Here is a 69,531-nt window from a genome sequence, read left to right on the forward strand (position 1 = left end):
CAGTAGACACATTGGGTTAGAAAATCAGATCCCAAAGTGAACATTTAAAAATGCTCCACACCTCTGGCACGTTTTTTGTGCCAGCAGACTTTGGTTTACTCATTAGTGTGTTTCACAGCCCCCCAAGTGACAGCCAAGCAGTAGTTTGGGTCTCTCAAGGAGCAGTAACATATTCTGCTCCTTCTCTCTAAGGCCACACAGACACTGAGAACTAGCACCCCCTCTCCCCAGATATCTTCCAGGAAGTAGTGGCTTTGGGAACCTGAGAGACAGAATGGAAGTTGCTGATCAGAGCAAGCAGCTGTAGATCCCTTGAGGGGACACACAATGCAGACTGGGATGCTGCCTGACACACTGTTTAAATTGGGTGGATTTATGAGCTCCTCTGATAACAACTGTTATCTGAAGCTAGAATCAGTTGCCACCCCCCTTGCTGGAATTTCTCTTAGGTTGTTCTGTTCCCAGCTCTGAGCACTTCTGGAGAGCGTTTGGTGTAGCTTTGTCTTTTGCACATTCATGAAGATGGGAATTGAAGTCTCGTGGTATCCTGTGAACTTGCATTAAAGTCTTCATTGACCTCAGAGATCCAAGAAATCTTCAGACTAGGCTAAAGCAGTAGGACCAAACGTGGCAGCTACATCATGTGCCCTGGAGCGGCAGTGGGCTGTACAATGGTCAGTCCTTTGTGCTATTTGTGACTCCTGGGTCCCAGCTACTGCCACAAGAAACGAGTGAGTGGCAACAGGCTCCCCAGGAGCATTGCTTTCTACATTTCGGAGTCTCCAAATACCAGAGAGGCTTTATCTCAAGCTGCAGAGCATTGTAAATCAGAGTCACTCTTGCCAGTAAGTCAACTTTGATGTGATCCACCCTCTCATTACCTACCCCCAAAGGAAGATAATCACTCAGACAATCCTACCCCCATAAATGGTACTGAATTCCAAAAGAGAAAGAAGATACCCAGATAATATTATTTGGATGCCCAGAAAGCTGGTGGTGTAAAATTTCCCTGCTCAGAGTAGAGGATAAAGCCAGGGGTTAAAACAGCACATTAAGATATCTGCCTCTGGCTTGACTCTGCTGAGCTTACACCATCACAGAACACATCTGGTTGGAAGAGACCTCAGACCTTCTTCAAAGTGTATATTCCTTGGATAACTATTCCTTAGAGAACTCTGTCATCTCAGATTGCATTTTATGAGCACTCTTCAAATTGAGTCAAAACTTCCTGCTTTTCTCAATCACATTCGTTTTGGAGATGGCTAAATTCTGGTCTAGGATGTAACAGTCGACAGGTCTTGCTCAAAACAAATGTCACTGTCAGAAGTAGAAACTAGGTCTCCTGAGCCTTGGCCCCAGTGCTCTACTTTTGTTGAATGCCTGTGATGCACACTTCATGTGAAAGCATGCCAGGAGCAGCTCTCTGCTCAGCACAAACAGCATTTTCCTTTCCTTCCTTTCCTTTCCTTCCCTTTCCTTTCCTCCTTTCTTTCCCTTTCCTCTTTCCTTCCCTTTTCTCCTTCCTTTCCCTTTCCTCTTTCCCTTTCCTTTCCTCCTTTCTTTCCCTTTCCCCTTTCCCTTTCCTTTTCTCCTTTCTTTCCCTTTCCTCTTTCCCTTTCCTTTTCTCCTTTCTTTCCCTTTCCTCTTTCCCTTTCCCCTTTCCCTTTCCTTTTCTCCTTTCTTTCCCTTTCCTCTTCTCCTTTCTTTCCCTTTCCTTTTCTCCTTTCTTTCCCTTTCCTTTTCTCCTTTCTTTCCCTTTCCTCTTCTCCTTTCTTTCCCTTTCCTCTTCTCCTTTCTTTCCCTTTCCTCTTCTCCTTTCTTTCCCTTTCCTCTTCTCCTTTCTTTCCCTTTCCTCTTCTCCTTTCTTTCCCTTTCCTCTTCTCCTTTCTTTCCCTTTCCTTTTCTCCTTTCTTTCCCTTTTCTTTTCTCCTTTCTTTCCCTTTCATTTTCTCCTTTCTTTCTCTTCTGCTTTTTCTTTCTCTTTTCCTCTCTCTTTATGTCTTTCTTTTTGTTTATCTTTCTTTCTCTTTTTCTTTCTTTCTTCCCCTTTCTTTCTTTTCAGTGAGAGTTCACTGAACAGACATGAGCTACAAAGTATCTCTTGAACTGACAGAGGTGGAGATTTTTACATAACTGCATGGAAAGCTGCTGTGCAAATATGTGTATGAGACTTTCCTGGCTAACATTGTCAGTCAGCACTGGTTCCAGCTGAGGCAAGGATTCACTCTGCTGTCAGGATAGTCTCAAATCAGCATGAAAAAGAAACCCCCCAGAGACATGTGCAAACAAAACTTTTTGAAGCTGTAAAGATCTGCATCTGGGGCCTTAAAACCAAACCAGGTCTAATATCAATCATTCAGTAGCCAAGATCAGAAATGAACGCTGGTGGCAGTGGCACTGACAGGCAGGTACAGGGCCACCTGTCCCATACCTGCAAAGCCTCCTGTTCCCTAGACAAGCACAGTATTTGGGAGAAGGTTAGAAGAACCTGATAAAATTGCCTCCCTTCACCTGAAAGTTTGTGCCTAACATGGTCACACTTGTGTCACTTGGCATGAGGGTGACTGCTGAGACATCAGGTCCCTCTGTGATCAAAAGACCCAAGACTGGGTGCTGTTATCTTCTGCAGGAGGATGCAGGCTCTCCAAAGGCAGTGCTGTGTCAAGATGTGCTGGGTTTCCAGAAGAATGAGCTCTGCACTGCAACGATCAAGCTCCCTCTCAGGTAATATACTTTGTGGCCTGAAAGCTGCTTCCTTAATCTGCCTTTTGTAGTTCATGTTTTAATCAGCACCATCTGGGATTGGCTTCCTTTTTATTTAGGGGGGATGGGGGTGGTGTACAGGCAGTTTCAGATTCACAGATTCTGGTCAGCCTGCCTGGAAACTCTTCCTTCCAATTTTGAGCTGACCAGCTAATGTACTGAACTCTAAGGAGGCTGGTCCCAGGCAGTTGAGAGCAGACACTAGACAGCAGCGAAAGTGACCCATCAGCAGGCACTGAACTTAACTGCAGTGTCAACTCTTTAAGGTCATTATTTCCTTAGCACAGCTGCCCTGTGGGCTGGAGTCACCCATCCAGCCCCTGCACTTGGCTGAGTGATCCAGCACAAATGACTCCATTTCCCCAGGAATGCAGAGGGTGTTTGCTGTGAGCATGGCTCCACTGGCCAGAAATCAGCCATGTAAATCCCTTTCTTGTAGCCTCTCACTAGTCAAAGGGAGAATTAAACCTCCAGCCTTTCTAGCCCTTGTAGAAGGAACAACTGAATGGACCAAGGACAAGCTGCAAGTAATGATCTCTGCCACCTCCCCAGCACGCTCCCCAATTTATTTTGAAGTGCTATTTTTGTTCAGCCTCAGACATTTGAAACACTTTGCCTAGAGCATGAACTATCAGATTTCTCAGCTCAATGAGCAACCCAAACAGAGCTGTGCCAAACACTTAAGAAAACGTTGTTCTGTGAAATAAAACATGTACCAACTTAGCATTTCTGCTCAGCCTTACTTACCAGACAGGGACTGCAGCTCCTGAGTGGGTGACAGTCTAAGTAACTTCACATCAGGGCACTGCATTTTCCTGTGCATCAATAGACGGCTCAGGATGCTTCTCAGGACTCTGTTGTCTTCTGAAAGCAGTGAGGCAGGTAGCCAGAAGTTTAATTTTGGTGTGTGTGGCACATCCTAGTGCACAGATTACAATCACAGAATCACCTAGATTGGAAAATGCTTTTAAGGTCATTGAGTCCAATCATAAACCTAACATTGACAAGCCCTTGACTAAGCCATATCCTTAAGCACCACAACTCTTAAATACCTCAAAGGATGGTGTGCCCATCACTGTCCTAGGCAGCTTCTTCCAGTGCCTGATAACCCCTTCAGTAAAGAAATTCTTCCTAATATCCAACCTAAACTTCCTTTGGCACAACTTGAGGCTATTTCTTTTTGTCCTATCACTTGTTACTTGGTTGAACCAGGGCAAAACTACCTTCACCCCTGAGCTTTTCCATCTTATTTTCTGTCCTGTCAAAGGGCAGCAAGCAAGCAGCTGGGTGAGCACCTGGAAGCCAGCCAGGGTCAGCCTGACACAGGGCTGTAAAAATCAGCTGTTGCTCTGCCCCTAAACTGAGAGTCTCTAATCCTCAGCAAAAGAGAATGTATCTGCTGTTCTTCACAGTGCCAGGCTAGTAGAAAGAAAGCACAGAACAGGACTCATTAGCAGACTAAGCTCTGGTGTATATGCTGCAGAATAACATGCCTGGTTCAGCATGGCCATGATTATCTTACTTGCTACCAGTTACCTGAAAAAAGATCCCAGAATCACAGAATGGTGGGGGGTGGAAGGGACCTCTGAAGATTATCCCAGTCCAACCCCCTGCTAGAGCAGGATCACCCAGGGTAAATCACATAGGAACATAACACAGTGGGGGCTGAATGCCCCCAGAGAATGAGACTCCACAATCTCTCTGGGCAGATGTTAAAATAATAACTTTATCATCATAATATATGAAAAAAACCCAACCTCCCCCCAAACCAACAAACTCCACATTGACCTTATTAATTGTTCTTCATTTTAAAGTCTCAGTACATGCAGTTCCTACTGAGGATTTAGTCGAGGAGAACTCCTGTCTGATGTCAAACAATACTGTATTTCCCAGCAGGAAAAAATATGCCTAATTAGTTTTCTCTGATATTCCATGCTTGATTAGCCCAACATCCATATGGGGAAGCTGTCTCCCCTGGGATGCCTCAACACAAAGAGTCGTCAATGAATTAACTAAAATCAAACCCTCCCTTACCCTGTTCAAAGCAATATTTGCAGCAGAGGTGTTTTTATCTCTGTCTAGCACTGTAAGTGACAGCAACTGAACAGATCAGGAGACAGGAATAGGCAGCTCTCCCCAACATCCAGCTGATAAAACTGCTGGCAGACCTGGTGTAACAGCCTATGGCAGCCCTCTAGGTAGGCTTTCTGCAGCCGGCAGCACCACTGCGTGCTTAAGGGAAATAAACCACATGACTGGCAAGCTGTCCAAGATTCCTTTCTGCAGGGAGCACTAGTGAGACAGCCTCTGCTCCACACTCTCCTTGGGAGCTTGAGCTGGGAGGCAGAGAGCAGCAGCCATGGATACACATGAAAACCATTCTTGGCCTTGTTTATCCTCTCCTGAGCCCCGGTGCTCCTTTCTGCAGTGAAGCACAAGTGACGTCAGGGAAGCACGTTGCCTTTGCTTCTCCCGGTCTTGGCAGCGTTATGCCTGCTTGGCACCTTGCAAGCACGAGTGATGCTATCAAAGCTGCTAATTTTGTGTCCCCAGCAACAGAAGATGCAGTGACCTCCTAACCCTGGACCTCTGAGCACAACACACTTACAGCTGAGATTGACTGAAGAAGCTTTTCAACACCATGCAGTTCAATACAAGAATGCTTGAGGCTTGAAAGAAAAATCGGTCTTAGGGGACATCTATAAGCTCCTACCACAACCCTCAAGTGCTTTGAGGAGCAGATAGGCTTTGTCCAAACAGCAAAATTTTGGCTGAGGACACTAAAATAGCCCCAGTTAAATCAGATGCTTTTAGGATGTCACTGCCAAGTCCTCGTAAGTAACAGAAAAGAATTTCACGACTTGGTGCAATGTAACCATGTAAGGGCAACTCTGTCCATCTTGTACAGTACAAGTACAGTTCATTCCCTTTCATGGCTCTAGAAGGTCTGAACTATTCCTGTCTCAGGAAAACAAAGAACATTTTACATCACAATATTAGAAAATGCAACCCAAAAGTGGCTTTTAAAGGGACACATGTCCTCCCTTGTTAGGATTCTGCAGGCATTTTTATCAGTTCTCTGCTGCTTAGTGAGTGCAGATGATGTGAACTCCAGCAAGCCTTCAGCACAGCACTAAGCAATTTCCACTTAGCACTGACCCATTTCCACTTAGCCCTAACCCATTTCCAGATGAACCCCAGGTTTCAGAATATGTCACTGTAACATTTCACAAGCTTAGTTTGACAAGAAATGAATAAAAGAAGTAACTGGGTTCCACTTTTTAAGGTTCTGAAAAGAACAAACAGCAACCAACAGCACTGCAAAGCAAAGAAAGCTTTAAATCACAGCCTAAGTCTTCAATACTGCATCAAGAAGTGTGAACCTGGTAGAGCTGCGTGCTAATGGAGCTTAATGGAGCTTGATTCATAGTATCACAGTAGCAGTCAGGGTTGGAAGGGACCACAAGGATCATCTAGTTCCAACCCCCCTGCCATGGGCAGGGACACCCCACACTAGATCAGGCTGGCCAGAGCCTCACCCAGCCTGGTCTTAAACACCTCCAGGAACAGCGCCTCAACCACCTCCCTGGACAACCCATTCCAGGGCTTCACCACTCTCATGGTGAAGAACCTCCTCCTCACATCCAGCCTGAATCTCACCACCTCCAGCTTCATTCCATTCCCCCTAGTCCTATCACTACCTGAGATCCTGAGAAGTCTCTCCCCAGCCTTCTTGTAGGCCCCCTTCAGGTACTGGGAAGCCACAATTAGGTCACCTTGGAGCCTTCTCTTCTGCAGACTGAACAGCCCCAGCTCCTTCAGTCTGTCCTCATAGGAGAGGTGCTCCAGCCCTCTGATCATCCTCGTGGCCCTTCTCTGGACACCTTCCAGCACGTCCATAACCCTCTTAAAAAGAAATGAAAAGCAGCTCCATGCTTTCCCCAGGTGTTATAATATAAGGAATTGAGAGAAACTAAAACAAGGAGGGGGTGTTGGGAGCAGAAGCAGCAGTCTGGTTGTGACCTGCAAGCTTTTGCATTAACAGACTTGCATTAATTTGTGTGTGCTGGGAGTTCCTTAGGAGAAACAACACACAACAACAGAGCCTATATTTGGTCACTTCAGAAATCTTGTGTGCAAAAGAAATCCTCTTTTGTTTTCAGGTGAACACCTCTCACACAGCTCCCTCAGTCACCGTAACACGGGTACCAACGCGCTGCCCAGGATTCAGCCTCCTGGATTTACCCTGTTCCAGCCACAACTGGATTCTTTCATATTCCAAGAACAGGGTTTCATATTCCAATCCCTGCCACCTGGCAGCTGATTATTCCTTACCTATGGCCAGAGCTGGGAGTTGGAAGGATGCTGGTTTTAATGCAGCCCTTAGGCACTTTTCTCTTCTACTCCATTTCACCATCACAGATTTCAGCTGAACTAAACAAGGTTCAACGTGATCAGCTCCCTGACACATGCAGAAAACTTTGATGCTTAATCATTGCATTCTACCATATTCCAACCTGCTGGAGGTGAACCTGCTCTGGCAGGGAGGTTGGACTAGATGATCTCCCCTTCCAAGCCCTGTAGTACTGTGATTCTGTGATCTGAGAGATCTCAAGCTTACTTTAAGCTTTTAAGCTGTCAGTTCACTTTGCCTTACGGAGGAATTCCACTGAAATCCACATTGATGAACAGAGTCCCAGGGGGCTTAGAGGCAAGACAACAATATCTAAACCCTTTAGTAAACTAGGCATTTATCAGCAGCAAACACTAACTGGTTTTATTTAAAGTCCTACCCTAATGCCAAAGCAGAAGCAGCTAATTTAAGATATGTCAGAAAGAAACATCACGTCCAATTAAAACTTATCTCCTTTTACTGTGTACAAAGGAAAGTAATGAGGACTGGATCTAAGCCAAGTTAAAAATCCCTCCAGTATGGGGACTCTTATTTGTCTTTCCACAAATTGTTTTCAGAGATTTATCTGCTGGGGGGGGAAAAGAAAGAATTATTTCCAGGGAAATCATAACTAACAGCTCCCCTCTCCCCTCTTGTTTACTTTTCACTGCATCTTTCATGGGTGGCTGAGATGTCAGAGGGAAAAAAAAGGGCTCAAAAATGAAGTGTGGGGGTCATTTTTCTTTTTCTGCCTGTAGGTGCATCTCTCACATGCTTTCTGTACTATTAAGTTTGACCTGAAGCTTTTAATGGGTCTTTGAAGCAGAGTTCCCCCTTCCTTGAAACATCCAGGAGTTTACCTTTCAGAAGTTCAATCAGCTTGGAGGAGGAACAGTAAATTCAAGCTTTATCAGTGAGAAGACAGAATGTGCAACCAAAGATGTTTTACTTCATAGCTATGCTAGAGAAGTCTAAATCAGTGAGAAGACAGAATTGCAACCAAAGATGTTTTACTTCATAGCTATGCTAGAGAAGTCTAACAGCCTGCCAGTTTTGGTTGTCTCTGCTGGATTGCTTCTAAACCAAGGGTTTAAGTTATGCATCCCTGCAGTGGCTTACACTAGAAATCCTAATTCACTTGATGACTTGAAAAAAACCTGATCCAAATCAAACCCCCACATCTTGCTGCAACTCCATATTACCAAGGCCTGGTTTGCTATGTTTTGGGTCAACAGGATCTTCCAAATAAATATACTGCATTTTGACATGCCTGAGATGCCAGGAAAACACAGGTAAAGATGCTGTACTTGAGTAGTTCAGCCTTCCTCCTCCTTAGCTGAAAGGCAACAGCATCCCTATTTCAGCCTCTCCTGAAAGCTGAGCCTTGTTTCCCACACCCACAGCAACTTGCAAAGAAGTCAGAAATAAGCCACATGGTAACCACACTTGCATGGAGACAGCTTACAGCATCAACATGAAAGCACCACCAAACCAGCTCCTGTCACAGAATCACAGCATCACCAAGGTTGGAAGAGACCTCCAAGATCAAGTCCAACCTGTCACCACAGACCTCATGACTAAACCATGGCACCAAGTGCCACGTCCAATCCCTTCTTGAACACCTCCTGGGATGCTGTCACTTCAGAATGCCTTGAGAGGGGTCCATGCAGAGATCTGAATGAGGACAACTGCAAACAGTCTTAGAGATGATCCCCCAGGAGTGAACATGGTATAAACGGGATATAACCTCAGTAATTCTTGAGAATGTCAGATTGAGAATGTCTAGATCAGAATACATGACCTAAGGACAGCTTGTCATTACAAGTAACTGGTGAAATGTGGCTGACAAGGGAAATGTTCCACACTAGTCATACCATGCCAGAATATGCTGTAGCTACCAAACCCACCCACACCACTATGTGATAAACACCACAGGACAGATAATCTTTTGTGTGTCAACAAAACCTACCAACACAAAAGCACCACCTGGAAGAGAGAGACAGCATTTTCTTGTATCCCTCCTGCAAAACAAAAACCAGAGCCATGGCACCCCTAGGAAAGGTGCCATGACTTTGTCTTTGTGGAATTACAGCCACAGTAAATTACAAATCTCTTTCCCCAATAAAGCTGCTCACCTTTTTAACCAGACTCATTCAGACATAAATGTCTGCTCTTCTCTGAACACCATAGTATCATTCAGGGTTGGAAGGGACCACAAGGATCATTTAGTTCCAACCCCCCTGCCATGGGCAGGGACACCCCACACTAGATCAGGCTGGCCAGAGCCTCATCCAGCCTGGTCTTAAACACCTCCAGGAATGGGGCCTCGACCACCTCCCTGGACAACCCATTCCAGGGTTTCACACCCTCCTCCTTTCTCATACCCACATCTCAGTGAACCAGCAGGTGCTTTTTGCATAGCACTTGAGTTTCTCAGTTTCTACACAGTGCAAGAAAATAAAGGCTGTGACAAGCTTTAGCAATTTATTAGTCTTAATACTGCCAGAAGCACCATGGCCCACTGAGGTGACATGAAAGATCCCAAAGGTTCTTTAGCACAGCTACAGCATCTGCAAGCTGTGGAGTCTCCTCTGGAGACATTCAATACCTGCCTGGGTATGTTCCTGTGTGACCTGCTCCAGGTGATCTTGCTCTGGCCAGGGGGCTGGACTGGATGATCTTTCAAGGTCCCTTCCAACCCTTAACCTTCAGTGATTCTGTGACAATGTTCCATTCCAGATTGAAGAAATGGAGCTGAGCTACAATTGCAAAACTTATTAAATCTGGAAAAAAAATATGACAGCAACCCAGAGAGTGAAGTGGGAATTCTTCATGCTCAACCCTGGCCCTGCTTCAGGAGCTGCCTTAAGAATTCATGACCAGAATCTGTGTAGTGTTTTTTTGAAGACACACATTTCCAAGTATTCAAGATGAACTATAATAAACCCAGGGATGTTTATGACTTCAACAGAAGACACACCATAACATAGGTTCAAACTGTTTATTTTACATCAGATGTTCCACACTGGAGTCTCTTCAGTTAAAAGTTCCTAGAAGAAAATCAAACAAACACTGTTACAAACTACTTTCGCTTCAACCAGCTCCACTAAATGCTTCTGACAAACTGTGTAGCCCTCCTATAAATACAGGGTGTACTTTTTCATCCCAAAAGAGAAGGATTTGGCTATGGAAGTTACCCTTACAATAGTCAGAGGATAAGATAAACATACGTACTTGGAAACAATTCCATCGTTTTTTGCCAGGCGCAGAATGGAGTCGTCCGATTCCCCCTTGAAAAGAACCAAACATGATTCTGAAGTGAGCAAGGAATTGCTGAGACATTGCAAAGAGGCAGCTGCAGCATTTAATGCTCATAGGGAAACGCACAACATCTTAACACAGATTTCTATGTCCAGATTCGGGTTTTCATAACAAGCTGCTAAATGATTTCTTAAGCTTAGAGGATGACAACAGAGCTTGAACTTGATGAAACACACATTTGCATTAGCAAGATGTGCTTCTGGGTGAGCAGACCCCTGATCAAGTCTAGGAACCTTCAGATCATGTTTGACAAACGGAAGTCAGGGCATCTTTAATCATAAATACCAGATTATTTATAATTATAAACAACAAAGGCAGATATGAATAGGTTGCACAGTCTCAAACCAAAAAACCCCACTCGCATCCTTCAGTGTTTAAAAACCAACAGGACACAGATCATTCTACAAGCTGTGCCAGGGCTTGTTTAGGTTTAGGCTGGATGTTAGGAAGAAGTTCTGCACAGAGAGATTGGCCATTGGAATGTGCTGCCCAGAGAGGTGGTGGAGTCACCATCCCTGGAGGTGTTTAGGAAGAGACTGGATGGGGTGCTTGGTGCCATGGTTTAGTTGATTAGATGGTGTTGGGTGATAGGTTGGACTCGATCTCAAAGGTCTTTTCCAACCTGGTTAATTCTATTCTATTCTATTCTACAAGCCCAAGGATTGAGGATAAAACCAGGAAAAAACTGATTCTTGCCAAGTGTTTGGTTAATAGTTGGACTAGATGATCTTAAAGGCCTTTTCCAACTGAAACAATTCTCTGAGTCTAGAAGTGGATGTGTTCAGGTCTTCACTCTGCCTTCACTATCTCCACAAAAGCTCTTCCACTAGCATGAGCTGAAGGCTCATTGTGTTTTCAGGGCCAAATGAGAACCTAAAAATGGATTAATTGATATTAAAAGAGGCACAACTGTTTTGTAGGTGAAGAAATTAACTCACCATTCTACGAATCGGTCCACAAATGGCATATGTTTTGCACTGGCCATTTACTCTGCCTGTCACCTTGTCAACCTGGAATTACAAACAAGTTACTCCATAGGGATTCTTCCAAAGTTTCACACTCCTGTCATACTTGCCTATCAACCACCTAAGGATAAAAATGGCTTGTCAAAATGCTGCAGATAATAAATGCTCTTTTTAAATTCACAGCTAGTGCAGCTATAAAATTCAAAGGGTCACACAATGCAATGAGAACACAAGAATGGTAGCCAGAAGAAGAAAACAACTGGAGTCCTGAAAAAATGGTGAAGCTCAATGTAAAGTTTCCATGTGGATTCTGCTGCCTTTGTTAGTTTTGTGTTGTTTCTTTTCATTAGGGAAAATTGAAATGAAAGGGGGAAGGAGACAGTCTTGCTATAAAGATAGAAACATGCCCGAGCTGAGGAACACACATTTCTCATCTCCATAGCTGCTGAGAAGTTCAACATTAAAAAAGATCACAATGACAGAAAATAATATAAATAATGAAATCAAACAGTGTAGTGAACCCTACAATGCTTTGTGAGTTTGAGTTCTACTCATCTTGATCCTCTGAAAGCAAGCTACAAGGATCACTGAAGGAATTAAACACAATGAACAAGAGAAATATTTGCCTTAGTATTTACAGGGAATCTTAAACAGCATTTACAAAGTGATTTCTTTAGGCAGGTAACACAAGAGACTCAAGCTATTTAAAGACAATGGAATTCAGTCTTGTGCCTCCCACTCAAAAAGAAATCAGTCAGGCTACATGGCTCATAAGCTATAGGAACATTGTGTACCACATAGGGTAAACAAAGGCATGCTGAAAGGAGTTTAAATTAACTGGAGCCCACTGGGACTAACTGGGATCCTGCAGGAGTCAAGGTCTGCTGTGGGTTTTCTCAGCATGTATGTTAAGCTTGGAGGGATTCACAGTAACACTGCCTTGAGGAGACAAAATTAAACAAGAACGAATTCCCTGTGCTACAAAAATAAAACTAAATGTACACCACCAGGTCAGTACAAATAACCAGCATGCCTTGGGAAAAAATTCCAAGCACATAATACCCCAAACACTGAGTCAATAAAGTGATAAAGCTGCTCCCGGAACACAAAAGCAGCAGTGTCATGTGTTAACAGAAATGATTCGTGATTCAAGCAAAACACAGAATATGATATTTCAGTGAAGCAAGCAGACCAGCAGTAGAGTTCTGCTCTGGAGAACTGGATCTTGCTTGAAGTTTAGAGAAATTAGAACACACACTGAGAATACCCACCAGAAAATTTAAACCCAGGGTGCAGAAAGACAGACTGAGGAACTGCACTTTCTTACAAGCAGGTGAAAGTAGGAATGATGAAGACTTTCCTAGAATCAAGCACTTGTCCTCCTTGTCTATAGAAAAGGAATTCCCTAATTTCTAATTGTAATTATCTAGGGTTAGGAAGTTGTATTTAGTGAAACAGTTAAGGAATGGAACAGACTGTACAAAGCTTTATGAAATTCTGTCTAATGAGTATTTTCCATATGCTGAAAAATAACCAGAGGCAACATCACAACATACTTCTATGTTTGAAAACCCTCAAGCTCTAAACTTCTATGGCCCTCTACTGAATCACCTGGAGACATGTCATAAGCTGTCAGACCACCAAAAGACAGAAAATCTCTTATCATGTCTGCAACAAAACTTACCTCAGAAATATTTATCTGAATTGAAGCATGATCCTTAGCCCCAATTATTCGGTTGCTGGCAGAGCTAAGAACAAAACAACAAAATATACTGAAACAGAAGGAAAGGGACAGACAAATCTACATGCATTAAAGCTGCACCAGCAGTTTAGACAGTAAGAGTTTAAGATTTCAGTGCTCAGAAAATTAAAATGCACTTTCAAGCACTGCCCAAAGAAAAGCAGGCTGAGGGGAGTGCTGCTCGCTCTCTAAAACTTGCTGAAAGGAAGCTGGAGACACTTGAGGGTTGGTCTCTTCCTAGGTAACAACTGACAGGACAAGAAGAGATGTCCTCAAGATGTACCAGGGGAAGTTTAGATTAGGAATGAGAGAAACTTCTTCCCCAAAAGAAGTTACCAATGCTGGAAGAGATTGCCCACAACAGTGGTGGAGTCATCATCCCTGGAGAGACTGAAAAGCTGTGCAGATGCGGTGCTGAGCGATGTAGTTTAGTGGTGACCTGACAGTGCTGGCTTAACAGTTGGACTCAACAATTTTAAAGGCCTCTTCCAACTTAAGTAACTAATTCTATGATCTGCCACTGTAAGGCTAACAGTCATACAACAAAGGATGCAGACGCTTTATACAAAAAAATTAAAAATACAGTAAGAAAACTAAGCAAATTTTGTCTTCCTATAGTCGTTACTCCAAAACATCCTGCCAACTGAACTGGCCTCTGTTCGGCTCACCGCCAAGCGTTGCAGACCCGCCATCCCCACCGGCTCCCCCTGCCGCCGAAGGGACCCGCTCACCATTTCCGAGGGACGTAGAGGTCCACGAACTCCCCAGCGTCGTTCTGCATCGCGTTCGGTTTGCCGCTGAAGCACAAGCACCAAGCAGTAAGACCTAGAAGAATCACAGCAGGGTTCACCAGGCCAGGCCTACGAAGGCAGTCCCCACTGCCACCCTCCCCGCGATCTGCGACCCCAGGGCAAGCCCACTGCCTCCCCCGGCCTCACAGCAACCTGGACAGCGCGGAAAGAGCCTCCCCAGCCCCCCAGGGCCCCGCCCGGGCCGCTGGCTCCGGAGCAGCGCCGAGACCCGCGCCTACCTCGCGTGCGCCGCGGCGGAAAGGACGGGAGGGGGGCGGAAGCGGAAAGACGTGGGAGGGCGCGGGGCAGCTTCCGGCGGACGGCGTGACGTCACAGCGCGCGCTGCCGAGGAGCGCCGGTCGAGCGCCGGGGAGAGGGAAGCCTCTGCAGCAGCTGAGGGGGGGCCGGGAGCGGGGTAGCGGCAGGAGCGGGCCGCCGCTGGGCTTGGGGGAAGCCCCGGGGCCAGGGCCCCCTCCCCTCAGCCGCAGGAGCTTCCCAACACCCCCAGCTCGGGCCGCCGCTCCTGGAAGGAGGGGAGGGCCCCGTGAACGTGGGGGAATCGTTTCGGTTGGAAAAGACCTGTGAGATCAATGCATCCAAACCGTGTTTAGCTCTACCACCTCTAGCGCTAAACTATGGCCCCCCGCACCACATCTCTGCCTCTTTTCAACACCTCCAGGGACGAAGATTCAACTCTGTCCCCAGGAGCCCCGTCCAGTGTTCGAGAACCGTTTTGGTGAAGAAATTTCTCCTCCGAGCCAACCTCGGTCTTCTCTAGTGCAAGTTGAGATCATCTCTCCTATGGCTTGCTGCCAGGGAGAAGAGACTGGCTCCAGCCTTGCTTCAAGGAGATGCAGAGAGACAGAGAGTCTCCCCTCAGCCTCCTTCTCTCCAGGCTGAACAACCCCAGGGGTCCTTCAGCCCCTCTTCATAAGACTTGTTCTCCAAACCCTTCTCCACTTTCATTGCTCTTTGCACACACCCCAGCGTCCTCAAAGCAAACAGTAAGTCGAGGGGAATATACACAGTAGATGGGAACCAGCCAGCCCAGGAGTAACCCTCAAGGAAACCAAAAGATCATTTCCAAACAAGACATTTGGTTACAAAACATGTAACAAAAAACAGTTTTTATTTCACAGCATCTTAATTTCACAACTTCATGGGGGGGGAAAAAACAAACAGACAGGAACAGGCTACAACTCAAACGTTTAAATAATGGCTGAGACAAAACTAGAACAGTATTGTTTACATAGAAATATACAGCCTCTTATCAAGAGAGTTCTCCCTGCTGGGACAGCCCAGCAGCATCTTTACACAACCACAGCACTAGACCCCTCGGTGTAAACCGGCGTTTCTCTCCAAAGCAAGAGGAGCTGGGCTGTGAGGATGTAAAGCCGGCAGATCGCTGGATTCGTTTGGGTCCCACTTTCAGTTTTTTTTAAGGGACTACGCAGTAGTAGTCCTTTGCCACATGGTGGCAGCTTTTAGGTGAGAAGATGAATATTCCCAGGCAGGACTGCAAGCTACAGTCCAGAAACAGAAAGGAAACCAACATACACACAAGTGACTGCATCTCTGCAGAAGGGCTGTTCCTACACATGTAACACCACGAAGTACCGATGTACAAGCCGCTGGCCAGCATCAGTCCCCAAACCTGTGCTCTGCCAGAGACATCAGCACAGTGCTGGCTTCACAATGTCATTTTTGGCCTGTGCTCCAAACAGCTTTTGAGCTCAAGAACACTGTGTGTGCCCAGGCCAATGTTTCAAAGCAGCCTTTAGACACCATTCAGCATCCTGTAATTTAATGCTCCTTATCCTAACTTGTCCTTCTGAACGAAAACAAAAGCTTGCCGCTTTATGACGTCAAACCGTAGGGAGTGTAACCAGAGCCCAGATGCCCACTGCAACTAGACAAACTTCCACTGAATAGAGACTGCAAAAAGTGTTGCAAACCCAAGTGCCTTTTTTTTTTTTTGTTTGTTTGTTCATAGATGGTGCTAAAAAGAAAGTTAAGCTTTGTTACAAAAAGCTCTTTATACACTGAACAAAGAAGTTCCAGAGAAAGACATTTCCTGATTGCATTCAAACTAAGCAAAGTGTTTTACTGGTTCTGGAGGTGCTTCAGGAGAAATTCTCTTTGCTCAGTTCTACCCCTCTCCTCTCCCCTCACGACTTCAGGCCGCTGCCTCAGAAGTCTTCACCACTGTGTGCTAATTTGAAGGCTCGTTATACACTAGATGTTGAGTACATCACTATTTCTTGCATGCAAGGACAGTTATATTCAGTAGAAAGTTTAACTAGTAGGCAATATTTTTCAAGACCTCTTGGAAGGTAACTGGCAAGCTTGTCTAACTTATGAGCTACCACCTCACTTCTGGAGAGTGGAAAAAAAAATCCTTCTGTGTTACAGAGACATCACAAGCCTATTAAAATTTTACACAAACAACTTGAAGCTACATACAGCTGAACAGAGTTACAAAAAAGATTTGATAGCCATTGTAATTATCATCTATGAAAAAAACCAACACATTTTGAGTCCCCCTTAAAAGAGAAGGGGCTCCAGTAAAGTCTGCTGCAATTCTAATGAAGCCAAACTAGCTTCAGACAAAACACAGCTGAAAAGCAAAAGATTCAGCTTTGGTTTGGGCTACAACCAACATTTAGTACAAGGAACAGGAATTTACATTACTTTACACATAAGAGAGCAGGTCCCTTACCTCAGTACAAGGTCTAGTATTTCACTTAGAAGTCAAACTGAAATGCCAAATGTCTCAGTCCTACTAGCCAAGCATCAGTTCTGCTCCTTGCAAATGGACACAGTTACTTGTATCATAATATTGCTTCAGAAAATAAACCCAAGAGCCAGTATCACAGAAGGTTCCACATATAACTGAGCTCATTCCCAACTTGGATATTTGGAAAAGAAAAAATAAACAAGTGAAAGACTAGCCAATGGTCAGAGAAGTCATTTAACCTCTGAGCATGCATCAGAGCACTGCTGGGCACCAGCCCTTCAGGGGCTGTTCAGATGTGCAATGCCAGTTGTATGAGGACCATCACAGTGATGCAATGCTTGGAAGAACAGAGTAAAAAGTAGCATTTTACATATTGGTCATGCTATCATTGGCTTAGTTTGGCAGCAGGAGCTCTACTGACTGAAGTATTTGCTCAGAGCACATAAGACCATATATAATACAGTCATACTCAAAAGGTGCTTGTTTCAGACTACAGAACACCGGACCAAAATAAAGTCACAAACGATACATCTGACAGCAAATTGCTTGTAGTCATGTGCTCATCTTCCACTGTAGTGTGAATGAGGATGGCAATCCCTTTGCTGCAGCCACCTTGTTCAACAGGTGGTACTTCATGGCAGATTTTCACACACTCCTCTTTAAATAAAATGTATGTATTTTTTAAAAGGTATTAATAGTTAACTCAACTGGAACAGAGTCATTTCAAACTTGCTGCTTATAGATCTAGAGTACAGGAGAGAATAGATGCCCTGTGTATCATTAGTGCAGATATACTGGAATTGGTTTTCTGTCTGTTTTTTTATGCAAGGCCAATGCAGGTAAAGAATAAATGGCTATACAAATTGAGGATTCCCCATCAAAACAACAGAACTAACTTAAAAAGCACTGGTACCAGACCAGCCAGTTGTAGGCACATCTTTAAAAAAATAAAGTATGCATTTCAGTTAATGTAAAAACTGTGAGAAGGTTCTTAGAAACTTCATGGTGCACTGGAATGGAAGTGAGGCTTCCTTTAGTCTCAAGGAATACAATAACTGCTTTGAAACAGAAGAAACAACACCATAGTATTCTCCAGAGGGAAGAACAGTTTTAGGAAACACCCCCCCCCCCCAAAAAAAAAAGAAAGATAAATAAGGAGTAATAAGCAGCCATGACAGCTGACTGGTGAATATTTGTGCTTTAAATGTCCAAAAGAAAAGAAAGTTCAACAACTCTTCTCGTACCATCCTCCAGACTTGGCACACACGTCCAGAACACGCCTCGACAGTTTACCACCACACCAAAACTCGCTGTAGCCGTGGCAGGGCACGCAGCAGCACAGAGAGGGCCGGTGGCAACTCCACCAGCAGCCACTGGCTGTCAGCTGGAGCACAGCTTTGGTTAAGACTGTTGTGTGAGTCGTCTGTAATGAGGTAAAACTTGGTTTTCAGGAAGGTAAAGAGCCAGTTCCAAAGCTACAAGGACAGTGAATTCAAAACCAATGAGATCTCTCCTGTTGAATCTGAATCGCTCTTCTAGTTTCTATTAGGACAATAAAAGAAAAAAAAAAAGGAGGGGGAGAAAAATAAAAATCAGTTAATCCACAAGATAACACACTGAGTTAAAGTCAGCATAAAACAGGAGCCAGCAAGGAATGGCCAGAGCTGTACCTATACAGAATCAAAACTGTTGCCAGGGGTCAGGGGCTGTTCAGTCTGGAGAAGAGAAGGCTCTGAGGTGACCTAATTGTGGCTTCCCAGTATCTGAAGGGGGCCTACAAGAAGGCTGGGGAAGGACTTCTCAGGATATCAGGTAGTGATAGGACTAGGGGGAATGGAATGAAGCTGGAGGTGGGGAGATTCAGGCTGGAGGTGAGGAGGAAGTTCTTCCCCATGAGAGTGGTGAAGCCCTGGAATGGGTTGTCCAGGGAGGTGGTTGGGGTGCCGTCCCTGGAGGTGTTTAAGCCCAGGCTGGATGAGGCTCTGTCCAGCCTGATCTAGTGTGGGGTGTCCCTGCCCATGGCAGGGGGGTTGGAACTAGATGATCCTTGTGGTCCCTTCCAACCCTGACTGATACTATGATCAGACAAGTAACCCAGCTTATCAGCTCGGCTGAAACACCCACACAGGACTTCCATATGCTTGCCTCAGAAACTTAAGTGCAAAAATAACCTCACTGTAGGATCAGTAGGACATTAGACTGTGCCAGTCAAGTAGTTTTAATTAATTGTAACTAAAAATAAAAGTTAAATAATCAAGGAAAAGCCCTAATGAGACATCAAACAGACTGAAAGAGCTGATCTTAAATGCAAGCATGCAACACCGAAAACCTCGGCTTTAATTTTGTCTCATTCCGTGAGCTAGGGAGAATGTTTTGACAACATCTGAAACGAGTCTCAGCATACTTACATCAATAAGGTGTTTGACTTCGTGTTTCCTGAGGTCACTGCTGATCTTGGCTGCGAGCAGAACGCAAGCACCAGCACACAGTTTGCGGTTCTGTTTGTTGAGCTTGCCTTGGAGGACGAGCTTCTCAAAGTAAACATAAGCCATGGAGACAGTAACGGGCTCCAGACTGCACTCCTCACTCAGGTTCCGCATCTCCCTCTTCAAACTGGGAACAGGAAAGAAGGCACCCTCTCAAACATGACAGCTTTTGTGACGTGCTCTAGAAACACTGCAGCGTGGGAACTCACAAGACTCCTGCTTAGAAAACCATGACAAGTATTACCCTAGACTGAAGAAGTCCAGCTGGCAGCAAGCTGGAGCACAAACTGATTTAACCTGGCTGACAACATTTACTGTGGAAGAACAGTTCCTCTTCTGCTCCTGATCTGTCAAAGGCTTTGCTGCCTCACAAACAGGCTATTGCTGTATGATTCCCTCTGGGCTCCCAAACTGGTTCATATCATACTGAACCTTTCCAACCTACACCACACCACATCAAAGCTATGCAGATCACAGCAGCCTCTGTGCAGACACCTGTCTGTGACACACCTTGTTGAAGAATCAGGTCTGAGGAGGAAGGCAGACTGGTTTACATGCTTTCCTTTACAACAGCTAGCCCTTCACCATGAAATGCTACATCTCATGGCTGCCACCCATCCTGCAAAAGCATCTTTGTGTGAACACACTACCTGAAACAGCTGCAAAAAGGAGTACTGAGGACAGTGGCAGAACACAGACTGTCTGAGCTTCCACTTGAGCTGAGTTACACAGCCCTGGTGAGTCAGCAGAATTGTGTTTAAGCTGGCTACTTCAGATGGCCCTGATTGCATTAATCACTGTAATACCAGCAGGATTACAGCTCTCTGAAGGCACAACAGCATATCTCACTGATGAGCAGCCACATGCATTTCATAGAGGATGAGGAAATCTGTGTGGCACAGTCCTGCCTTTATAAAATGCTATCTTCACTGAGACTCCCCAGACTTAACACTGTTCTTTACCCTAGAACCTTGTTAAGAATCCATGGTCATCAGTGAGTCTGGTGATTGAAAGGCAAAAATAGCCAGAGGCTCCAGAAAGACAATCCAGTCAGTGCAGGATTGCACTGCAGCCAAGCAATCAGGTTAAAGTATCTTTTTCAAGGCTAATGCTGCCTCACTGTTAATTGTCTGCAAGTGTTAGAACTCCACAGTTGGTGGAACAAAACCCTTTCAGGTGGAACTATGAAAACCAACTGTTGTCTTTTCTCAGCACCCTAAACATTCCCATACAGGATTGTCATCCTACAGTCAGCTCAAGTGGCAACAAGAGATTAGTGTTTAATCATTTATACTATTAATAGATCTAGTATTTGCTCCATACAAGTGTCAGATGAAAGCAGACTTCTGCAGTGTAGGTGTTCTTGCTATTCAGTGCTTGTTTCTTACCTCCTAATTTTGCTCAGTGTCAACTTGATATGAGGAAACTTCTCTCTAAAGGTTTCATTCATATCCTTTTTAAGGTCTGAGGGTTTCACATATTCTATGACTGTAGTCTGAAAGACAAGAGGCAAAGTTTATCAATTCTCTTGTGAACAGTACTGAGAGAAGCAAATCTTCCAATAATGCAGGGGCAAACCCAAGGGTTGTTATTCACTATTTAATAGTTGTCTAATGCCCTAAGTAACAGACTATGTTAAATCTCAACTAAAAACCTTAAATTATTAACTTTTTGCTTACAAGAATCGGTTGACAACATGGAGATACAGGTCAGGCTGATCCCCTGGCAACTGAGCACGAAAACCCTGCTGAATGCTTAGCCATGAGGCTGGCAGAGAGCTCACCATGTAAGAGGCAAAGATGAGAACACGTTTATGTTTTCCACAGGGCCACTGAGGATCATCCAGAAGATTTGGATCATACTCTGCAGCTTCCCCAACTTCACTTCCTAATGGAATGAGGAAAGCACATTGGGTCAGAGACAGAGCTTTAGATTTTCTGTTTTGTCTGAAGTGTTCAAACAGCAAGTGTAAAACATTTTGGCAGATCCCACAGTACAGATGAAGTGCAGCTCCAGTCACCTATTGACATTTCATGATATCCTGGTCAGGTGTTAGAATTACTAAAAGAAAGCTCCCCAAAAGCTCTTGCACCAGCATGTTCCTGATGCATTCATTTTAGACTAAACTGAGTGCAAACTAAGTTTGTCACTCACAAATATGCACAGAAAACTACTTCACAAGAGTTGTCTGTATACACTAACAGATGGCAGAGTTGTCAGGCTTGCTCTTTTACACAAGAAAAGGAATTGTTGTCACAAACTCTTTGGCTTCTGCATTCTTCCTGTGCTAGAAGGTGAGGAAGATCATCTGTCATCTACAGACGTCTATGAACATCAGATATTTCTTGTGGAGACCTCACTGCTCTCTACAAACACCTGAAATGAGATCATAGTGAGGTGGGGGTCAGTCTCCTCTCTAGTATCAGGTGACAGAATGAGAGGAAATGGCCTAAAATTATGCCAAGGAAGGTTTAAACTGGATATTAGGAAAAATTTCTTTACTGAAGAGGTGGTCAGACATTGGAACAGGCTGCCCAGGGAAGTGGAGTCACCTTCCCTAGAGGTGTTCAAGGAATGTGTGGACATGGCACTTTGGGACATTGCTTAATGGCCACAGCAGTGTTAGGTTGATGGTTGGACTCAATGACCTTAGAGGTCTTTTTCAACCAAACCAATTCTGTGATTCTGTGTTTAAAAGCCATGAGATGTGGTGATTTGGGATACGGCTTAGCAGTGGACTTGGTAGAACAGGGTTAAAGGTTAGACTATGATCTTGAAGGTCTTTTCCAACCTTAATGATTCAATGCTTTGTGCTCCTTGAGTTGCACAAACAGAACTAGCTCAGATGCACACATTCCTTACATCTTCTGTGTAAGTCTCAGTCCAAAGGCTCCTCATTTATACTTCATTAAAGAGCCTTCTCTAACAGGCTGTGCTAAACCCAGTCTCCTTCCACTGCAGCACATCCTTCCTAACAATGCACTTCACCACTTGCAGTAGTTTCAGACAATTCCTTCCTTTCATGCTTTTCTGCTGTGTGCAGAAGTAACAACAAAGCTGGCAGCTGTCCTTACCAAGGTCTGCTCCTGCTGGTAAGGTTTTTGCTGTCACAGGTTTGTATCTTGATGCAGGAAGACTCCGTGAAGCACTGGCTCGACACAAGGGCACAGCACTGTGGCCGTCAGCTTTGCGAACAACCAGGGCATTGGTGGGGTACAAGAATTTTGCATAGGACACAACCTGAAAGAGAAAGTTGTAGCAGTTAAGAGGAATGTTTACTGAAAAGGCCATTTGCAGACAAAGATTTTCCAGCTCATGAATTCCCTGGAGTTTGTTTTTGGGAGTGGGGACTTGGAAATTGTGAGACAGGAGGAATGCAGGAAAATGAGATGAGGAATGCCCTTTGCTTAAACAGCTTCAGCATGGAAGTGTTGTGGAAGATTTGGTGAGGTGGCAAAGAAAGGGGGAAGAATCACATCAGTAAAATTCTAGCTCAGATTTACAGATTATAAAGTGCCATAAATCTCACCCATATTTCTATCAAAACATCACTCATGTTGCATGAGGTACCAGAATCAAATCAGTTCTTCAGAAAGAGGTAGAAGTAGTCACAGGCTTCAACAGCCTCCTCAGAAGAGGCTTATCACAAGTCAAACATTTCAAACTAAGGATCTAAACCAGATTCCATTGCTCTGAAAAGTCACAGCTTTTGTTTTGTGGGTGGAAGTGATTTGCCCCAGCAGAAAAAGGTCCTGGAGTGAAAGCAACCATCCGATCCATCTGCTGGCCCCTGCTCCAGTCAGTGGTTTGGTCACTGGCATTACAAGAGGGGAAAAGAAAAAACCCCAAACCCCAAACAAAGTACTTCCTTACCTTGCCATCAGCACCTAGCTCTACGCCTTCCAGTCCAAGCACCATCTCAGTAGAGACTGAAACTCCCCCAGAAGGATGTCGCTGCTTCTGTCCTTCCATTTTTAGATCACTAAATGCAGATAAGAAAGTGAGCTATTAAAAAGTGCTGCCCAAGCCCAGCTTCCTCCATGGCATAGACCACATCCACCCAGTAGCTACAGCCACCACCAGGTCAGAGGTCTCATATGTGGGAACAGGGCAATGCCTTAGTCCCACCTCCAAGCAAGCTATAACTATTCTTTTCAAAACATGGAGATGTTCAGCAACTGAAAAATCAGATTAGATCTCATTTTAAATCAAATCTCTACCAATATACCTATCAAAATTAAATTGGGGCTTTCAAAATGATCTCTCTGCTAAGACCATTCCATGTTAGCAATAATGCCCAAACATGTAACAGCAAACAAGATTTATATTGCTAGCCTTCCAGGCCTAGAAACTTGCCTTTCAGTTGCAATTTTTCCAACCACTCTGCACAGAAGCTCAGATTGAGACTGAAGGCTGCCAGCAAAACTCTGCATCAGTGATGGCAGCACACAGCTTTTGTCACCTGTATTCCGACGTTGGAGACCAGCCTTGCCAGCTTACAGAACCACACAGTGCTCAGAACTGCTCTAAAACAGCTTCAGTGACCTTGCTGATTTCTATGAAGGGAGAGACTATTTTCCCATGGTCTCTTTTTTTAGCAAGTGTATTTGCATACAATACAGCTCCCAGCACTAAACATCCGTTTCCTTTGTCCATAAGTTAAGTACAGGACAGAATTGACACCACCATTGTTTTGCCACAAGTGGATTAGAATAAACCCAGCATTTCCTATGGTGTGTATTTGTAGATCACAAACCTTCCACAGAAATCAGCTTGGACTTCAGAGGGGACTGAGCAAAGCTGTGGGGAAGCCCAGTGAGCAGGTTTTGTTTCTCCTAAGTGATCATACTGACAGTTCAGTGTGTATATATATATAAGGTAACACAAACAGTAAAAGCAGTTTCAGTCAGCCTAAATGGTTTCTGTTTTAAAGACTACAAATAGTCTCATTCATGGCTTAGAGCTGAAAACCAGAAGAACATCTTAAAGTTTATAGTGAAGCTACACTTAAACCTTGAAGGTTTGCTTTGTAAAGGCAGCAGCAGCAGCATCCTTCCCTGATGCTCCATTTTTGCTGACATCATTGTTTGTTGCACTAAAGATAGTTGCTTTCTGACCACTTTAAGAGCACAGGAAATCTCCCACAGCAAAGCACATCTCTGTTCAGAGTTGGTTTCAGGGATTTCACAGGACTGGAGTGCTTGAAAATGGGAACAAACACCTGAAAAGTCTATCTTTTCCATTTTTTCCCCCCCTCCTGGAATCTGAATGAACACTTGGGCACTGTGGCGTCTGATATTACTGCTGAGATAGCAAGCTTTTGTCCTTCCAAACAGCAGAGCTACATCAACCATACTCACTTAAAAGGATCTTTTGGAAGCAACAGAGCAGACACTTCAAAGCAGACAAAGGTGACTCACCTGATCCGTAAACTCTCCCCGTAAGGCAGGATAGAAAAAGCCACACACAGTGTTCTTTTAGCACAGATTAACACTATCCTGTAAGCAAATAGGAAAAGATCAGGATAAGAAGCAAGATTCAGAAGCTACAAAACAGCTTTTTATGCAGCATGAACACACAAGTCCTTTTAAATTGCTCTGTAAGTCACAAAGAGACTGCTGTGGATTGTCTGTTTTCCGCCAGCAGCACAAAAGCAGGTGTTTCATTCTGACACTGTAGGTCCTCAGTGCCAAGCTCTGCATCAAAACCCAGTGTTCAGTAACTGCCATCACCTTGGGAGCTCTTCAAGGAGATCCCAGTCTTTAAATACACATCTATATTTAGGCAATTTTTACATAAACCTTGTGAAAAGATGAAGATGACATTTCACATTTAGATGAAGTCTCACACCTCTTAATAATAAACCTGAATACAACCTCCCCTTTCTCTTCTACCCAGCAACTATGAGCCAAGAATTTGGCTCAACCAAGCCATTCTCCTTAAATCCTCCTCAGCTCTGACCTCTGTGTGTGCTAGATGAAGAAGGTGTTAAAAGAATGATTCAACCTCCTCAGAGTAGGATGGCTGAGTCGTCAGAACCTTGCTGCATATGTATCAGATAAGCACCTTCTGCCTTCCAGAGATGCATATAACTAACAAGACCCCAAGGATATCACCCTAGGGACTCAGCTGTGCTGGGTTGATGGTTGGACTCCATGATCTTAAAATAATTTAGGTTGGAGAAGACCTTTATGATGCTATTCCCACTGCTCTTACATAGCTAATTGCACTGAACTACAGCCTACAACTGAGCACATCCTACTTCCCCCACGCGTACAGGAGGCAACTTGACCTCCAGAAGTTACCTGCTGTTCTTGGTGTCATATTGCCTCATGTTCTTGATGAAGTGCATCTTCTTCAAACTTTTGTGCCTTGGAGACCCAGATATATGCTTGGTTCTGCAATCATATGAAAAAAAAGAAAGAAGAAAGAAGAAAACCACTTGTTAAGTGCTCCGAGAACCAAGCCATGCGGGTTGTATGATCAGATGGCAGCACTAGCATGCAGGACCTCAGATATTGGCGTGGAAGAGGGTGGAGGGAGGAGAGGACTGCATGCAACGAGCTGAGATTAATGCTGCTTGTGAAAAAAAAAAGTACCTTTGTACACTGGCATATTCCACTATGTCTTCTAAAAAGTCTAGAGAGCAGCGCTGGGAGAGAAAACGCCTTCTGCAAAATGTACAACACCACGAAGAGTGAACAGGATTAGTTCATGGCCTCTGAGTTTGTGAACTGCAACAGAGCTTAGGACAAATGGTAGGCTTTGTTGTTGTTGCTGTTTGTTTTGTTTTTAAATGAAAGAGTGCTTAACTAGGAGTTTGAAATTCCTAAGAAGGCCAAGAACTCATCTCCTCCTCTAGGACCTTTGGAATCGATATTTATACCAACGTCACTAATGAGAGCATTCGGTGTCTTCAACACAAAAACATCTACCTAGAACTTAAACATCTAAAAAATTTCCAGGTATCCATGCAAAGATCACAAGGAGCCCTCCCTCCCTTCAAGCCATGGGAATAAGGCATTTTATATCAATCTGTGGACAGATACAGGTATATCCAGTATCTGAAAGGGGCCTACAGGAAGGCTGGGGAGGGACTTCTCAGGATATCAGGTAGTGCTAGGACTAGGGGGAATGGAATGAAGCTGGAGGTGGGGAGATTCAGGCTGGAGGTGAGGAGGAGGTTCTTCACCATGAGAGTGGTGAAGCCCTGGATTAGTTTGTCCAGGGAGGTGGTTGAGGCCCCAGCCCTGGAGGTGTTTAAGCCCAGGCTGGATGAGGCTCTGGCCAGCCTGACCTAGTGTGGGGTGTCCCTGCCCATGGCAGGGGGGTTGGAACTAGATGATCCTTGTGGTCCCTTCCAACCCTGACTGATTCTATGATACTATGATATCTGTATGAATATCTGTGTGTGTTCTCCATTCGGAACACAGCTGTCTGCAGCTGCAGGAGTCTGCAGGCTGAGAGTCTGCTCCATAAAATTGACAAATCTCTCCAGAAAACAATAGAGAGGGTTGTTAGAGGAAGCAAAGAGTATTTGGTACCCATTTGAAATCCCAGAATGGACAATTCAAGGAGAATAATAGTAGGAATCATGTGATTTAGTGTTAGCAGTAATAGGATATTACATTTAAGTAAAAAAATAGACTCTGGCCAAGTAAGACACATTACAATTGTCAAAGTCAAGTCATTCTTTGTAGGGAGAGTTTTACAAATGAATTGTGAAACTCTGAATGCAATTTCCATAGGAACAATGCACTCAAGATCCAACTGCCACTGCCACTACAGCTACCAGATTCCATATATTCTGCTTTTGTTTAAGCCCATATTGTGCTACATTTTTAGCACAGGCCACCTGCATTCAAGTTCAAGGATTTCCTCCAAAGCAGCATAGTAACTCAACCAATGGACAATGGCACCACAGAAATCAATGTGGCAGCAGCAGATGAGGAAAAAAAAAGTTGGAGGGTCTTGGTTTGACAAGATCAGCTTTTGGGAAAAAAACACCAAAGTTACAATCAAACCTAAAACTGCAGAGCTCTTGGTGAGGGGCTTGGAACACAAGCCCTATGAGGAGAGACTGAGGGAGCTGGGGTTGCTTAGCCTGGAGAAGAGGAGACTCAGGGGTGACCCTATTGCTCTCTATAACTACCTGAAGGGAGGTTGTAGACAGGCAGAGGTTGGTCTCTTCTCCCAGGCAGCCAGCACCAGAACAAAAGGACACAGTCTCAGGCTGCGCCAGGGGAGGTTTAGAAAGAAGTTTTACACAGAGAGAGTGATTGCCCATTGGAATGGGCTGCCTGAGGAGGTGGTGGAGTCACCATCACTGGAGGTGCTCAGGAGGAGACTTGATAGGATGCTTGGTTACATGGGTTAGTTTATTAGGTGGTGTTGGATGATAGGTTGGACGCGATGATCTTGAAGGTCTCTTCCAACCTGGTTTATTCTATTCTATTCTCTGACACCCATGAGCAGGCAAACAGCTCAGGTAGACTAAGGTTAGGCTCTCATGCCTGGAAGTTAATATCCAACACCAAAGCATAGCATCTTAGGTTGAAGCAGGGTAAAGAAAATAAACAATCAAAATCCAAACCCCCAAGAGGTTGAAAAGAAGTGGGATTTATTAAATGTCTTGGCAGCCATGGAAGAGTTTTCACACAGCAAAGCCATTTATAGCTTCAACTGATTCAAGCTAAAGATCAAGAAAAGCCTTTTGGAATTAAGTCTGGTCTTGCAGCCCAGGACTTCAGGATTTTGAAAGAAGTAGACAATCTGCTGGTCCCACTGACTTTATCTTCTCTAGCCTGAGTGAGGTAAGAAATCAAATCACACTTTTTTTAAAGGCTACAGAAGAGATACACCAGAGTTCTGGACACGAACATCTGGCAGCTTTTTCTTAGGCATGGAGTCTAGAAATGAAAATTGCCTGTATGACAAACAGGTGCTTTTACCTCTTTTCCCTTCTCTGGCAAGTTTTCTTCTCTTCTGAGCTATCTGGAGCTAATGCCAGAGCCACCTGCCAAAAACCGTGCCAGCAAGATGTGGCAGTTTCCCTCCACGCAGCACGTTGCTGTTGAAGACAGCATCACCAGTGCACAGGACTTGCTATACAATTATGGATTTCCACCACAAACAGATGATTAACAAGAGTGGGATTTGCCCCTCTTGCTTCAAGCTGTAACAGGAACACCAAACCCAGCACTTGGACAAGATGGTGTTCTGCTGTTCTTCCCTCTACACAGACATAAATATCACTTCAGTCTGACTATTCCTGAAACCAGACTTAGCTCCTCTTTCCTCACCACAAGTTCAGGGGAAACCATTTACTCTTTGTCTTCAAGTACATAAAAGAGCATGAGCACCAAAGTCTGCTTACAATCTCCTTAATGAAATATAATTAATGCCCTTTCCCAGGGAACTTGGAATAATTTACACCCCATATAAAACTTTGTTTCTCCTTAGAAGGAAATTGTCCTCCAATCCTCAGCAGTGCTCTTTAGGCATTCTTCACAGAACAAAATGCCACAATTCAAGTAGGTAGGAGAAGGAAAAATCAGCATCCCTTTCTGAAAGCACAGGAGAGGTAAATCCTCCCACAGGCCCAACACCTTCAGCACTGCTAGAGACTGCCTCCTACCAACAGCTATTGAAGAATGTTCCTGGCACAGCTCAATGCCCTTCACCAGCACTTCAGTTAAACACTTTTTTTGGTGCTTTTCAATGAGACCTGCACAGGAACAACTTTAATGCTTTCACATACATGTGGCTCTCCAGTCTGCCTTGGCATCTAACTTGCAATAAAAAAACCCTTCATGAAATGTGGGGGTCAGTCTCAAACCTTCTGACATGAAGGCAGGTGGCAACATTCATAGTCTTCCTCACCTCCTGAGGGACATCTGGCTTTAGCAAGGCCTGTTGGAACAGGACAAGGGGTGATGGGTTTAAACTAAAAGAAGGAGATTTAGACTAGAGAGGAGGAAGGGTTCTTTTAAACTGAGGGTGGTGAAACACTGGCCTAGGCTGTCCAGAGAGGTGGTAGATGCCCCATCCCTGGAAATATTCCAGGCCAGGCTGGACAGGGCTCTGAGCATCCAGCTCTAGTTGCAGATATCCCTGCTTGACTGCAGGGGGGAGTTGGACTAGCTGACCATTAAGGGTCCCTTCGAACCCAAACTGTTCCATGATCCTGTGAATGCAGACAAAGGCACCGTGTGTGGTGAGCAAAGGGGAAACACAGCTAATGCCAAGGACAATAGGCATTGGGACAAAAAAATGCACATAGCACTAAAATGATACTGGGGTATGCAACTGGATGTATTGGGAGAGACACAGCTAGGCATTAGTAACTCCATAGTGCTGTAGCTGCCTGCTAGGCCATTGAAGGCATGCTCACAACACAGACACCTGCCCATCGTGTTACACCTTCTGAACACCTCCTTGTGGTCTCAGTAACAGGGGCTAGAGTGACAAACACCTGAACCTGCTGCCCTAAGACTGTATCTGGAAGTAAAAACCTGCAGTGAAGGAAAGGTCCTGCCCCTTGACTCCAAACCACAATGACTCATCCCCGCTCTGCCTACAGGAAGCTTCATTTTTAGCTACGCCTGTAAATATTTTCTGTCCTTAACCGAAGCTGTCACTTCTGAGGAACCCCTGGTGCTAAGGAAGACACTCTCCCTCAAATCTGAAACCAAGCTCTACATAAAGAGGTCTCACTACTCCAGCCAGAATACTCAGAACAGTCTGAGTGTTCATGCCAGTGTTCTACAGCAACAGAGCTGCAGCCCAGCAGCCACTTGCTAGATTCCTCAGTACCACTGACACACAGAACTTCTTTATTAGGCAGTGCTGTACTTGGAGCACGCTGCAAAATGTAACACTTTGAGCAGGCTGCATGTAATTGTTGTAGATATACACAAGCACATGTATGTTTGCTTTACTTTGAGTGCCCTTCTCCTGCAGCCATTCCACACCTCAGCAACAGGCTGCACAGGATCCCTTGGGCAGCTGCTAGCTTCAATGAAAAAAATGTCAAGTCACAGATCCTCTGCTAAGCAGCTTCACCCAGGATAACACTTCCTGCTTGTGCTCTGATCTGCTGGAATTCAAAGGATTTAAAGTAGTTTACACAGAACTTGTGTGGCCAAACACAACTACAACAGAATACTAAACGCCATACCCTCACTGTAAGTTTCCTTACACCCTCCCCTACTGACATGCTACATGACAATTAGAAATCCAAGTATCCAATATTAAAGTGCTAATGATTCCTGTGGAGCAGGATGTAATTTGAACAGGATCCTAAAAAAGTCCAGCCATGCCTGTTAACCAATACCAGCTATTTCCTTGACAAGCTAGAGAGGGCTTGCTTGCTTGTATGCCCTTGGCCAGGAGCTCACTTTCAGACGCTTCCTCTCACTAATTTAGGAGCCACTAAAGCAGGACTCTCCCAGAAACCTCAACATTAAACCCAGCAACTGTTTACCCAGCCAGCACCCCTGAGGGGACACATCAGGAGAGAAAACACACAGCACATGTCCAGAGATAAGGGGCTATCAAGCAGAGGAATTCTGGATTACGCCTTGGCTTATCTCCATGTCACACATGGGCACACACAATCCAGCACCACTGCTGAGTCCCTGAGGAGCTAAACATGCAATTAGATAAACAAAACCAAACACAACCCCCCTTTTGTTCAGATGAAAACCCATCAAACCCAGAGATGCATTCTGACTCCCAAACTGGGAAGCAGAAACCACCCCACACATTTATCCTTTCTCATGGATTTCCCAAGGAGGAAACCCAACTTCTGAGTGCTTCCAGCTTCACTGTTGTGCCCTTCTAGTCCTACCAGTGCCCCACCAAGTGCTGGCAGAGAAACACTGTGCAGATGGCAAACAATGGACGAGCAGTATGCAGGGTCCCCAGCTCGGAGGTTGACACAGCTCTTAAGTGTTCCCAGCAGAAGAGGACACAGCCAAGAGCAATCTATGTATAGCACTGGTAATCCCCACATGGCCGTCTCACCAATTGAAAGCAAAAAGCTGGTTAAGTCACAGCTCCAGATTAAAGGAGAGTGACCTTTCCCATAGCTTTCCAAGGGTATTTTCACCCTTCCCACCCACAGGCTGGGCTACCTGCAAACACCCAAGAGGACCATGGCAAAGTTTCAGGATGCTGCTATAGTTGGAAGTGTCCAAATTGACCATTCTACAGCAGATTAACTATTTGAATGCAAAAGAGATACTAACTATGCTATCAGCCATGGCTTCAGGCACAGGCAAACCTCTTCCAATGCCCCCTCCTGGGCCACTGTGTCCTCTGAAGGACATTAGGGCAGCCCTTCAGGCATCCATGCACCAGGTCAGCTCCTAGGCTCTGCTTCCAGGCTTGGGGGAAAAAAGAAAGTAGCCCTCATGAACCTCATTTTAACCCCTAATATCAGGCTTTCACAGCAGCCAGTGATCTTACCCAACCCCCCTGCATGCAGCTGATGTTTGGCCATTTTGAAGCTTTTCTGCTCTGCCCCTTTGGTTCCTACATCCCTGCCACAGCAGGTGAACAGACTAGCTGGTCTCACTCTTTCCTGAAGGCTAAGCCAGAAGTTCCTCAATCTTACAGGGATTCTCCCATCCCAGTTGACCCCCACATTTAGAATAAACCAGGTTGGAAGAGACCTTTGAGATCATTGAGTCCCACCTGTCACCCAACACCATCTAATCAACTTTCACACAGACAGCTCTGCACTCTCAGGCAACTATACAGCCAGAGTTCAACCACCATTCAGCTATTTTATGGGGCTTAAAAGAAAGACAGGGAGTCATTTTAGCAGGGCTTGTTGCGACAGGACAAGGGCTGGTGGGTTAAGGCTGAAAGAGGGCGATTCAGACTGGAGAAAAGGAAGAAATGTTTTATGCTGAAGGCGGCAAGACACTCTCCCAGGTTGCCCAGAGAGATAGTTGATGCCCCATCCCTGCAACCATTCCAGCTCAGGTTGGATGGGGCTCTGAGCAGCCTGATCTAGTCAAAGATGTCCCTGATTAGATGACCTTTAAAAGTCCTTTACAATCCAAAACAATCCATTGGAGTCTACCTTATGTTGTGACTTCTTAGCCTCACCACTTCTAGCATCACCAAGCCCTGTGACATGAGCTTGCAAAGATGTTGCAAAAGCCACACACTAACATGACTTGAGACCTCCTCCAGCCTAAGGGACTGGCAGTGTGGATTTGTTTCAGATGGAGTCACATCCCTTGCCCCAGTGCTGGAATGGGATGCCATGCTGCATGATGGCATGTGGGCACACACTCCCCAGGCAATGGGCTAAAATTAGCAGGAAGCTTTGTTATCTGCTGTTCTTTAGCCACATGTGCTGCTGTTAGAGCAGTGGAGTGGGGGAAGTCAAGGATTTTTAATTACTGTGTAAAATTAGGAGCTAATAGAATTTGGTTTCCTATTTCTCACTTGAAAGAGTCTTATTTTAATATGGCTGTCCCTTTGTAAGGTCCTTTACAGGCCTTCGTATAATCACAGCTGTCAAGAGACCAACTTGTTACTATAACAAGGACAAAAATCACTTACTGGTTTTTGGAACCACTATCTTAGAAACAACTGTCAAAGGTAATTTGCACAAAGAGTCAAGACCCCAAATCCTGTTTACAATAGGAGGACATACCTGTCAGATTTGTTTTGCCAAGACGTATTTTAGAGATTAAGTTGTGTTGCTTTCCTTCCCTGCAGGTGAGCCAAAAGCCAGCTGACCTGTGCCTCACTTCAACTAGGTAAAATACTGGCATCAAGGGACTATGAAATCCAGTTTGAAACTTTTTTTCCCCTCCAGCTGCTGTTACTTACACAGCCCAGAAGTCATTTGCTGTTTTCAGGCTCTGAGCGTTTGAGTATGTGCATCCCTATTCCACATCAATCCCTGTCCCTTACCACCCTCGACACTCACATTAATGAGTCTCCAGCTCCAAAGCAGACTGAGTACAGCTCAGATTGAGTAGCAACAAGTTCTCAGTAATTAAAGCCAAAAGAAGTCAGAGACTACAGTCATCCTGAATCACCAAACCCCATGTATTTGGTGCAACAAATGATTTTCATGAAGAATCCACATCAGCACCAAGCAAGCCATTTTCATGGCTAGATGGTTACAGCTCTGATGTTCATCGAGAGGCAGCAGCAGAGATGATCCCCAGTGTAACCAACAGTAAATGAACAGCTAAGGGCTCTTCCTTCACAAAGGCACCTACTCACTATGGCACCACAATTGTGCCACTTGGATTGCAGGCCACAATCCCAGGAGCTCATTCTGCCATCTGTTTACATCTCAGACTGCCAGAGAATAAAGACAAATCTCACAGCAGAACTAGCTTATGTTATTCCTTCATTTTAAAGAGTAAACCCAAATTAGCCACATGAGCATGAAAAGTGCTTTTATCCTTCAGAACGAGTCCCTCTGTGAAACCCTCAGGATGAAGGAAGGAGGCCCAATTCCTTTATCTTTTGTTCTTACTCAAGGTTTGTCTGCAAAACTCAAAGGGCACCAGGGAGGCTTTCCTGCTGGTCCCAAGCAGCCAGGAGAACACCCCACACTCCTCAAACACCAGCAAAGCCACATGCAAGGAAAAGAATGTGTCACACAGCCTACAGGACAGATGAGAGGGAACAGAAATGAAGGATAATTTGAATGAAGGTGGAGGCAGAGTAAGTGGGAAGCTCACTAAGCCTGGGGAGTTTTAAATACTAGCAAGGAAAGAAATTCGATACTCTTCACAGCGGCTGCTACTTCACTGCTGATTCACAACCACCTATGATTAAGACCTAAAGCTACTAGGAAACAAGCTTTGTATTCATTGTGTTTCATAAATCGCTTTGTTTTGGTGCTAAAGAGTGTTTAGCCAATCCAGGGATGAAAGAATGCCTTGCAGTAATTATGAAAGCCATCTGTTGCAACAGAACCACCAGACCAGATGTAAGGTTTGCTGTGCCCACAGCCCTCTTCTAAAGCCCACTCCTAAAATCCCTCCTTCTCCTCCTCACAAAGCAAGCTAGATGTGCTGGCCAGGAAACACCCAGGAACCATTTTTCCAAGTTCCTGCCACCTTCAGAAGGTGTTCCTAGCTCACCAGCCCAGTCCCCTCTGTGCTCTGCTCACTAAACTGCTGACCAAAACAGACAAATCAAGTGCCAAGTGTGTCCTTGATAACACTCAATAACACTCTGGCCATTATGCTAGAAATATTCATGCACTTCCCTGAGAGATGATGCTGTCATTTCATCATGTGCCTTGTTAAAAATAAAGCCCTTCAGCACAATAAAACTCCCAAATTAAGGGGAAAAAAAAAAGGGGGGGGGGGGGGAAGAAAAAGAAAATAAAGAGAGAGAAGCTTTTAACTAGGAAAAAGAAGAAAATTCAAACCAGATGACTGGAGGAAACCCAGACAAGGAGCATGTAGAGAGCTCTCCTTGTGTTTTTAGGAGCACTTGGTTCTTCCCACTGCATCAGTCATCCCCTCCAACCCCCAATCACGAGGCTGTAGCCTCACTGGGACAAAATTTTATGCTTAAATTGCAGTGACCATGACAGAGCAAGTACAAATCTGTTCATGCTGTTGAGCAAGCAACTCTGACCAGCAGTAGTTCAGCCCTGGCTAGCAAATAAAACAGGTGCCCAGCTCCAAAGCAGGTCTGCAGCTAAGTCAAGCCCAAGTACCACCACATGGAGCAAGAGCTGGCACAAGAAGAGTGTTCCCTGCAGAAGGTGGCTGCAGAGGACCAGGGTGTTCAGAGGTCCCAGAGAAAGGCTGTGGGATCACCACCTCAGGCAGCAGGGTCAACCCACAGCAAGCTTTTAAAGACTCAATGCAGCTCAAATCAGAGGATTACCTTGTCAACAATTTTGCTTTGCCTGCACTTATGAGACCAGTTAAAGGCCCTTCATTAATTGTTGGAATTGATGACCTTAAAGGTTATTTCCAACCAAAATGATTCTATGGCTTAGTATTTTTCTTCAGATGCTGGACTATAATACAGTAAATCATATACACAACAGTTCTCACCAAAGGTTAGAGATTCAAAGCTCTGCATTTGAAGGTACAGTGTGAGAGAGTAGCTTTAGCTGAGCATTCTCCAGCTGCAGTCACCTGCTTTATCAACAATACTTCCATGCTCATTAAAACAATACATCCAGATTTCATTGTGTTTGGGTGCATGTCACATTGTGCATTTTCAAACTCAAACTACAGAGCCAGAGACTTCACAACAATCTTCAAAAGAAAGCTCAAAAGCATCTTCAAGCTCTCTCAGCCTGACAAGCCTCCCAGCTCTAGCTGATTGACAGATGAGAGAGAGGAACACAGGCCAGCTGAAATTGAGTCTTGAGGATTTAATGTAACCAAAACATACTGCAGGAAATAGGAAAAAAAATATTTAAGAGCATTTTGCAAGAGTCACTTCTGTTCCCTCCACCTTCCCCCACCCCTCCCTCCTTTCTAAACCAAACAAACCAGATCCAACCTTGCAGCAGAAGCTGTAGCTCAGAGCTGCTCTTTAAACTGAAAGCAAAGACTTTTCCCTCCCTGCCTCATTCCACAGTTTATAGGAGCTTGCAAAAGAAGATCAGCACTGCCAATAACTCTCCTGAACTGGTTCAGTCATGGTGCCAAGAACACACAACAGGCCCAAAGAAGCTGGGTGAGATAGCTGTCTGGTCAGTCAGCAAAGCAGATGCAAGTTAGGGCAGTGCATGGCTCTGCAATTATCAAGGAGGACTCCAGGGCTCAGCAAAGTTATAGTAAAGAGCCCTGAATCTCCTTAATGGCTGTAACACTCCTACAGGACTTGCTTACTGTAGATCTGAAACAGGGCCACACCGATTCCTTCCCAGAGTTAAGCTTTTGGCTTTTTCCATTTCATTGGGTAGCATTTTCTCCTCTCAGCTGATGACTCATTGCTTTCAAGAAGCAAGACAATGTCATTTGGACCACTCTCGCTGACTCCTGCAGAGAGGAGCTACCAGCTGGCAGCAAGGGAAGGCAAAGGTGGAAATGGTGCTTCCAGAACATCCCCTTACCCACAGCATCCCAAAACCTGCTGCCAGAGCTTCTGTGCAACCGCTTTGGAAAGCTGGTGAGATCAGCTGCAAGTACAGCTAATTCTGTGCAGAACCCTTCTGCCTGGACATCAAAGTCACTTTAAAAGCTTCTGGATTCTTAAATGAAGAGGTCAAATAACCTCGGTGTTAGCAGCATCCAGGACTGCCTGACCCAGACCTGCTCACAGAGGTGTGCAGAATACAAGGCTGGGGATTTTCTGATCTCTCAGTTCCCTACTAGGCATACAACTAACTTCTGATTAATATACCTGCCTGGGAATGTCAGATAATAAATCCTACAGGCAGCTACAGACTACAAACATTTAATATTGGGCACACAGTCTACCTCCAGCTGCAAGTAAGACAGAAAGCTGTCAAAGCAAACTGTACATGCTGAGGAGGAGACTGCAGCTTTCACATGTCAGCTGACTTTTAAATAAAGTTCAGATTTGGAATATATTCCTGTTCAGCCCTGAGCAGCACATCCCAGTTCATACCTGAAAGGTCAAGGCTTGCCAGCTCTGACAGCTCCTGCTGCTTCCTGAAAAGCACCATGTGTGCTCAGGTTACTCCAAATAAGGCTCAAAATGAAGACTTTTAAACACTGGCACTTCATCCATCTCAACAAGATCTGTTTATTAGCAGAGGGTTGACTGTATTTATTATTTATATAATTTGAAGTGAAATCAGCAGCTAAGCTGACAGAAGGACAAACCAACACATCAACCATCATAAGCATAAAAGGCTGACCAAGCATTTCTGCCATCCCACCCAAAGAACTAATGTGATCACACCTATGTCAGCAATCCAGCAGCCAATTAAGACATGAAAGCAGAGCTGGTCCAAAGTGCTGTTGTTAACTACTGTTTATCCTCCCACTCTCAAGATGACCTAAATTAGCTCAGTCATTTCTGATTTATCAGCAAGCACGAGCATTCAGCTCAGCTCCCTCACCACTGAGCATCAAGGACATTAATGCATCAGTTGCAAAGAATTTAGCCTCTGTATTTATTCTTAGGCCAGGCAAAATGCAGCAAATATATGGCAAAACCAGCTGCTCTGCAAGGCACTATAATGAAACCTCAGAAACACAGTAAGCATTGACATTCAGGGCTGCTCCCATCCCCTGTGCTTTCATAACCTGGCTATTTTCGGGGCTCTCTGTTATCTGCTTCCCCACAAAGCTCTGCCAGTTTCAGACCCAGCTGCAGAAATTCAATTCTCGATCCGTGAATGCCGGTTTGTTCCCTGCTTGCTGCCTCCCTCCGCTGCTTTCTGTGAGGCTTGTTCTTTGAAAGAACAAAAGAACAGAGCAAGCTGGAAACCGAGAAGGGAGGAGGGATGGAGAGCAGATTAAGCAAGCATTGTAAATTAAGATCCTGTAAACAGAAGATTCCTTAGGAAAACAAAAGTAGAAGGTTAAAGACATTAAGTTTGTAATGCTCAGCCTGCAGCATGCTGAAACCAAGCATCCAGATGCTCTAAGGAAGTGTGCACCACTGAAGCTTCCATCCTAAGGGGCCCATCAGTTACCAAGGATCTCCAAGAAACTTCACATTCCACCACCTGAGCAGATCAGTTCCTTCAGCTGTATTGAAGATCCTGCCTGTCTCTAATACCTAACCAGTGACTCTAGCAGAGTCCACATCCTGACCCACTGGGTGGTCTCATCAGCTTCTTGCAACTTCTCAACCAAGTCAGACAAGACCAAGTTTTGTAATAACACTCTGCCCAACAAAACTGCCAGTTCTAGATTAAGTGATCTCCATGGACTGGGACAAGTCCCAGCACAATGAAACCCCCAGGCATGGCACAGGACTGCAGTAGCTCTGCTCATTGAACATGGGCAAAGCAAATCTGGAGACTCTTCAGCCCATGCTCTTGGTCTGCTTAAGGGAAGCTCCAATTCTAAGCAGGCTCTTGACAGTGACTAAAAAAGGACTCTGAGGAGAGCAGCTGCCTTAAGTGGGCACTAAAGATTAGATGTCCAGAGTCACAGTGCAGATTCCCCTTCCCTCTGATGACTTCATACCCCTGTACATTTGCACGATGCAGGCAGTTAACCCATCTGGAGTGGCAACCTTACTGTACAGTAAAACGATATCCAGCTTCCTGAGCTCCAGTAAAAGCAAACACGTTTTGTAATTGTTTGTTGATTTCTGAATCTTATTTTGCAAACAGCTCACCTAACACAGAAGGGAAAGCAGCATAACCCTGCTGACTTGCAGGAAATTCCTCAACCCCCTCCTCAGGTATTTGTGACAAGAGGAGGATGCTCTGCAGGGATGCTCTATGGCAGAGGGCATATGGAGCCATCAGAAAAATGCAAGCTATGCAAGCTGCAGGTGAAGTTGGAATTACAGAGGGATGGCTCATCTCCCCCACTCCTGTGCCCAGCATAACTGGGAGGAGATATATTGGGTCTAACATGTCCCCACAGGCAGCATAAAACTATCCTGTCAGATGTGTGGATCTCCATATAAAGATATGGATCTTCTGCCTGATAGCCTCAGCAGATGTTCTCATGCTCTTTTCTCCTTTAAAGACACAAAAATAGATGAACTCTCTCGCTCCACATCACCCTTGTGAGGGGCCTACAAAACGACTGACTCAATACAACATGCCCTTTCAGCCATCTCTTCCAAGCCCAGAAACCATAGGGCTGTTCTGTCATTACTCAGACATTAGTCCCTTTCAGTTCCATCAACTACCTCCTCACACTTCTCTACCTTTTCTTTCTATCATTCTTTTCAGATGGATTGATTAGAATTCTGATAGCAGAACAGAGTTATCTAAAATCAGATGCCAAGGAAGAAGACAGAAAAGACATCAAATGAGAAGATCCCAGGAGCATTTCCTTAGTGTCTCATTGACTTGGGAGTGGAAAGAGGAAGGATTGAATCAACTGCACAAACTCTGTCAGTTCAGAACTCAACAGGCACAAGGAGTGTCACACCCACAGAACTACCTGTGCTTGCGAAGCTCTTGATGCAAAACTTGCCCTCAAGAGCTTTACCTATAACATTAAAGCAATGAAATGAAGTCACATAGCACCTAGTGCATTAACTTTTGTGGACCAGAACTAGTGCTAGGAAGCTGCGCCACAGCAACACCCTCACCTCAGGCTTTCCTGCTCAACAAGCACTACCTGACAGTGCAATCTGTGTGTACAGAACATCATCTAGCAGGACCAGCTTCACCTTCTGCAGGAAGTAAGGAAAGGTCTCTTCCATTAAAAGGAGAAAAGCAATGGGTGGTAAATGACAGTTCAGGAATGCAAAAAACTCAGGAGGGACAACACACAAGAGGACCCCCACACCTCACTGACCAGCAGCTACTGCTCTCTGAAGTCACTTGAGCCTCTAAACAACTGTTTTCTGAGTAATGACAGGATACCTCCAGTACCTGATACACGCTGGAAGGGAACACCCATCACTGCCTTAGCAAAGCTTCCCAGCTTTAAAGCACAGACAACTTCTCTATTTCAGCTCACTAACAAAGCTCTAGGAGCTGCTATAAAGACCACAGAGACTTAAAGCCTTTGATACTCTTTGCTATCTTCGGGCTCAGAGGACCAGCTCACTTTACAAAGCTGTTTATGCAAGAAACGGCCTGAAAAGAGTTCCTTCAGAGCTCAAATCCCCAAGATCTGAGCAAGAGCCTGCCTTGCAGTCAATTAGAAAACCAACACTTCCAGGCTGATAGAAGTCCCTGGGAAAGGCAGTGGTGATCCTGCACTGAAGGCCAGAACATCCTTCTCTAAAGCTGACTCCAAGGTCCCAGCGCACAAGCATTTATGAATATACAGAATTACTGCACAGGCAAGCAGCAGAGACTAGGGGAAGGCTCTACAGCAGCAGCGTGGCTGTTGCAAGGAGGAAGGGTCCTGCCTAGCAATGACCATCAGCTTCATTTGGAAACAGCAAAACAAGCAAAAAACAGCGCTAGGGCAAAGCAGGAGGCAGGGCTCAGGGTACCGCAGATCCGTAGCCAGAGTCTCAACGCGTGAAACGCTCCGCAAATGCCCCTCACCAGACGCTCCGCAGGCTGGGGCATCCTCCGCAGCGGTAGCCGCACATCCCCGGGGCTTCCAGAGCCAGCGGGCAGCGCTCCCCGGCTGCTCGCGAGGTGAACTCCCCGCTTCCCCACGGCACACCTCCGGCAGGGCTGCGCCGGGGCAGGGGCTCCCTCCGGGGGCCAGGCGACAGCGGTGTCGGTACCGCCTCCCTCGGCTGCTCTTCCCTAGGGGCAGCCGTTTCCCATGCTCTGTTCCCCATGCCCCCAGAGCCACCGGCCGGCCGCGGGCCCTGGGAAAGTCCGTCTCTTCCCAGAGCCCCGGGGGGTCCCGCCGCTTCCCACGGCCCGCGGGGTCAGGGCGGCGGGGGTGTGTGTATGGGGGGCGGTAGGGGCTGTCCCTGCGTGCCCCGTTCCCCGCACTCACCTCTGTCGCTGCGCCTCCAGCGCGAAGCCGCCGCCCGCCGCGTTCTGCGTGGGGCTCAGCAGCCCCGGTGCGCCCGGTTTGGCGGCCGCCAGCATCCCCGGCAGGGCGGGCGGCGCCGGGGGCGGCGGACAGAGCGGGCCGCCCAGGAGCAGCTGCGGCAGGAACATACCCCCGCGGGTGGGGTCCGTCTCCCCCTTGGCTCCGGGGGTGGCGACGAGAGGGGAGACACCGGTCAGCAGCAGAGCGGGCGGCGGTTGGCAGGCGGGCGACGGGGACAACAAGCGAGGGGGGGCTCCGGTCGGCTCCGCCGCCGCTGCCTCCTCCGCTTCGCCCTGGCCGGCGGGCGGCAGCGCTTTCTCGCTGGGCGGACAGGGCGGCCGTCCGTCCAGGGAGATGTTGTTGAGGAAGAAGAGGGCGGCCTGCCGCCGCCGGGAGTCACCCCGCTTCCGCGGCGGCGGCTGCTCGCGGGGCGGGCGGGGAGGCGGGGAGCCGCACGCCGTGGCCGCGGCCATTCTCCGAATGAGGCGCGACTGCCTCGGCCGCCCGGGCTGGGCCGGCGGGGGGCGCAGCGAGACCTACAACTCGCACCCTCATTGGATGCGTCGCGCCGGGATGTAAATAAGGCCGGCCGTTGCCCCGTGCTGATTGGCTCGGCTTGCTCATCACGGTTATCCCCGCCCTCCCGCGGCGGCCGGTAGGGCTCTGCCGGGTCCTAACACCGGTAAGTCAACGGCTGCCCGGGCACAAGAGACTCGGTGCTGCCCCCGCCCGGCGGGCTGGGGCTGCCCCAGTAGCCGCGCACTGACAAACCCCTGGTCCTCTCGCCACAGGCCGCACCTTCCTCCTTCAGATGCTTCCCTAAAGCAGCCACAAACCCATCGTGTCCCCATCCAACCATGCCCCACAGTCCCACACAACCACCCACCATATCCCCATGCAAACACCCTCCATATCCCCGCACAAATGCTGACCACTTCCCCATGCAAACATCTGCCATGTACCTTTGTAGGATTAAAAAAGAAAATTTCATCTTGCCCCCATCTCCCCACCCAAACCTTCAAGTGCCTCTGTTGGTTGCCCAGTCCAAAGGTCTCCTGGCTTTGTTGCAGGCAGGGGGGCACATCTAAAATCATCAGCTAGTGGCTATGTACTTTGGACTGCTCCTACAAGAGGTAATGGTTTCTCCTCTTTTTCCAGCCTGGAGTGGACCCCCAACCTGCCAGCCCCGAGGGTCTTGGTTTGGATGCCCATGCACAACCTTGAGACTCAGCAGCAGCCCCTGAAACCCACACAGAGAGGGGAATCCTTACTCCTCCCAGCCCCTGAAGCAAAACTGGGGTAGTGCTGATGATGGGACGTATATGGACAAGGCAGACGTGGATTTGGGAGAGCGTAAACTTAGTATTTATGTCCACCAAGTGACTCAAGGCATTTCTGCACAGCACGACGCTTCCCGGACTGGTGTGTTTATACTGCACGGAATAAACACACCCCTCAGGCACGTGAGATGCTGTCTGCCACATCCCGGGATGATGCTCTGACTGCTTGCCAAGTGAGAGAACTCTGCCCTTCCTGCTGTCCTCGGAGGACATTGATGTTCACTGACAATGTCCATGCAATTAGGCCTGGCAGAGGAAGCTTAGGAGCTTTGCTGGGTGCTGTGAGCATCAGGGTGTGGGTGCTGGCAACCTCTGTACTCCCCACCTTACATGCTCCAAAGCAGCTTATGCTCCCCAAAGGGATTTTGCCAGTGGACAAATTGCCCAAATTTACCACTAATGAGGAACTGCTGAGATGTTCCAATTAAGCAGGTATTTGTGTGTTTGCAACATTGGACCCTTGGAGTGGTAAATGCTTGTGCCAAACACATTTAAAGAAGCTACATGACAACTCTTAATGTCTCTTGCAGTTTACACCAGCAATCAAACTGATGTGTGATGATGTGACCTGAAATATGGGCACTGAATAAAAGATAGATTCTGAAACTGTCCTATAAAAACACACTCAGGTTCTATGTCTTTTCCTATGGCTGTTTCACAAGATCCTCTTTTGTATGCCACTGCAAGTGGGACATCAACACTTGTCTTACAGCATTAACAGCATTTAGTACAAATAATAACACTAGGATTAGGATGGGAAACATAAGACAATGTTTTCTTGTCGGCTTCCATGGAAAATAAAGCATACAGTGAAAGATAAACTCTCCCCTTTAAAATCCCTACAGCATCCCTCGGTGTCTTTTGCTATTCAATCTAGGTCAGATTTTGAGCCTAAATTATTTGGCAGCAGCATCTCACATCACAGCTGAGGGGAAAAAAATAATTTGGGATAAAAAGGAATGAAAATCCTTCCTGCTGGCAGGCTCATCAGATATACCAAGGGATAAGTGAACATGGAAACCTGGCTAGGCTTGCTGTAAAAAAATCTCTGGAACCCATGATTGGATTGTAATTAACAAACGTGGTGTTTTCTTCCCCCTTTCTTTCTTTTTTTTTCCCTTTTCATTCTCTCCTTTCAAAACCCTCTGTAGGATTGTACATTTTCCCACTGAGTCAATGCAGGATGAAGAAGGAGGGAGCCAGCCTCCATAGCTTGGTGGGTTGCTAGCTTCAAAGCTGAATTTAGCGGTCTGAATGTCGCTACTGTTACTGCTGGGGAGCTTTCAACTGCATCTGACAGGCAAACTGGCTCACAGTGTGTGAGTTCAGTGGGCACGTTGCTGTGTTTCAAGGAATCTGCTGCTAAAACTGACAGGTGGCACATCAGCATCAGCTCCACAAATGGCAGCAACTGGATACAACCTCAAGCAACCTTTTCTCCCTGTTTTCTGCAACGAGGGGAGCAGAGCCACCAAAGTCACCAAGAATTTTCTGTGTGCAAGAACTGCAGGATCTGGTCTAAGCATCTGATATGAGACAGCATTTTTAAGTACATATGTGGGCTGGGTGTTACATTTTTTTGCAAAATCATGGCCCAAAACCAAGTAAAGATAAACAGGTCATGAATATATTTAGGCTGGGAACCAGAAGACAGCCTTCTAGTTGGAGGAACTCCTAGTATTAAGATAAGGCACTAGAAATTTCTGTACAGACTTTTACAGCCTACATAGAGAGTGGATGGTGATCCAACAAGCCTCATGGGGCACCAGGGTGGTCTTTAGATGTCAGGGAGGATGATGAGTGATGCAATGTTCATGCAGAGTTGAATATCCCCTCTCTCCTGAACAGGCTCTAATCCAAGGACCTTGTCCCAGGGATGCTATCATGGTTCACCTCTTTTAAATCCTCTCCTTCAATCAACAGACCCAGAGGGAACCAGCACTCTTGGAGCTAAGCTTCACACTCACCACATCAATCTAAAGACCAGTCACCGTGGTTTTGAGGACTATGCATTCTCCTGAGCTCACCTTCCCCCTCCTACTTAGGAAATCTCAGAACATTCCTGGAGGTACCATTCCCTACACATAAGAAATTATGAAATCCTGCCTCAGTGCATTCACACGTTGGACCACTCCTGCTCCCTGCTGGCACATCCACCTCCATGGCTCCTCTTCTGCATCCCAGTGTTGGCTCAAGCTGTTGGCCCCAACACTACATTAACCACACAACCTGCAACAGTTTTAATCTGCCTCCAGTCAGTTCCAGTTGGGAGTCCTGGTTTCTCCTGGCCACTGCTGGAGCGAGGTGACCGTGTCCTCTGGATTCCTGGGTGCTCACTCACAGTGGGTGATGCAATCTGCTCTTGCTGCACGTTTCACGTTGCAGCAAAGTTGTATGCTGAGCCCCAGGAGGCAAACACTGCCAACAGACCTCTGTGCTGAGAACTGTGCCTTGGAAAGTGACTCAGGCTCTCCTGTGTCACACCGAGGGTTTAAAACCCATGGAGCTGATGGGTTTAATTGTGGAGCTCTGCACTTGGGGGGACTGTGTGCTTGGGTCATGAAAAATGTATGTGGTGATTACACCAGGATTTGTGAATGAATGAATCAAAGCCTCTCCCTGAACCACTGCTCTGCATGCAGTTACTAATAGATCAATAATCTTCACAGGGGGATCTTGCAAAGTGTGTTTTCTTGAGAGGTCCCCCTGGAGAGCAGCACATTGGGCAGCAAGTTTGGTAAGAGCAGGGAGCATGGAAGTGGGGAACTCTCCAAGGGTTGGCAACAATGTACGAAGCAGAGCAAAAAAGCTGTGATGCCAAAGGGATGCAGAAGGAACGTGGACTTCAGCTCAAAAATTCCTATAATAAAATTTGCCTGAGATAAAGGAGCAAAGGAACTCTCCAGATCTTTCTCTTCCCAAGAATCACCCCTGCATGCTGGGCTTGCTAAGCCTATCCACAACTTTACATCTCCTTTCAAAGGTGTAAAGCCTTGCCCCTGTGCTCTGTCCTGAACACTTAAGTTGTCCCTGCCTCCTCCAAGCTCCCAGCTGTGCCCTGCAGAGCTGCACATGGGGCTGCCTTGGTGCATGTGACCTTGTGAAGGACCTGCAAGAAATGCACAACCCACTTAAATTCCCAAAAGAGGACTTAAGCAAGACTTCAGTAATGCCTGGAATGAGGTTTCCTGTGGTGAACTGATGATTGAAGCTGTGTTTCCAAAGCCAGGCCTATAAATGGGCATTACTGACTGATCAGATCGTGGTTGATAGGATTTCACTGTGGAAGGTGGTGCCCAGTCTCATGAAAAGGGCATGAATCAAGCCACCTTCAAAGTATTTATTGTCATAGAGGCAATACCACTGTGGAATACTGTAAGGGGATAGAATCTGATGTGCATTTCTCATTTTTTTGGTGCTTTCTGTTCCTGCCTTGCAGTCAGCTGAGTCCCCAGCACAGTTCCCTTTTGCTCTGAGCTCATCAGACTTCCCTCTTTCCTGCACGACATCATCTTTGTCACACACGCAACAGAGGAACCTTTGTGTGGTGGCAGGAGGGTTTTTTTCTGAGATGGAAATTCCTATTCATGGCTAGGCTTGCACAAACTTATTTCTTAGGAAATTTGCAAATGAAGAGTCACTGAAAATGTCACTGCGGGGCTTCGTGGGAGGCTGATGCACAGGGAGAACCAGGGCAGGTCTGCAAGCTGAGCGCAGTGTTCAGTACTGGGAGTAACATAGAATCATTTGATTCAACAGGTACAGATACCAAGGGTCAGGAAGCAGAACAGTGGTGATAGTCTGCTACCAGAACTGCTTTGCATGATGGGCATTAACAGAACCACTTGTTGCAGGTCTGGATGGACTGCAAGTGAGCAGAGACGCTTGCACCATGTCTCTTCCCGATTCATGTGCAATTTCAAATAGTTCCTGACCTGAGCAAACCCAAGCTGTGCTCTGAACCCATCCCTCTGGGAACCCAGTTCACTGGCCCAGTGGTCTGACCTACATGGTGTCACTGATGACATCAGAGCTATAATTTGTCTAAACAAATCAAAAGGGAGTGGCCAGTCTCCTAGAAGGACAGATCTGTTTCACGGGACAGCTTCTCTTCTGCTTTATTGTTCCACGGGTGGTAACTCATGCACTCTAAGGGTAGTGCCAATGGCTTCTTGGGGATCATTGTGTAAAACATCCTTCTTGTGATTAACAGAAATGTGGCAACCAAAGCAGTCTAACCCTGCAAAAAGCAAGGACTGGTGCACAGATTACCCTCGGAGTCATTACCCAAACACCAGTGAAGTTATGAAAAGGCTGCTGTGCTCTCAGGGAAGTCAGGATCAGCCCTCAGAGCTGGACACTTCCCACTCTGGGAGGACTTGTCAGTGCTAGGCTAATAATTGGACTTGATGATCGTGATGGTCTTCTCCAGTCTTGGCAATTCTGTGTGCTCCTGCAAACACCTCACCTTGAGCAGAACTGAACCTGCCTGGAAAAACCTTCTCTGTGAAGCTCCAGATCTCTTTACAGGTCTCGGATTTCCTCCTTCCAGTGGAACAGTTCAGGTCTGAGGCTGCCTGCGTATCACCAAATCAATACACACATTTATCTGTCAAGAACGTCTTGGACAAAAGACTGACAAGCTTAATTACAAGAATGAATGGCCTTCAGCAATTATCCATGTTTCTGGAACATGGGAGGGGCAGGTGACATCAAGCCAGGGACTGGGTGTGAGCAGAGTTTCCAAGGCTGGATGAAATGCAGTGTATGAAGTTTATTTCTCTTCAGCACTTTACTCAGAGCTGACAAAACTTTTTGTTTGGTTGGTTGGCTGGTTTTGTTTTTATAGTTTTGGGATGTCCCCACCTCTGAAATATGTGTCCCTGCCAGCCCCTCAAACGTATCCTGCATGGAGATATGAGGCACCAGCTGACAATGCCTGCTGGAGAAAGGCAAGGAGCAACATAAAAGTCCATTAAATGAAGGTGAATTCTGTAGTGCAAGAAAAGAAAAAATCTCAGTGGAAAACCCAGAAATTGAGGAGTTCATTATTGTTGGCAGGGCTTCTGCACATTTTGCTTATCAAGGGTTTGTCATAGGGAGGGGATTATTTTATAGGCACATGAAGACCTCTCCCTTCTTCAGCTCTCCTGCTCCCAGGCTGCCTCCCCTGCAGTCTGAGGGGCCTCTTCATGGGATTCCAAGATTTCACATTCCCCTCCTCGGTGGGGTGTTACTACAAGGCAGATTTAATCAGCTTTTCATGTGTGTTCAGAGCTGCTCTGGGCATTGCTGCCCCCCTGCAAGTCAGGCTGAGCGAGGGACAGACAGTGCTGGCTGCTTGGGACTGAAAAGGGAAGGTGGCAGTCCTGTGAATGGGCACACAAACCCACATTTAAATAGAAATAACTGCAGAGAGGGCAAGTGCCCTCTCTGGCACTTCTCCTCTGGTTTCCCTCCCTTTTGACACTGTTCTCCACATGTGTTCTAGGGGCACAGAGGGCAGAGAGGGCAAGTACCCTCTCTGGCACTTCTCCTCTGGTCTCCCTCCCTTTTGACACTGTTCTCCACATGTGTTCTAGGGGCACAGAGGGCAGAGAGGGCAAGTGCCCTCTCTGGCACTTCTCCTCTGGTCTCCCTCCCTTTTGACACTGTTCTCCACATGTGTTCTAGGGGCACAGAGAGCAGAGAGGGCAAGTGCCCTCTCTGGCACTTCTCCTCTGGTCTCCCTCCCTTTTGACACTGTTCTCCACATGTGTTCTAGGGGCAATCCAGCCTGGCTTGTGGTACAGGGTTGTGGCTTCAGGGGTGCTCACTGAAGCCCTTTTCATTCCTATCTCCAGCCAGAGAGCCTTGATGCTGCAAGGAAGACTTGCCCATGCTTAATGCACCAGAAAAAATTGTTTAAGAACAGTCTATCCACATCAAAAGAAGCTCCAGGCAATCCTGCCAAGGTCAGCGTGGTATGCTGAGCTGGTGCTCTGCTGAGAGCCACAGCTGGGTCTCACACACCTGCCTTTTCCAGGCATGCAGGACACCTTGGGGAGAGGGGGCACACAAGCCTTCCCTTCCCATGCTCTTCTCCCTGCCCTCTCCAGTGACATGTGCCCCCTGTGCACCCATCTCTGCTCCTCACTTCACTTGAAAGGAAAACAGCAGACTTTCTCTGGGTTATCCACACATGTATGAAACCTGGGTAGGGATTTAATCAATGGAGGTTTGTTGAGCTTGGTCACCCCACTCCAGCCAGCCACCAGGAGCATCGTACGTGGGGAGAGGGTCTGGGAAGTCTGTTCTCCTTCAATGAAATCCTAGGGAAGAGCATGGTCCTGACTCAGAGTGAGTGCTGCAAAGAGAGTGTCTCCTCTTCCAACAGCAGTCAGGGGCTGCTCCAGTGCAGAGCTGGGGCCATTAAGTCTGCTGCTCCACCAGCAGTGACCTCACTGCTCTGGGTATCACCTGCATGGCTCTCGCCCAGCCTCTCCTGGGGCACCAAGTGAGGATTTTCAGGTTGCTCTACTCATTAATGAGTCCTTATGGATTGCCCTCTGTCTGGCCCAGCACAGCAGGAGTACTTGCTCTCCCAGCATGGGTGGGATGCTGAGGTCTCTGAGCCCTCTCCTTTGGTCTGCAGTGTCTGTGTCCCTTCTCATCCTGCTCTGCTGCTAGCTCTCCTCAGAGGTGGTGTTGTGTGAAGTGGAGCAGTTCTCTGGTTCCTTCATGACCCCTGCTGAGCACTGTTCCACTTTGACTTTCTTTCTTCCTCTCATGGACTTCCTAGCTCCTGTGAACAGAAAGATGAGCAAAGGAGTTAACCACAGCAATGGATTTATAGGTAATGAGGTCAGTATGGCTTCATCCCAAAATAGGGATGGCACAGGAGGAAGCAAAGCTCAGCAAAGGAAGGATGAAGAGAAGGCCACCAGATATGCACAGGTACCTGGAGGAGGCTTCTGTGATGTTGGAAACACATGAAGCAGACAGAAATGGGCAGAGAACTGACCTGGTGCAGGAGTGTTCCTGAGAGGGTCCCCCTTCCAGTGTGGTACATGGCACACATCACATGCTGAGAGAGGCTATGCCTCTCCTTCACCCCACTCCTGCCACAACTGCCTCCCGCCCTCACCTGGGATATGCCCATCTAGTTCTGCATGGTGCCCATCGTGGGCACCTAGAGAAGAGAAGGCTCGGGGGGGGGGGGGGGGGGGGGGGCTGTTTTTGTGGCCTTTTGGTGCTTAAAGGAGCCAGTAAGAAAGATGGGGATGTGCTCTTCATCAGGGCTTGCTTGTGACAGGGATCAGAAGTTTAAACAAAAAGAGGCAGATTCAGACTAGAGAGAAGGAAGAAAATTTTTACACTCTGGGTAGTGAAACCCCAGCCCACCTTGCCCAGAAAGGTGGTAGATGATCCATCCCTGGATCAATTCAGGGTTTGGTTGTCTGGGGCTCTGAGCAACCTCCTCTAGTTGCAATTCCCTCCCTGCAGGGAGATTGGACTAGATGACCTTTAAAGGTCTCTTCAACCCAAACCATTTTATGATTCATGCTTAGACAACAGTTCTCTCCACATTTACTGTTGGGTCAACCCTTTCCTGTCTTTACAGATGGTACAAAGGTTTGGTTTTGTGGGGTTTTTTCTGCAGCAGGGGCTTCTGACAGAGCACTTTTTAAGGCCTGACAGACACACTGTCGTGTCCTTGCCCTTATCAGGAAGAGTTTTCAGCTTATTCACCTGCAGGAGACACAGCTACAATACATTCCTGTGTCAGCAGGGAAACCTCTACAGCCATGCTGGAAAATCAACAGAGCTGGCAGAAACCTTTCTCTGAACATCAATAACTCACCCCTGGGAATTTGGCCTTCTCCAGTCGCCACCTCCTTGACCTGCTAAGCAAACAGGAGGGTTGTAGCCCTGTTAGCTTAGGTGTGGGGAGTGCTCTCCTGGCCACCCTGCTCAGGCTCCCCTGGCTAACCATTAGCAGGGGCTGCTCTGGCTGGAGATACAGCACTTGCCAAAACACAGGGCAATGTGTCTTACTGCAGGGAAACAAAAGACTCCACTCTGTCACCTTGGGCAAACATCTGTTTGCAGCTTGGTGTGCACTTGGTGGGGGAGCACCCTCCTCTCTGCTGCAGGGAAAGTGGCTGGTGCCCTTGGGCATTTCTCACAGGAGCCCCTGAAGAAGCAGCAGAAGTTCAAGCCCTGAGCTGATGCCCCAAGGAACTCCTCCTCCCTACCTTTTGTCCAGATATCCTGTCCCCTTTTTCTCTTCTTCTGCAGCACGTGAGCTTTGTCTTTGGTGCAAAAGTATTTCCCATCAGTCTGGGCTTCTTGCAGGATATCATCTTCATATGGTGTAGCCACCTACATTAATGAGAAGAGAAGTCAGTTTCCAAGTCACCCTTTGACTTTCTCAGGGAGCTGATGGTCCAGCAGCATCTCTGGGCACCTTTGTGATCATTGGCTACAAGGTGGTGATGAAGGCTGTTATCTTTGACTAGATGGGAAGAGGGATACCTCTATCCCTCAGCATCAAGTTGGGTAACTCTGGGAATGGGGTTTGACACCTTGTGCAGGAAGAGGCATCACCTTCTGGGGTGAGCTTGGGCAGGAGCAACCTGTCTTACATCTCTTGAGAGCGACAGCCCAAGATAATGGACCCAGGAGAACAAACCAACCTCACTATCCGTCGTGTCTGGCTCATCAGATTCCTGCTTCCCAGACTCAGCATCCTCATCATCTAAGGAAACACAAAAGGAAAGGGTTTTGGCTGGCAGCTGGCCCAACAAGCTCATGAGCAGATGCAGAGCCACTAACCCAGGCTCTGAGAGCCACTAACCCAGGCTCTGAGAGCCATCAAGCTATAAACTGTGCTGCAGAGCAGAGACAATATGAGCTGTGTGGCATGAAATTAGTGTTTATGGGACATCCAGCAGGACTGTGTTGGAAACTAGCTTCCAGTAAAGCTGTATCCATAGGACTCTGGTATCCCAAGGTCACAAACACTGCTTCAAGTCTGTGGTTGTGTGCAGGCTGGGAAGCTGAGGGGTGTTTAAAAGCCCAGGCTGCACCTTCCTGTTTGAGACCCAGATGAGAAGCTTGTCTGGGTCAAGGGCTGTAACTGACCATCCTGAAGCTTGCTGCTGGGGCTGGTCTACGGCTCTTGGCAGGGAGTGTGTGCTGAGGAGCAGAGGAATGAAAGGTTGAGGAGAGCTGCTTCTCTCTCCAGCAGAAGGGGTTTGCTGCACACAGGTCCCAAGGCTACACAACTGCAGCCACATACCTGGACTCACCAGACATGCACCAGACCTTTGCCCAGTGCTGCCCAACCAGGGGCTGAGCCCTGCTGGTGGTGGCATCACCCTGTCTGCAGCCACAGCGGCACACCCCTGCGGGCTGCCGGAAGGGCTGGGGACAGAGCTGTGCCCTCCTCCAAGGGCGTGCCAGGACATCAACACTTCTTGCTCCTGACACCCAGGTCTAGCCAGGGTGGGACTGTGGACAGGGTAGCCTCCCTTGCTGCCTCTGCCCGGGTGGGAGAGCAGATGCTGCTGCTGTTGGGCAGAGCCCCTGTATCCCTATCCTGCCCTCACGTTATCCTTCCATGGGTTAAGGTTCACTAGGAAATGCAGAAGAATTTGTGCATTGTTTCCTGGGCTTTGTGTCAACCTAAAGGTGAGAACTGAAGAAAGTCCTGCATTCCCACACCCAGAATGTAATCAGCTGAAATTCCTCTGCTATGATGCTCTCTCTTTAGCATGTAAATCACAGAGGACTAACCCCCTGCCCCCCCCCCCCCCCCCCCCCCCCTTCCCTTCCCCCCCTTTATATTTTTTTTTCCACTGTGCAAAATCCTGCTCTGGAGAGTGTTCCCAAACCGCTCTGACACGCCCAGACCAACTAATCCAGGAGAGCTCAACTTTCTGGCCCAGCCGGTAAGGCCGGTAGGGAGCAGCTCCCCGCAGACGTGCTTCCTGCTCTGCTGCCCATGGCTGCTGCCTCCCACCCACCCCAGCAAACCCAGCACCCACATCCTGTGGCATTTGGGCAGGGAGAAAGCACCGTGTGTCCCCAGACTGAGGGCACTGCTGGTTTGGGGAATGGAAAGGGCTTTCATGGGTGCAGGGAAAGGGAGGAGAACATCCTGTCCTACTTCTATTTAGAATAAACCTTTATTTAGAATAAACCAAACCAGGTTGGAAGAGACCTTCAAGATCATCGTGTCCAACCCATCAACCAATCCAACCCACCCAAACAGCTAACCCATGGCACCAAGCACCCCATCAAGTCTCCTCCTGAACACCTCCAGTAATGGTGACTCCACCACCTCCCCAGGCAGCCCATTCCAATGGCCAATCAGTCTCTCTGTAAAGAGCTTCTTCCTAACATCCAGCCTAAACCTCCCCTGCCACAGCCTGAGACTGTGTCCTCTTGTTCTGGTACTGGTTGCCTGGGAGAAGAGACCAACCTCTGCCTGTCTACAACCTCCCTTCAGGTAGTTGTAGAGAGTGATAAGGTCACCCCTGAGTCTCCTCTTCTCCAGGCTGAGCAACCCCAGCTCCCTCAATCTTTCCTCATAGGGCTTGTGTTCCAAACCCCTCACCAACTTTGTTGCTCTTCTCTGGACTTTTTCCAGCAAGTCAACCTCCTTCCTAAACTGAGTGGCCCAGAACTGGACACAGTACTCGAGGTGTGGCCTAACCAGTGCAGTGTACAGGGGCAGAATGACCTCCCTGCTCCTGCTGGCCACACTGTTCTTGATGCAGGCCAGGATGCCATTGGCCCTCTTGGCTGCCTGGGCACACTGCAGGCTCATGTTCAGCCTGCCATCGACCAGTACCCCCCCAGGTCCCTCTCTGCCTGGCTGCTCTCCAGCCACTCTGACCCCAGCCTGTCCCTGCTCAGCCCTACAAGCTGTGCTGGCACAGGGTGTTGGAACCAGGGGGCACAGATGAGGATGAGTTTTCCAGTGATAATCCTGGAAAACACTTGTATTGTCCCCACTTGTGCTGGGGTGACTTCTGAGCTTCTGCTTTCCTGAGAGGGGTGGGTAATGCTGGAGCAGCAAGGTTGCCTGGGAGTGGGTTTTACCAGTGGGTTGGTGCTAAACCAGCCTCTTTAGCTCCTGGAGAACACTGTGCCACCCAGCACAGTGGAGGATACTCTGCAGGGTGTGTAAGGGCACTGCATGAGTGGCTCCTGGTCTGTACTGAGCAGAGATACTGTGCTCTTGCCAGAACAGCTGGGGTTATTTTCTCCCTGTGGATACTGAAGCAGAATTTTGGGCATCTTTAAGGCTGAAAATTGAGCCCTTAATGACACAAATGTGAAACTTTACGTTCCCTCAATGGTCTAAAAGAACTGGGACCCAGGAGCACCTTGGGTCCATGGAAGGGTGTCCTGTACTGGTTCACTATTTGTTTGGTCGATGTGGATTGCAGGTGCTGCAGAGCCTGTCACAGAGAGCTCCTGCCTTGAGGTACCTTCAGCAGAATGCACCTTTTCCCTTCTCAAACATCACATTTGCCTGGGGCATTTTACCTGCTTCTTCCTTCGGTACAGTGGCAGCTGGCCTCACCCCGGTCTCCAGAAGAGCCTCAGGGTCACTCGGTGAGGAGCTGTTTGTTGGATGTGTCTGGGAGAGCCTGAGCTGTAGGATATAAGGAACACAAATGCTGCCTTCACCAGGCAGGAGGGAAGAACCAACCCAGCCCCTGCACAATGACTGTGAGACCCTTGGCAACAAGCATCACAGAGGTATTCCAATGTGGCCATGGCACCAGCCTGTGGGATGGGGCACAGGTGCTGCCTGGGTTTGGACCCTGATAGAAATGCCAGCTGGACACTGGAGAGGAGGGGATGTGAAGAACAAGGGCCAGGGCTGAATGGCTGTGGCTTTGCTGTGTGCAAATATGTCCCAGTACCCTTCCCATGCAGCAAAGCCATCCTCCCACAGGACACTGATAGTGGTCATCATGGTGCCAGCACCAGTGCCAGACACCCTGGGGAGAAGGGGCCACAGTTGCCAGCATGAGCTGTACTCACCACAGTTCCATCCTCCTTCTCCTCCTCCTCTTCTTTCTCAACAGTACCAGGCAGTGTCCGGGTGGCTTTGGACAAGCGGTGGTGGAAGCAGAAGTCATCCTGCTCTGCCCCATGCCTCCTGCAGGGGCCATGGGCTGCTGGCACAGCAGGGCTCTGCCGTGGGCTGCCAGCTCCCTGCAGCTCCCGCCGGTTGTGCCAGCCTGACTCCCTGCCGCGGCTGGAGTCTGACAGATCCAGTGGTGCATCTGCACCATCATCCCTTGCCACCTTCACCTTTTCTCGGAGCTCAGAGCTGTCCTGGCTCAGCCAAAGCTCCTTCTCTTCCTTCCCATCTGCAGTGTCCTCCAGGAAGGACTTTTCCTCCTTGCATCCCAGCACGATGCTTGGCCATGGGGAGAGAGGCCTCTCCTCAGATGTGGGCTTTGGGTCTCCACCTGCCCTCTGGCTTGCCTGGCACTGCTGCATGAGGAACTGCTGCAGCCGCTCCCTCTGCTTGAGGAGGTGCAGCTTCTCCTCCAGGTGCTGGTCCCTGACGTACACCATGGCAGCAGGGAGCTTCAGCAGGGCCGCGTGATCTTCCCAGCCGCTGCGCGACCGCGGCCGGCCCTCGGCGTCCTTGGCCCTGAGCAAGTGACTGGAGAGGCTGCTGCCGTCCCTGTCTGCTGAGCCACGGCTGCTTGCCAGCCCCAGCTGGTGCAGGGAAAGGTGCTTGTGGAGGAGGCAGAGCTGCTCCCTCCGGGTGCTCAGTTTCAGGTGCTCATAGGATGGAGTGATCTTGGGAGAGTCTGGCTTGCTTGCTGCTAAATACCTAAGAAAAGCAGGAAAGAAATAATCAGGGAATGGGTTGGGTTGGAAATGACCTTTAAAGGTCGTCTAGTCTAACCCACCCTGCAGTCAGCAGGGACATCTGCAACTAGAGCAGGTTGCTCAGAGCCCCAAACCTGACCTGGAATGTTTCCAGGGAAGGGGCATCTCTCACCTCTCTGGGCAGCCTGGGCCAGGGTCTCATCAGCCTCACTGTAAAAGGTTTCTTCCTTCTCTCGTGTCTGACTCTCCCTCTTTTAGCATAAACCCATCACCCCTTGTTCTGTCCCAACAGGCCCTGCTAAAAAGTCTGTCCCCATCTTTCTTACAGGTCCCCATTAAGTATTGAAAAGCCACAGGAAGCTCTTCCCAATCATGTTAATTAGTGAATTTTCCTGTTATTTCCCAGCTCCTGCAGGTGATGCCCATGGTCTCTTCGGCTCTTTGTTGCCTTCTGCTGTTGGCATCATGCTTGCCTTTGGGTTGTGTGCTGGGGGGGAAGATTCTGGTGGCTGTGGTGGTCGGGCAGCCAGCAGTGGGTCTCCACGCTGCACACAGTGCAGGAAACCATCACCATCTCACCACCCAGCAGGGCTCTCCTGTCCCTGGGCCAAGCAGCTCCGGGCAGGGGGTCAAGGGACTGCTCATGTGAGCACTGCTGATGAGAAATCACTTGTCAAACCATGCTCTACAATCAGAGGCATCCTAACTTACTCTCAAGGCTTTCTTAGTGCCTTGATGGGTCTGAAGACCTCCAGGAGAGAGGAGCATCCCAGCCTGTCCTACTCTTACTCAATGGGAGGTTTTGACAGCCATGCCAAGGTCAATGTGGTTCACAAACCTGTCCTACAAACAGATTCCATGTGTGCTAGCTAGTCCCTGGAATGCTCAGGAGATCTACTCCCTCTCTGGGCAACTCTCTGTCTCTACAGGTGAAGTGACTGGCTTTGCTCAGCCCTTTGGGCTCCTGGAAGTGGTGGGGAGGATAAGCTGGGGAAGTGCTGAGCCCTGCAGAAAAGCCCATGAGGAGAGATAAGGAGGAGCTGGGATTGTGGTCTCCTGTGAGGCAAGTCCTTCTCCTCCAGGCTGGAGCTGAGGCCACCCAGTTCACTTCATGGGTCTGTCTGATGAAGCTGGAGTAAGGAGAAGCTGATCTTGTTGGGCTGGATTCCAGACATTTTTTTGCTGGTGTACACTGGGAAAATCTGCCCCCACTTCTCCCTCCCTCCCTGCTCCCTCCCCACCCCTGGTCCCACCCCCCCAACTTCAAGGTTGTGGGAGAAGTCTGGAGATAAAAGTGGGCAGATAGAGTGAATACTGGCCACCCCACTACAGTCTGGCCAGAGGGACAGCTGCAATGGGCCACACCATAACCCAGGAGCAGGTCACTCACGCCTCAAGGCTGGGGCTGTGCTCTCTCTCTGGGGGAAGAGGAATCTTCCTTGCTGGTGGGGACACTGCTGATCCTGGAGGACTTTTCTCCAGGAGGCAAGGTTTGGAAGCTGGTCTCACCAGGGCTATGGTTCCATGCAGCTGGTTGGAGATCCTCTGGGATGCCTGCAACAGAAAGTCCAGCTGAGTTGTGTTATGCACCCCAGGCTAAGGGGAGCCTCACTGAGCACAGATGCAGCTCTTCATCAGCATGAACAAGACAGCTCCTAAGTGCTCTGTTTGATACAATTCTGGTCCACACCTCAGCTACATTTTTATTGCTTTTCCCAGGAGAGTTCCCTTTCACATTTTCAAGTGGGATCAACAGTACTCTTTATATGCTAGCTGAAGTGATTTGTAGCCCAGGAGGGCTTGTACCTCCTCTCGAGCCAAGCCATGATTCAGTGGCTTAACCAAGATAAGACCCTGCAAATTCCCCTGACCCTCAGTCAGGCCACTAGACTTCATTCATGCAATCTGCTGGCATGCACTGATTTGGTGTGTGTATTTCCAGTGGAGTACCTGGCTGTGAGGCCAGGACATCATCATTTCCATCATGAAAGACTCACCACATGTTCCGACTTGATTTTCCCCTGCCCACCTGGAGATGTCACCAACCCTTCATGCCATCCCTATTAATTATCCTCACAGCTGCCTGCAGCCTTACCAAAACCCCTTTTCACCTGCTCTTTCAAGTTTTCTGTGGAGACCAGGTAAGCAAAGCCTGTGCCAAAACAAAGGCAACTATGTGGGTGTGGACATGATCTTGAGTTCCCACGACCAGGAACGGGACTCCAGATCCCGCAGTCTCATCTCCCAGTGCCCAGTATCGCCATATCAGTCAGCATCCCTCAGCTGACACCATGCTGTCTGTGTTTTAAAGGCATGACAGGCTTGCATCAACACACAAAATGGCAACCAGCAAATGCCAGGCCCTCGGAAAAGACCAATATTCATTATGCTGCAGATGGAGAGACATCTGTGATGCTCTTGGGCAGGGCTGCTGTGGTGTATTTGTTCTCAGTACCCACAACTCCCACAGTTTACATGCTCTCCAGGCTTTTCCAACACACACAATGCTCCAGCTCTTTGCTTGCTCAGATGGTGGAGAGCTGACTCTTTAACTTGGGTGGCTCAGCACCACCTATCTAACCAGGTCCTTTGCTCCTCAGAGCTTTCCTCAGCAAGACATCTGAGAGAGGAAGCAGAGTTATGGGCAGAGGAGTCAAGGATGCTAGAGGTGTTGTCATGGAGGATAAACACAGGAGCAAACAAAGATGTGAACACTCACAGCAGGGGCAGGAGGCTGTGCACAGCTCCAAATGCTTTGTTTGCAAGTGAGTGGCGATTTCTGCAGAGAGGATGCCTCTGGCACTTGGTAGGTACCCTCCTGGGCTCTGGCAATGGCAAACTGCTCAAGTCTGGATAATTGTTTCACCCTCTAAGTGTCTTCTATTCTTTCCCTATCCCAGTCTACCTCTCTTTATCCAGTTCAGATGACCACAGTGGTGGGGAGAAGGCCTGAGGACATCAGGCTACCTCCAACAACTCACCATTTCTGTGAGGCTGACTTCTTGGAAGACAGTGCCTGGAGAAATCCTACTGCTTGGAGAGCTTCTCTGTCCTGCTGGCTTGTCTGCAAAAAAAAGACACAGCCAGCCATCATGATGGTCCCACAGAGACAGTACAGGCTGCCCTGCCCTGTGACATGCTGGATTCTCACAGCCTTCCAAGGATGCCACTGGCTGGCACCAGCCACCTCTGGCTGAAGATTTTGAGCCAAAATGTCCATCTAGCTTGAACCAGCACCTGATTTAATGCCCCCTCCACTGCATGTGTGGGTGGCAGCCAGGCCATGAGAAGGTCTCTGCATGACGTGGCTGGTGGATCCACAGCACTCATCTTATAGTGAAGGCACCTAGATGCTCTCCTGCTCTAACACTGAGCAGAGTGTTTCTCCCTTGGAGTTAATTTCCACCCCCAGCAGTTACTCTGCCCATGGCAGTATTGGTCCATCTGAGCTGCCAAGAGCTTGGTCTTTGCTTTCCAGATCCTTTCCCAAAGCAATTACCCTTCCCGCTCCCAGGTCCCTCATGGGTGACAGGAGCCAGCAGCACTCACCTTCTTCCAGCTCAATGCCTGGCACATCCTGGTGAGCTTCATCTGCCCCTTTGTGAACTACTTTCTCAGTGCAGGCATTCCTGCTTGGTGGGGACAGCAGAGCCAAGGGGGAGCTGGGAGTGGAGCTGCTTTCTTTGGAGGTGACTCCCAGGTGCTTTGTTGTATCCCTGTTGAAAGGAGAAGGACACAAATGAATGAGAGGGGCAGGAGAAAGGTTTGAGAGCTGCCGTATGAGGACCTCTGAGTTATGGAGCCTGATACATAAATATCCATATTTAAATCTATCTGTATGTGGATATACCAGATCCTCAGACTCACCTCCTTCCACTGCAGCTTATCATTGGCTCAGCTGCAGTGTGAGGCATGGGACAGAGCCAGCAGGACAGCTCCAGGTCTGATTTCCCCACTTGTCTGTGGGTAATGTTGCAGGAAGCCACAGCGTTGGGTAAGCCAAAACCCATCTGTGGCTATTGCAAAAGCTCTGTGAGAACCTGTAGGTCCCTGGCTGGGCTTGCAGCCTGATGTAGGGCTGGATTCAGCACAGGGATGTGGTGACTGCCTCTCTTCACCATATTGACCTGTAGAGGCTGATGCTCTTGGTCACTATGATGGAGTCACTGAATTCTGGAGATCCATCCTTGTGCCACGAACAAAGTCCTGGACCCTGGTGCCTAGATGGGTGTTTGGCTGGAAATCTTCAATAGCTCAGGGAAGAACAGAGCAAAGCAGGAGCACTCAATGCTCAGCAGCCTACCTAGCTACCCTACAGCTCTGAAACACCTCAGGCCTTGGGAAGCACCAGGGAGCATAAGCAGAAGTTTCTCTTTAAGCAGATGGTGATTCTGTGCTCCAAAGAAAACACATTTCTGAACTAATCCCTCCGTGCTAATTCCTCTGCACTTTAAAACCCTTGAGGAATGAGCTGATTTGTATGTATTGGCCAGCCTGGCAGGTTACTTGGCTTTCAGCACAGTGCTCTGCTAGGATATGAACCTGTTGGTGCAGATTGCTTCTCCCTCTTAACCCTGTCTCAGTCCCTTCTGCGTCACTCTCCTTCCTCCCAGACACAACCTTCTTCCTGCAGAACCTCTCTGGCTACTGAAGGGGGGGAACTGGTGCCATGGAAGCCCAGGCTGAAGTCCATGGCCAAGGTGAGCAGCCCAGGGCTTTGCTTTTCCCATGCAGCCCCTCATAGAGGGGTGTTAAATATCTTTGTTCCTCAGAAAAGGAATCCTTGGATACAGATGAACAAGGGTATGAGCAAGCACCTAGAGATCATTATGGGTGTTTTGGTGTCTGACATCTACAGGAATCATGGAATGATTTGGATTGGAAGGGATCTCTAAAGGTCATCTAATACAACCCCCATGCAGTCAGCAGGGACATCGTCAACTGCAACAGGTTGCTCAGAGCTCACAGTATAACTTAGGTTGGAAAGGACCTCGAGGATCATCGAGTCCAACCTATCAACACAGACCCCATGACTAGACCATGGCACCAAGTACCATGTCCAAGCTCCAAACAACCTGACCTGGAATGTGTTCAGCTATGGGCCAGGGTCTCACCATTCTCACTGTAAGAAATTTCTTCCTCCTCTCTAGTCTGAATCTTCCTCTTTCAGTTTCAAATCATCATCCCTTGTCCTGTCCCAATAAGCCCTGCTAAAAGCTCTGTCCTCATCTTTCTTATAGGTCTCCTTCAAGAAGATCTTCCTGGAGCCTTCTCTTCTCTGTAGAATCTGTAGGAATTAGGTGCTGAAATTCTCAATTTGGGCACAGTCCTGTGAGGATCATAGAATTGCCAGGTTGGAAACGATCTTCAGGGCATAGCCTGACTTCTCCCTGCCTCTGTCCTTACCCAACACCCTGATGATGAAGGAAACCCAGGAGAAGACTTACTCTGGGCTCTGGAGCCTCTTCAGTTCTTCCTTGAGAGTTTTGTTCTCTTCCCTCAGACGATTTGTCTCGTTAGCTGTAGGGACACAAGTTGAGCTGAGGATTCAGCACTGCAAGGAAAGGGCTGCTGCCCCTCACAGTGTGCTGGGGAGCAGGGAGGAGGAAGGAAAGGAACCAGGTATTGGAAGGATGCTGAATTTCCTTCCTCCTCTGAAAATACACTGGGACTAAGGGATAACAAGAGGTAACTTTCCAGCTTGGGTTTGGTCATGACTGGGGGCTGCTTCCAGCCTGTCTGGCTTGGGCAGAAAGAACCATGAGGTGGTGGCTATGGCACAGTGGGGTGGATGTAGCTGGCATCCTGCCCATGAGCACCAGGGTCACCCCTAACGAGCAGGTATTGTGTTAGGGGCAGGGCTGGAGGCTTTAGGGAGTTGGATGAAGGTCAGAGGGGCTGTGAGCAGCCAGGAACCGCAGCAAGTGAGCGCAGGCAGGCTCCTGGGCAAGGGGGTCTGCTGCCTTGGCTTGCTCCTGCTCAAAAGCAGCACTCAGAGGGCAATGGCACGACAGAGAAGATAAAGCAAGGGCTGCTGGCACCTCTGTGTCCCTTCTAAGGCCTTATCTCCTTTGCCCCCATGACCCTTTCTGGGCCAAGCAGATCCCCAGGGAAAAACACTCGGAGCCTGAGTGGTGCTGGGAGCTCTGCCAAGGCTCGGGAGAAGATCCATCACACGTGTTGCTTGATTTCCAGTTACCCATGCTGAGCTGCTGCTGTGACTTCCCTGTCTTTACAAGAGTGTTGCTCTTGCCCTGCCAAATGGATCTTTTTTCCTGGCAGCTCTCATGGCTTGGCCAGCTCCCGGCTGCTCTCAAGTGTGAGATGCAGAGAGCTGCAAGCCCCAAGCTCTGCTGCTTCATGTGAGAAGTTACCTCTGCTTGGAGGGGACATGGTCTGACATCCACAGTCATGATCAGGTCTGATTTTTCCAGGCCCCCACACTCACATTGGCTCCATCCCTTCTGTCTGCCCCCAAACCCTTCTGGGTATGCAGCTGCTGGACAGGCTCACACACAAACATCTGGGAGAGGCATTAACTGAGCAAAGACCCAGCCAGGCAAAGCTGAGCTTACAGCAAGTGGTGGTACCTACTGAGGATGAAGATGTGCTGCAGGCTCTGGAAATGGGAGGTCTCATACTCATTCTGCTTCTTTTTCGCCAGCTCCTGGGTGACCATGCATCTGTCACAGAGACCTGCTCGCAGCCTGGAGGAACACCCATGGCCAGCAGCTTGTTACCACACAGTTCCCAGCAGGGAAATAAGCTCCTGCCTTCCCCATGGGGAAGGGGAAGCACCCAGAATTGGTAAAAGGGGTTATCATCCATGAAACCCAGCACTTCCACCCCTTTAGATCCAATCTCACCACCATCAGCCCAGGGAAGCTCCTCTGCACTTTCCCAAGTTCCCCAGCATCCAAGTATGAGCACAAAAGAGGTTCTTGTGCTACAGCCCCATTTTGGGAAGGAAGCAAACCTCAAACCTCTCTCTCATCCCTATTAGGATGAACTCTCTGCCACCAAACAGAACCCTATTGAGAAGTCAGTCTTACCTGTTTTCTAACACCTTTATATTCTCTTTAAGGACCTTCTGCTGTTCCCTTAATTGGTGGTTTTTAGCAAACAGCTCTTCAATTCTCTGGGTATCACTAATTGAAGAACCAGAACAAAGACAAGAGGGTTATTGGATTTCTCCCCCACATTTGTGCCTTTCTCCACAGTGCCCTGTCAAAGGGAAGGATTTCTGCCCTGAGCATACCATGCTGTGCACAGTGGGGTGGCTGAATTGCTTTTTCTTGTGTGGCAGGAGGAGAAACAAACGTGTTAGAGCCCAGAAGTTGCTGTTCAACACCCACCCTTGAAGTTAGCAGCTTGCTTTGTCCCAGTTTATTGCTTCCCAAGACAGTAAGTATCTATTGGCATAAGCATCACTTACTGGTGGAAAGGCAAACTGAAGGTGGGTGGTTTGGGTTGAAAAGGTCATCTAGTCCAGCTCCCTGTGGTCAGCAGGGACATCTGCAACTAGAGCAGGTTGCTCAGAGCCCCAGACAACCTGACCTGGAATGTTTCCAGGAAGGGGGAGTCTACCACCTCTCTGGGCAACCTGGGCCAGTGATTCACCACCTTCAGCATAAAAAACTGTTTCTTTATATCTAGGCTAAATCTCCCTCTTTTAGTTCAAATCCATCACCCCTTGTCCAGTCACAACAGGCCCTACTAAAAACTCTGTCCCTATGTTTCTTATTGGCACCTTTTAGTACTGAAAGGGCACAATAAGCTCTCCCTGGAGCCCTCTGTTCTCCAGGCTGAACAGCCCCAACTCTCTCAGCCTTTCTTCATCGCCCCAAGCCCTGCCTTGCGCTGGGGACTTGTCCAGCTAAAGTCATCAGAATGTTTGAATTTAGCCAAGCCATAAGGGTGAATGGTGATCTTGAAATCAGGCAGCCTCAGAGGGGTGCCCCAGAGGTGTGAAATGAGCAGGTGTGACCTCCCTTCTGCCTCACACCCCACCGTGGTGTGGGCAGAGCAGCCGCGGCGTTGCTCACCGGCACTTCTCTGTCGTCAGCTCTGTCAGCTTGCTCTGCAGACCTGCAATAATTAACAGAGAAGGAGAAGTGGGTATTTATTGCCAGATCCCTGGCACTTTGGAGACAGGGTGCAGTGATGGCATTTCAGGAGAGTGCCTGGCTGTGCAGAAACCTCATCAGCTGCCAAGCCTTACTTCTGAGGAGGAATAAGCAGTAAGCAGCATCACAGTTTAATAGAGCTGGAGAAGCTGCACAAAATGTGAGCACATTTGGTATTTTCAGCTATTCAATGAAGCTGCATTTTCCTCCCACCCCCCCCAAAAAAAAGTCTGTCTTGGTTTTATTTCTCATTTCAATATGCATTTCCCAGGTGGGCCATATTTTATAGCTCTCAGTGCTGCAAAGCATCTTGGAGGATATTTACAGCTGAAGGAGAGCAGCTTTCCTTGATGGATCTGCAGATGTTTCATCTTGTCAAATCCATTTTATGCAAAGTAGATGTAAACATGTGGTTTAAATTGCTCAACAGTTTCCTCTAAGTCTCACATGGCTTGAAATTACTCAAGAGAAGAATGAATTCATAAGCCAGGATCCTCCAAAAATGCTGTTGTTTTGTTCATAATATTGATACTGGGAATTATTCTAATAGGAAAACAATTGGAGCTGGCATTCAGTTGCTTAACCTAATGGTTCTTATTTAAATAATGCATGACCTGAGGAATAATTTATTCCCTGTAGGAACAAACTATCCAGCCTGACTCTGAGGTTTGCTTTAACAGAGCTTCATACTCTGCTGCTTCTGTCTTACAGATTATTGCATCTCTCTACTTGCCCTTGGATCCCGCAGTATTCAAATATAATCCAATCCATGCTGCTTGGAGAAGGTGCCCAGCAGAGTGCACAGCCTGCAAACCTCACAGTTCACCTGTGTCACCAACCCTGGCAGTGAGAGCAGGAAAGGAGTCAAATCCCTCATGATTAATGCTTGAAGCAAATGGGGTCTGTGCAGGGAGTGAGCATGTCTGTGCTCCCCAGGAACATCAGGTGCAGAAATGCCCTCTCTCTTCTGTCGCTCCTCATCATCCAAAATGTTACTGATTTTCTCAGTGAACCTCATTCTCCACTAAGGAAGAGGTACAAAAGTGCTGTCAGAGGATGTGCTTCCCTGAGGGCCAGGCTTGGACCCTGTAGCCCCCTCCATCCCTGTGGGTGATGCTTATTGAGCCCTAATTCCCAGCGCTCCCTAATCTGCACCCACTCCTGCTCCCTTCAGGCTATTGGAAACCAGACAGATCAAGAAGACATTACAAAGACATGGTCCTTGGCCAGTTTTGCATAAGACTTCTCAAGGCTCCTTACCTTGGACCTCTTTCTCGTGGATTTCCTTGAGCTTATTCAGGAATTCTGCAAAACTCTCTGTAGTCATGTTCAGGGCAGTGCCACACGCTGGGTTGCTTCCAGCAGAAAGATGCCTTTGCCTTTCAAATTATTCAGGTTTCAGTCTAAAAGAGAAACCAAAAGTCCAATAAAAGAGAAGTATCTTGTGTATGTAGCGCTCTGCAGAGTCACAGAAACAGGACAAAGCCCAGAGAGTGAAATAATTTGCTAAGCCACATACATGCCTAAAGCGGGGGGGTGGAATTTCCAGACCTAGCCACCCTGCCTCAGCCCTGGGCTGGGGGCAGGAGCAAAGTGGAAGAGCACTGAAAGCCCAGCTGAATAATCAAGTCTTTCCTCTACTTTTTGAGCTGTTTAAATCACATTTCTCTGGGATGAGGCAGGGCAGGACACCTTCTTGAGGAAGGGGTCACAGGGCTTGTGTCAGAACCACATTTCTGGGGGCTGATGATGGGAAAACTCCTGGCAGTTTTGCTGCTTGAACCTAACGGATCCATCTCCCACCAGGTCCTGAGATGCTCCCAAGCCTGCCTCCCCCCTCTGGCAGCACACATTACTCCTACAAAGGCAACACATTCCTCTTGGCCATCCCGCTAGCTCCACCCAGACTACCTGTGTGGCTGCACCCACTTTGAGCCCTTGTGAGACTCCCAACTGAGTGGTATTCACTTCACCCCATTTGACAAAGAAACCAGAAGTGATGTGCAGAACTGAGCCCCACAGGAAGCCTGGTGGGTGCAGAGCTGATGTGGGCACAGCACACACGGGGCTAGATGTAAGCTGGGGCACCCTGGGGTCTCTGCTCTTCCTTCCCCTGCCTCAGTTTCCCCATTGATTTTATGGGGTTTTAATGCTCCATCAACGTGATCACCATCATTTGGAGTATCAATCATCAGATAAAGTGCTCTGCTTTTTAAAAACATCTTGTTCTCTCTCTCTCTCCTTTTTTTTGGTTGAAAACACCCCCAAACAACAGGAGAAGTGAAGAGCAACCCAGTGCAGCCCAGCACAGTAAAGCTGGGAAAGGCAGTCAGCAAACAGCCAGCCTGAGAGGAAGGTGGTGATTTTTAAAGAATGTTGCCCTAATTTGAAGAGTTCTTAAGATTTTCTGCCCTAATTTGAAGAGTTCTTAAGATTTTCTGCCCTAATTTTAAGAATTCTTAACAATTTCTGTCCTAACTTTAGGATTTTTAGAGAATTTCTGCCCTAATTTTAAGAAGCCTTAAGAATTTCTGCCCTAATTTGAAGACTCCTTAAGAATTTCTGCCCTAATTTTAGGATTTTTAAAGATTTTTTTTGTCCTAACTTTAAGAATTTCTCTCCAATTTTTAAAGACTTTTTAAGACTTTCTGAACTCATTTCAAGGATTTTGCCCTGGTCCCATAAATTTGGTACTTGCTAGCAGGGATGGAAAGCAGAAATTCTGGAGATGAGAAAGTTCATTACATCCATGAAGAACTTCTTCCTCCCCAGGATGCTGATTTGGGGATAAACTCTTTCCTTTCCATCAGCCAAAACTTTGAGGAGTCTCCACATTCTCTGAAATAGCTGTGGACCCAGGTCCCTCTTGGACCGTGGTTGTACTGAGGAGGAGTGTGTGTCTGAGGTGTTCAAGAGGGGATTGGATGTGGCACTTGGTGCCGTGGTTTAGTCATGAGGTCTGTGGTGACAGGTTGGACTTGATGATCTTGGAGGACTCTTCCAACCTTGGTGATTCTGTGAGCATCCCCACAGAGCATCGTGGAGGCTCCCCTGGGGTTTGAGCAGGAGGGCTGTGCCACCTCCCTATCCCTCTGAACAAGTCAACACAGTCCTGCCCACCTTAGCATGTCCTCTGGGACCACTAAAATCACATTGGGAGGCAAGGGACATCCACAAGGGCCTGCAGTGACAGGATGAAGGGCAATGGCTTCAAACTAGAGAAGGGCAGATTTAGATTGGCTATCAGGAAGAAGCTCTTCGCTATGAGGGTGATGGAACACTGGAACAGGTTGCCCAAGGCGGTGGTTGAAGTCCCTTCCCTGGAGATATTCAGGGTAAGACTCAACGAGGCCCTGGGCAGCCTGATCTAGTTGGGGATGTCCCTACTGAGTACAGGGAGGTGGGACTGGATGATCTTTGGAGGTCCCTTCTGGCCTGAACCATGCTGTGATTTCAGGCTCACACCCAGCACGGCTCCGTGCCGGCAGCCTGCCTGTGCCTTTATCTGCATGCAGAGCAGAGGTGTGCCGGCTCAGCTGCATATGCAAGATGTGGGCAGGCAGAGCTGGGAGAAGAAACTTTCCCCTAAAGCATCTGATTTTCAAAAGAAATGAGGCACGTGCCAGGGAGCAGAAGCAGTGAGCTGGGGTTGGGAGCTCAGGGTGCTAGGATCAGTGCAACAACTGCCTGCACGCAGCCATCTCCCACTCACTCCATTCGACTTCCTGAGCAGAGATCTCACTCTCTGGCAAAACAATTTATTTGTTCCCACTTCTCTGGGCAGAACCCACCCTTCCCCATGGCTGGCTGATCTCTCCCAGCCAACAAAGGCTATCCATGGCATGGCACAGCTTGTTGGGGTTCATGCAGCTGGGGATAAGTCACTGCAAAATGGGTTTGGGAACCGATCACTGCTGATCAGCCCCAAAAGCTGTGGCTGAAAAATGAGCCAGGGGAAATGGTACCCAACTCTGCTCCAGAGAAGAAAAAATACTCCCCCCTAATGTTAAGGGGAAGCACTTCCCAGCACTGTTGACTCTTAAATTGAGCCAGGCAAAACACCTTCCTGGGGCTGAAGGGTGGTTGTAAGACCCATCACTGCTGTCATGGGGCTGAACCCTCTGAGTGATGGCTGGAAAGGCTTTGAAGTGCTCAGGCACTAATTCCCATTGCATTCCCCACTGCTATAAACTGGGAACAGATTGCAACTGGGAGCAGAGCTGGCGCCAGCCATGAGGGCTCCCGAAGATGCTCGCTGATGCCAGAGCAGCTCTTGTCCACCTGGGTGCTGCCCTCTCCCGAGGCTGGATAGCACCCAGCTTTTAGTGACATGGGGCTTCAGCTGAGACATCCTGGGAAGGTGACATCCAGGCTGGGGCTGGTGCCAGCCCGTGGTTTGGGAAGGGAGGGCTGGGCTTGGATGTGGCTGGAGGTGGAGGGTGCGGGGGCAGCCCAGGTGCTCAGCGCCGGATCCAGATCCCTGCTGTGGTGACTCAGCGCTGCGGGCACAGCCTGGCAGATCAGGATTTGGGGCTGGGGTGTGGGTAGAAGCTTTGCCTTCCATGCATGGATGTGCTGCCACCAGGGTTGGGGCTCACTCCTGATTTTCTTTTCCTTAGAGCCCCGAGGTCAGTAGGGATCTGTCCAGTTGGAGGGGAAAAGCTGTTGCCATTGTTGGTGCTTTTCTGATATCCCAGCGCCCATCCCTGCCTGCAGATGGGGCTGCCACTCTGTGACAAACCTGGCCAGGATTTGTGGTCTCTGATCTGCACACAGCCATGGTTACAGAGATGCTTCATGAGCATCACCCCCCAGGTATCTGTGCCCAGGACTCAGCCCTTTGCTGCAGCAGAACAGCCCTGCAGACAGCCCAGGTTCTCCAAGGGGTTCGGCTTTGCTCCCTTCTCACCCAGAGTCCACCGGCCAAGGCGTGAAGCCATAGCCCCACGCTTCTCTGCCCTGCTGGAGAGGATTTATTGAGGGGGATTTACTGATGAAGACCAGACCACAGAGTCCCTCAGTGTGGAGCTCTCTCCCTGAGACAGGGATTTCATTACAGCCCTGAGCCCTTTCCAGAGCTGTCACTATAATATACAGCTGGCGGTGCTGGATGCAGCCCATGGCAGGGCTGGGAGCAGCCCTTTGGTGTGCTGGCAGGGCTGGGTGTATTTCAAAGTGATGGGTGCCCTCTGTAAACAGAGCCCCACTGTCAGGGAACCAAAGGCAAACTCTTCATCCAGGCCCTATATTTGTTGGGTTTGGAATGCCCAGGTGCTGGGGCAGGGTGGTTGCTGACAGCAGTGGCTTAGCTCACCTGCTCTCCGAGTCCCCAGATGCTCAGCTCAGGTTGAACACAGGGTCTGGGTTGGGGCACAGGGTCCCCAGCACACTGGATCTCATGCATAGGGCTGTGACAGCTTGTGGCCTCTCCTGGGTACTGGTGGCATCGCTCCTCAGGGTAGGATGCTCCTGCCTGCAGCTGAGGAAAGGAAGAGCAGCAGGGAGGTTATTTCCCAGCCTTTCCCTTTCCTTGGGAAGGGTTGGACTTGGACAGCCAGCTCTGATAGCACAACAGCCCTCTATTGCCTGATCTCTGAAGGGTTTCTGGCCTCTCCTTGCTATCCCCAGTGCTGCTGGCCACGAGCCATGACACCACCCTCACCCTCACCACTACTTCATTTCAGAAGAGTAAAGCAGCTCATTAGCTAAATGAGCTTAAGACATTAAAGCAAAGCAAAACAAAGAAAACCCAACAAAAATGACAGAAAGACAAGGCAGGAGCCTGAAGTTCTGACACTGCTGGATCAGTGAAGCTTAATGGATTTACAACCAGATATTTCCCCATCAGCAGTGCTGGAGTTGTTCAGCTTCAGGCTGGATTTATGCAATATACCTTTCACCGGGCTATTGCCAGGCAGGGCTGCTTCCACCAGCCAAACTTTCTTTTCTTGGCAACCCGACTCTGCTCCTGGTCTAATTTTAGAATTATAAATTGAATTTATACCCAGAAAAGCTGCCTGATCACTCATGGAAAATCTGCAGTGCCAGGAGTATTTTAGAGGCCAGCATGAAGCTGATTCACTTTCCTAATGTACTGGGCACTTGGCAGATTGGAGAGAACTTTTTGTGTGTGCTGGCTTGGGGTATTTTATTTTTTTCCCTGGACATTTATTTATTTGTATGACTTAACATGGCACAGGCTGCCCTCAAATGCAGCCCAGCACTTGCTCTCCCACTCTGGGGTTGGATAGGGGCTGGCAGATTGCAAAACTACCCCCTGACAGGTGAGGCAGGAGGAGCAGCTTTGGCTCTCACCTCGCCAGGGAGGAGGAGAAGCTGCCTTCCTCCACCTTGTACAGCTTGAAAATCCTCCCCAAAGCAGGGCAGCTGCTCTGGGCTGCTCCAGCAGCCTGGGGGCTGCTTTGCGGTGAGCCCATGCTG

At 47.9% G+C, this 69,531-nt stretch overlaps 3 protein-coding genes across 5 annotated transcripts in view; all 3 read right to left on the reverse strand.

Annotated features, from left to right (window-relative positions):
• Positions 1–10,143: 10,143 nt before the first annotated feature.
• Positions 10,144–14,267, reverse strand: RPS21 (ribosomal protein S21). The gene is made up of 6 exons (XM_068150066.1): positions 14,214–14,267; positions 13,915–14,008; positions 13,127–13,190; positions 11,416–11,487; positions 10,391–10,446; positions 10,144–10,206 (listed from the first exon to the last, which is right to left on the reverse strand). Exons 2-6 carry the CDS (start codon positions 13,962–13,964, stop codon positions 10,197–10,199), a joined length of 252 nt encoding a protein of 83 aa, XP_068006167.1. The 5' UTR covers positions 13,965–14,008; positions 14,214–14,267; the 3' UTR covers positions 10,144–10,196.
• Positions 14,268–15,086: 819 nt separating this feature from the next.
• CABLES2 (Cdk5 and Abl enzyme substrate 2) lies at positions 15,087–41,245 on the reverse strand. 2 transcript variants are annotated; one of them, XM_068150067.1, is made up of 10 exons: positions 40,734–41,245; positions 25,797–25,868; positions 25,503–25,595; positions 24,618–24,695; positions 23,071–23,179; positions 22,272–22,437; positions 20,981–21,084; positions 20,586–20,692; positions 19,120–19,324; positions 15,087–18,253 (listed from the first exon to the last, which is right to left on the reverse strand). In XM_068150067.1, exons 1-10 carry the CDS (start codon positions 41,243–41,245, stop codon positions 18,113–18,115), a joined length of 1,587 nt encoding a protein of 528 aa, XP_068006168.1. In that variant the 3' UTR covers positions 15,087–18,112. The 2 variants fall into 2 exon arrangements, with proteins under 2 accessions (XP_068006168.1, XP_068006169.1); XM_068150068.1 differs by lacking the exon at positions 25,797–25,868.
• Positions 41,246–45,402: 4,157 nt separating this feature from the next.
• Positions 45,403–69,531, reverse strand: part of RBBP8NL (RBBP8 N-terminal like) — a 28,053-nt gene continuing 3,924 nt past the window's right edge. Inside the window, exons 2-15 of one of the 2 annotated variants that reach the window (XM_068150070.1) lie at positions 68,405–68,569; positions 64,351–64,493; positions 63,010–63,052; positions 62,017–62,112; positions 61,559–61,671; positions 60,412–60,484; positions 58,514–58,680; positions 57,946–58,028; positions 56,355–56,518; positions 54,161–54,965; positions 53,654–53,762; positions 50,791–50,852; positions 50,350–50,476; positions 45,403–48,896 (exon numbers count right to left, since the gene is read on the reverse strand). In XM_068150070.1, the coding sequence (XP_068006171.1) occupies positions 48,778–48,896; positions 50,350–50,476; positions 50,791–50,852; positions 53,654–53,762; positions 54,161–54,965; positions 56,355–56,518; positions 57,946–58,028; positions 58,514–58,680; positions 60,412–60,484; positions 61,559–61,671; positions 62,017–62,112; positions 63,010–63,052; positions 64,351–64,417 (2,028 nt within the window). In that variant the 5' untranslated portion in view covers positions 64,418–64,493; positions 68,405–68,569 and the 3' untranslated portion in view covers positions 45,403–48,777. Of the gene's footprint in view, positions 48,897–50,349; positions 50,477–50,790; positions 50,853–53,653; positions 53,763–54,157; positions 54,966–56,354; positions 56,519–57,945; positions 58,029–58,513; positions 58,681–60,411; positions 60,485–61,558; positions 61,672–62,016; positions 62,113–63,009; positions 63,053–64,350; positions 64,494–68,404; positions 68,570–69,531 lie in introns of both variants that reach the window. The other variant, XM_068150069.1, reaches the window with a different exon arrangement.

Source organism: Melanerpes formicivorus, unplaced genomic scaffold, assembly GCF_026170545.1.
Source record: "Melanerpes formicivorus ecotype bairdi unplaced genomic scaffold, bMelFor1.0.p_v2 SCAF_19, whole genome shotgun sequence".
NCBI classification, from domain to species: Eukaryota; Metazoa; Chordata; class Aves; order Piciformes; family Picidae; genus Melanerpes; species Melanerpes formicivorus.

What these genes read in the sequence shown, in the direction of transcription:
- RPS21 (XM_068150066.1), bottom strand. Translation starts at nt 13,964, where the DNA reads ATGCAGAACGACGCTGGGGAGTTCGTGGACCTCTACGTCCCTCGGAAA. An exon ending in CTCTACGTCCCTCGGAAATG is followed by an intron (nt 13,191 to 13,914) that starts GTGAGCGGGTCC and finishes TTTTGTTCTTAG; the next exon opens with CTCTGCCAGCAACCGAATAA. An exon ending in GTGGACCGATTCGTAGAATG is followed by an intron (nt 10,447 to 11,415) that starts GTGAGTTAATTT and finishes GTTCTTTTCAAG; the next exon opens with GGGGAATCGGACGACTCCAT.
- CABLES2 (XM_068150067.1), bottom strand. Translation starts at nt 41,245, where the DNA reads ATGGCCGCGGCCACGGCGTGCGGCTCCCCGCCTCCCCGCCCGCCCCGC. An exon ending in ACACTGAGCAAAATTAGGAG is followed by an intron (nt 19,325 to 20,585) that starts GTAAGAAACAAG and finishes TCCTGTTCCCAG; the next exon opens with TTTGAAGAGGGAGATGCGGA. An exon ending in AAGTCAAACACCTTATTGAT is followed by an intron (nt 18,254 to 19,119) that starts GTAAGTATGCTG and finishes TTGTCCTAATAG; the next exon opens with AAACTAGAAGAGCGATTCAG.